We start from the raw sequence: 59,582 nt of genomic DNA on the forward strand, positions 1-59,582 counted from the left end.
TCTGAGGATGAAAGTAATGTTTTTGGGAGAGGATGGCCTCGGAAGGGCCCGGCCGGTGTTGCCCAGCCCTGTCCTGCTCCCTGTGCAGCGGTGGTGACGGTCCCTGGCAGGAACCGACCGTGTCTCGGGCTAATGAGTTGTCAGAAACCCGTCCCCGTGCCTCGCCTCCCGGGCAGGTTATTATTATGAGGGCTGTCAGTGGCGGGTGAGGATGGGGCAAGCAATCCATTTCTGCAGCCAGCGGGGAGCTGCGAATCTGTTCACAGGGGATCAGCGGGGTGCTGTGGGAACCGGCCTGCCCTGCAAGCGTCCACCAAGGGCTACCATTCAAGAGAGCACTGTGGGTTCATGGCGAGCGCGGCGAGCTCGCCTCTAATGTATGCCCTAATGAGTCAGCCGAGGGTGTTCTGCCTGCCTGAATGTCTTTAGTGTGGCAAAGCGGAGTGGACATTCCCATACAATAGTGGGCTTAAATTCAGCTTCTCACCGATGTCTAATTCATGGGCGGAACGGCTTTTGTAATACCTATAGAAGAGAAGTACAGTAGGTCATTTCTCCAACTAATTGGAGTTGACAATCCCATATCTATCCATATCTCAGAGCCATTTGCACACAGTTGGAAAGGGAGGCATTTCGTCTTCGCTCATGTGGTCAGCCACTGGGAAGGGAAAATAATGTATGTACGGGCTTCTGCTTCAGGCAGTCACAGATTGGCAACAAAAACTCATATAACCTGGCAATGGCTTTTTCACTTACTTAATGGCAGGTAGAGTAGTAAGAGCTATCTTTCTTATCTTCATTCTCCAGCTTTTAAACGATGCTTCCTTCCCCCTACCTGTGGCTCCATATCTCTGCAGGACACCCTTTTATGACCGTCGGTTGTCCCCCAGCACAGAGACTCCATCGTGCACGACTCTTCTGGGTGCCATCATAACCTCAAGGGCCAGAATAACCCAAAACACCCCTGCTCTGAAAACAGGAGTTTCACAACTTGCTGAAGGCCACTTGCTGGACTGGTAGTAGGGGTAAGATGATCCCTGACCCCAGGCCTAGAAGGATAAAGTGCATAGAAGGTGTCATGTATTTTAGTCTTTTCGAGCGTGACATGAACTTCTGCTACACTCAACACTTTATCCATTGCCTTCTTCAGATGCAGCAGTTGAATTTGAGTGTACACAGAGTGTTAATGCTTCCAATTTAATCTGGCATATAACACCTCAAGAAGAAAATTTCCCAGATTCTGTGAGGAAGCCAAACGGGTACTTTTCAGTGATGTGCCAGTTAAAATTGGATCCTCCCCTTTCTTCAGTAGACCATTTTCTCCCCAAAAGCATTAACCACAGATCTAGGTTCCATCCCCTCCTCACCTATGGCAGTGTTTGGGAAGACTTAACAGTGGTTTGAACTGACCTGGGGGATTTTAAAAATATATATGTATTTTTTTAAAATTGAATCTTCAGTTTGTCCACTTGTCATGGTAAAACCTCCAGACTTGCTCAGTGCAATCCTCAACTCTGTTAACAATATATGATAAAATCATGTGACTAAATTACTAGCTTTTTCCACTTACTAAAGGCTTATTCCACATGGGATCCAAAATGTAGAACATGGTGAAATTGCCTGGTTGGTACTTAATGCTGGGACTGAAAGAGACTGCAACACCACCTGCAACACAGGCTGGAGACAAATAAACTTTACACATCAATCCTCTTGACTTAGAGGTCATTTCATTGCTCTTGATTTGACATGGAAGTTTTGTAAGACACTATAGAGCTGGGGAGCAGAATAAAGCCATACAATATATAAAAAAAGATGAGATAAATGGACACTTTATTTTTCTAAATATGTTCATTAAGGATATTAATTTACTTACGAGGAAAGGCTTTACTATGTTTTTGCTTTCAAAAAATAATGATCTGCTGGAAGTGTGGGAAATATGTTTTAAAAAACGCAGTAAATGGAGCACACGTCAGTAAAGACAGCTCAATTTCGTTACGGTGGTGTGATCACAAAAACATTTTCTACCATGCAACTTTTAATTAGTCTCGCAAAAAATTATTCTGCTTCACTTATACAGAGTACAGTAAATGGCTACATAAATGCATAAGGAATGAAATAAATACGCTTTGTTCAAATGTGGTGACCTTTGGGAAATAAGATGATAAGAGAATGAAGTTTCTTTCTGTTTCCCCTTGTATTTATCATGTGGCAAGTCAGTGTTTCTCCATGAAATACAGTAATTATGATAAAAAATAAACCAAAGTGAACTTCTTCACTTCACACTTCAACAATCTTCCAGCCATACAGACGCATTCATGCATGTATGGCTGTCATTTCCAATCCAGACAATTTTTGATAAGCTTTAGCTGTTCTGAGGTGCTGCCAGTTTGAGTGACAACCTTGATACCTGCAACTAAATGGTTAATCTGTTCACCATTGTGAATGTAAAGAGTGCTCTCAGACACAGTGAAATCCCACATTTTTCTGATGTCTGAAATAAAATGGTTGTTAGTAAATAATACAGAGTGTATGTACATATAATGTCCAGCACATAAATACATATTAATATGCATGGCACTATCTGCACACATTCTGTGGTGTCACATATATATATATATATATATATATATACACACACATATGAGAATTAACCACACAAAATATGGAACACAAAACATATTTTAAAAAACATATAAAATAGGTTTGCTTTTGTAATAAAAAAAATTAAGTGACGCTTTTCATTACAGCAACATTTCAGATGTGCAGCTCGGGTCTCAGTCGTGTGTGCTCTATAACTGTTTGGTATAATTTAGCATCCAGTTCCCATGGAGCCCAGGAGCATTCTGCCCTTGAAAGCACAGTCATTACTTCCACCCTGCTGCTATTTAAACACACTAGAGGATGATGTGTACTTCCAAACATGAATAAGGCAAAACCAGTGAAGGCAAAGGTTATGTAGGCAAAGGGTATTCCACTTCCCTCATTTGCTAAAGACATTACAGCTCCAAACAATGTGCTGAGCTTGCACCTTTTAGTCCATTATCTGAGGTTGGAGTCAACTTGGCAACATCAAAAAAGTTGTCTTGTTCATTTATAAGCAATTATATATTCATATATTTGCTCAGCACCAGAAACAATTATATATTCATATTATATATTATCTAATATATAATATATAAGAGAAATAATATAAATTCATATTATATATAACAATAATATATTATATAATACTAATATACTATATTATATTATATTATATTATATTATATTATATTATATTATATTATATTATATTATATTATATTATATTATATTATATTATATTATATTATATATAAGATATGTATATATCTTTTTCATTTGTAAGCAATTATATATTCATATATTTGCTCAGCACCAGAAACACTGGTCTGCAGTATTTTCTATCTATACTTAGCTTACTGATGTTGACTACTCATGGAAAAAAATCCAATTTCATGCAAATTTTCAGAATAAACTCCCTGAAATCCTTATGTGGCCCATATAGAAAACATATTGTATGAATACTGTATTAGAGGACTGGGGTTTATTCACAAGTAACCTCAAAGGTACCTCACAAAACACAGGTTCTTAAGTCTGGTAAATGTTGTCCAAACACCACAAAAAAAGTAGAGCTTTATAATAAAGATCTTTGCTGACACAGCCTGTGGGAAAGGCCCTCCACAGGCCTAAATTCAGATAATTATTAAATAGTGACAAAGTATCATGGCATTCAGGTTTCCAGCCACTCTTTACCTTATGGATGGGGAAAGTGTCTGCCAGGGTCTTCCAGTGGGAGCTGGTGTGCAGATGCTGGGACAGGAGCAGTGTCACTGGGAGCTGCCACCCACTTCACTCTACTGAGAATTATCTTATCAAACACTTAAAGTCAAGTCATAGCTCCATTAAAATTCTTGGTGCCTCAACACGGCAATATTGTGAATCAAGCTTAAACAAGACTGTTCAACATTGGACTTTGTGCCTGTTTTTAAATAAATCTTTAATTGTATCATTTAATCCTCTAGATCTCCTTTTCCTGAGATAAAACATGATAAGAGCTTCTTCCTGAGCATTTAAAGTAAAACCCCACAAAACCAGAGATGAGCTGATGTGTTTTATGTCCAATGCACAGAAGTATGTAAATCCATAAAGTGTCACAGGACTGAACTAGCCCTTTCCCCCTTATAATTACGTATCTTTTACAGCCTGTCAAAACAAGTACTCACTTGCCTTATGTGAAGTGTCATAGGAAAGGAACACCAATATCAGTCCATTGCAACCCACAATTGATCAAACAACCTTAAGAATTGTTTTAAAACGGCATCATTTGTAAGAAAATGCTCAACATTGTGTAAGGCTATGCTACATTTTTGCCTCCTGTGCAGCAAAAAAAATGGGTACAAAAGTTTAATGTCAGAGCTAGTGTTTATTATACAAAATCCATATCAAATGCATCTGTTTATTAAGTGCAGTTGGCAGTGGTATTATTAAGGTTTCAATGTTTTCCATCCTAAGCTCCTCTGCTGCTTGTAACTCTGGCAGTTTTTAATTGTTTGTATAAACATTTACAGGAGGCAGATCTCTAGAAAAGCTTTCCTGGAAGCAGGAAATATCTGCTCTAAGCTGATACGTTTCAAGAAAATTTCAGAAGGTCATTTCCAAGAATGTTGCTTGGGAAAAACATAGGTTCCTTTCCCTCTATTTAAAAAAAAAAAAGTTTCTTCTGGAAAAAAAGTTTTGGAGCAAAGACGAGTGTTGCAGCAAACAGTCTTTGTTAAGGGTACACCTTTTGCTGTGCTTGTGAGCTGCAGCCATGGTCTAAGCCTTGAACCTGCCCTAATCCCCCAAATCACCCCAGCTTGCACGCAGCGGCTGGAGAGAGCCAGCTCACACACCACAACATGTCTGCTGGCAGAGAAGCAGGCTTTCTCCAATTGTTTCTATTATCCAAACTAGCTAAGTGTCTCTGTCCTGCGTTGCAGTAAACAGTGCAATCAGGGCAGATCTTCCCTTTGCTGGCCTGGTCAGCACCTGCCAGTGCCAGTGTGCTCGTCACTGCACTCCTGCTGGCCACTTCTGGGTCCTACTGCAAGAAAAAAACATTGCTTCACCACCAGGGCCTCCTCATTACCTGCAGTGCAAATTGCCACGGAGAAGACACTGCTCTGTTCATAGTATCTCTCCAGGCTCTTGGTGCAAGCAGGGAAGCCCAGGGCACATCACCTGCTGGGCAAAGAGAAGCCAGCTCTCATCCTCTGTGCACTTTGGGAAAAAAACCTAACAGTTGTATAATTGATCTCACAGGGTACTCAGCAAAACAAAAGCAGAAATGCCAAACTAAATGACAACTTGCAGCTTTACAGGAAGGAGTTGTGTCCAGGGAACACCAGCACATCAGTGGACTCCTGACTAAAAAGGAGCCAGATAGAGCTGGTCTCTGTGAGCTGTCATTGACATAATGCAGTGGAAACTTCACTGGCCAAAACTCCAACTTACTGAGCTCTTAGACAACTCTCAAAAAAGGCATTTCTGTGATTCCACACTGCACCCAGTACATACAGCTGGGCACTGCCCCAAGAAATATGAAAGTCAGGGCAGTGTAATTTGGGGAGGGTTGGCATATAACCAGTGTAAACAGCTATAGCCATGCTCTCTCTCCTGGAGTTGTAACAGATGATGTGTGCTGAACCATAGGACTTTGAGTTATGAGCATACTGCAGTCTTTTGTGCTGTCTGCCTTGGCCATTTGGTCCTAATTAACTGACCATCCCCACAGTTAATTCCTGGTGCCTACAGTCCTTCCTGTCCTGGGCAGGCTCAGCCTCTGGGGTCGCAGGGTTTGAGAAAAGCCTGTCCACCTACACAAGCTCAGACTCCTGCTTGCTTCAGACAGGCAATGAGATACTCCAGGGTTCTGGCAGCTGACCACAAACTGGCTGCATGGAAGCTTCTCCTCCACTCTGCTCCATGGGAAAGGCTGTACACACAGATTTGCCTTTACAGTGGACCCTTGGCAGTCCCTCACCCAGAGAGGCCCTAACAAAGGAACAGCAGCTCAGCAGAGAGGCAGAAGGCACTGGAAGCCACTGGTGTCAGAGGCAGGGCAGTGAGTGCTGCCTCCAAGATGAGATGTGGGCCTTGGGCTCAGGTTCAAGTCAAACATGAGTTGCAGATGTCACCTGCGGCACATTTCCAGAGCACAGGAGGCTGGGGATTTCTTCTGCCTGCAGATCCTTCCTGGAAATGAGACTCTCTGAGCTGCCTGAGGACCAGCACTGGCTTTCCTGGGAGGGGTGCAAATAACCTAGTAGACTTTGCAGAGGCTCCAACCCCAAATCACTCTTCCCTCTGGCTATCAGAAGAAGATGTATCTGGCCAAATTAATAGAACCACAGCACATTTAAGCCTCACTGTGTAATGGAAGAAGGTCCGGACATATTTGTCCCTGCAGCTGCCAGTAAACCTTGATGACTCAGGTTGGTTTCTTTGGGACCTGGGCTCCTATTTCTCTGCCTCATCTCTCCAGAATATTGCTTGGGCTCAGACAGAGTTTTCCAAGAAATTCAGGAATCCTAGATCCAGCTTCTCCTTTTAACCCAGCATCATTTATGCCTCTGACTTTCTCCTATCCAGCTAGTTTCCTTCTCTCTCTGAAGTGGTGAGGGAATCTGTACAATACCTAGTCTCTCTCGACCAGCAGGACTCTGTTGACCTACGTGCCTGTTGCCTAATAACTCCTTTCCCTCCTCCCTCCCCACACGATTTGCTGTTAAAAATGGCAGCAGATGAGGTGCTCTGTTATGGCAGAGCTTGCCACCTCACACAGAGAGCCTCCAACACCAGCCAGACTTTCTGAGCTCTGATCAGACAGATTTCTCAAAACAGAAACCCTAAACAACTTCTGTGATTTGGAGCCAGTTATTAATATCTATTAAGATGTTTGTGTGAAAGCACGGTTTCCAAACTCCTTCTGCACAATACTTGATTTCGTTCTTTATGACACACACAAGCACACCATTTTATTGTTTGTACAGATCACTTTGTTTTCCTCAGTACATAATTTCAATTCCAATTCATTAATGTCAAAGCATAAAAGAAGCAACTGCACATGAAGCAACAAAAGTTTGCTAAACCCAGAAGATAACAGCTGATAATTAAGGAAGTCCCATTATTTCTTGGCAAAGGAGACTGTGTTTTCAGAGACACATTCTTAAAGGGCCTCTCTTTAGTGTAGCTGCATAATTTGCATGAACTCTATTTGCACAGAAAAATAAAGGTTTTCAATATGGATAAAAGGAGGCTTTAATGTGCTCATAATTTCTGTACAATACCCATACCATGCCCCTTCTTGTTGGCACAGCCTGGCCTTGTGACAGGTTCACAGAAGAGCCACTCTGGCAGATCTTTGATGGTGTGGACAAAAGATCTGGGCTTTTGTTAGCACATACTTGCCCCCGACCTCCACCCTCAGTCTCATTTTATACTGATATCATTGCAGAAAAACCAGACATTGTACTGACCTGAAACTGCACACAAATCCTCTACCCAAGAAGAAACCCCTCATTTCTATCTTCCCAGGCTCACCTCTGCCTCCTGCCCTGGCAGTCATTCACAGCATGATCTCCTGCTTACTGGGCAAGTCCATCCCAAAAGACTTTTGCATTTTGTTTGTGCTTGCTCACATTACTGCTGCTGGCCACTGCCAAGCATGCAGGGCCATTGGAAAATCCCCTGGTTTTAGTGGTTCCCCTGTGTCCTTCCCTTTGGCTGTTTCCAAGTGCTGTTCAGCAAGACTGATTCTCTGTTCTGGTACAGTCTTACACCGAGATGAAAGTCTGCCAGCATGTGGAAAAAAGCATGTTGGTTGGATGAAGCTGAAACAGGCTAAGCAGTTTTGTTCCTCCTAGGACCTGGATCCTGTATATCCACCCTTGTAGCACTGCATGCCTTTGCTTTGCTTGATGAGCATCTCAGAGAGAGATTACAGCCCTCTGTTCTTCTGAAGTCTGAGTCACTACCTCCCAGCTCCCAGTCACCATCAGTAGTGAAGGTCTGTGGTGAATGGTTATGACCTCACATGGATACATGATCAAAGATTCTGTAATTAAAATGTCAATCAGCAGAGAGGAAAGGGGTTTCACTGGTAGACATCTCTAAAAAATACTGCTTGAAGCAAAACTGGTCTTCTCTGGCAAAGCCCCGTAAAGTCAGGACTATAACTCACATGAGGTACAGTCCTGCCAACAGTCCACACAATACTGCCACAGCAGTTCCCAAGTCACCAAGAGCTGACAAATGATACAGATTTCCTGCACACAGAGAAAATCTTGTGTTACTTATTGAAAAATATTTTTAGACAAGATACTCTCTACAGACTAATTGTGGGCAAGATCTAATATGATCTAGTATGATATCTAATGAAGTCTTCCATTATGCCTATTCCCGAAGGAAAAATAGATGTCCTTCATACCATTACTTGGCCTGAGTCATAGGTCCTCTTCACATTTTAACAGCATTGCTGCAACAGGAAAACTCCTCAAGGGTGCACAGAGCTTCAAAATCCTCCTGGGTGCACAAGAGTCATAACCACTGCATCCCCAAGAAGTGAGGACAGAGAGCTTGTCGGGAATCAGCCACTTAAGCCTGCTTAACCAGCCTTAGACTGAGGTATCACATCACCTAACAGTTTCAAGGACCAGACTTGGCCTGGGACTCTAGCAAAGGTGGGGAAGGAGGGTGGTATGTTTTTACCTGGGACAGGTTGTATGGTGAGGTTCTTACATGGCTTTGTCAGTTATGAACCCAACAGAAGCAGAAATTCATCTGCCACATAGCAGGGCTAATTCCATGCTGCTACACCCGATCCTTTTTGATGTAAACCTCTCCTTTGAAGGTGCTGTCTTCTGATGGAGCTTCCATTTTTTAAACTCAGCTCTGCCCACTTGCAGTTCAGGGCTGTGCTTTCATGGCTGCTTTAAGTTCTTTGACTGCAGCTGGTGCCCAAGACTTGGTGATGGCAAAGCTGCAGCTCTCACTGCTCTGGTGGACACGACTGAGTGGTATCAGAAGTAGTTTGCCTGATGTGGAATAAGAATGCAGTGGAGGAAACCCCCACTGACACTGGCATATCACTAGGAAAAGGCACGGGATGGTCACTAAATGCACAGCCTGGAAGCTGGAACATGGGGCAGCTCTGAAAGTTTCCTTAATAATGTGTTTATGGCAGGCAGAAACAGGTTATGGCAGGGAGTTCTCTGTTTCTCTCAGCAGTGTGATGGTACAGGGGCCCTCTCAGCCTGATTTTATGGCAACACAGTGCATTAGTGACATCAGTGAGCAACTGCACCTACACAGACAATGCCATCCAACCAGCCCCTCCACCAGAAATGCTGCTGCCCTTGAATGCCCAGCTGCTTGATGTGTTTCCTTAGGAACAGAGCACAGGCATTTGTGTTAAATTCCCACCCCCGAGCTGTAAGAGAAAATCCTATCTATCGACCCAGGAGCTAAGGTTTGGATTAATCTGTTACAACAACTCTTTCCTGTTCATTTCCTGTTAGCAACAGCCTAAATACCCTAAATACCCAAAGGCAGAAAAGAATGCAAATTATTACTTCCCCTGTTACATGGGAAATACGAAGAAGACAAAAGGTGAAGTTCACCCCTGTGCTGAAGATCACCATAGGAAGACTGTGTCTGAGTCAGAATGATTCAGTCAACAAGGTAAACAGCAAATTCCTCATAAGGGCAAAGAAAAACATCAGCTATTTAATTTCCTGATTATCTGACTTACTCAGTTAACTACATCAGATGTAGTCATGCATTCTGTGCTTTCTCCTTCCTACCCTACCAGCACACAAAACTGCTGCAGGCCCAGTCTCCAGCTGATGAGATTACTGACATGTGAATTCATGGACCAATTGTGAAAGTAGAAGTCAAGCACCCTCGCTCTCTGACTGAGATCCACAACCCTGAGAAATGCTTGTTTATTGTAACAGCAGGGCTGGAATATTTACTCACCTGAAGAACAGAGGGTATTAAAAGAGAAATATAAATGCTCTTATTTTTTGGTACACAAAAAGTTTTCCCAATATGAGTAGGAGATACTGTGGTCAAAATTGGTTTCATATGTAAAATTAACTAGTGTTATTTACAGATAACATACCAAACCTGTTATATTGCCATTCACAGACATACATGTTTATCCTTGTCAGAACAGTGCAAAAATTGCTCTTCCAGTATGATTTTATTCAAGACACTCTAAGGTCATTGCATTCTGCCACATTATACACAGTATCACGTGAAATCAGCTGTTCTGTCCTGCAAATGGCATGGAAAATTATATATATATATAATTTCCCATTGTGTTAATATTTTTCCTTCATAGTCTAAACAAGACTTCCTTACAAAAAAATCTTATAAGTTAGTTACTCTTTCGGCTGGCCTATAGTGAGTCCTGCTGCCAGAAAGATAATTAGCATTATTTTGCTGTTGCTTCTGTTGTCCATCCACTACACCCTAAAAGAAAACCACACTTATTTCTAATGGTCATGGGAATGTGTGCCTAGATATCTTCACAAGAAGTTCCACCTCAGCGTGAGGAAGGATTTCTTCATGTTGGAAGTGACAGAGCACTGGAACAGGCTGCCCAGGGAGGTGGTGGAGTGTCCCTCTCTGGAGACATTCCAAACCCACCCGGACACGTTCCTGTGTCACCTGCTGCAGGTGACCCTGCCTTGGCAGGAGGGTTGACTGGATGACTTTCAGAGGTGCCTTCCAACCCGAACAACTCTGTGGTTCTGTAACTGCACCTGTGATGTGTGCTGGTGAACAGGAATTACAATTCCACCTGTGTCCCTCACACCCACCCACGGTGTGCAAGGACAGTCTGGACCTGGAGAAGATGGCTTGCTGCACCAACAGCTTTCAACGGGCAGATTTGAGGAGGCAAGAATGGTTTTGCCTTCGATACCAGGGCACCGGAGTCACTTTTGGAAGCTGGAGTGCACAACCCCCGTGATCCTCTGGTACCGAAAGGTTAAGTTTCCTGAATGTGTTTTCCACATCCAGCACCCAATCCGCTGGAGATCACGGGAATGTGCTGCATGCAGGAACAGAAATACAGGTTGTGGCACGTGACGAATTCATGCATAGAGCAGTAGAAGACACTAGCGAGGATGTGACAAGCTGGTAAAGGGCACAGGCGCTGGTTCAAGGCATTTGCCTGTCAAAGGCTAGGACATGAATTAGCACTGATGTTTCACGGCTCGCTCTGCGCCCAGGGACATCTTTGCCTGGGAGTCAAGAGACACGGACAGGGAATTCGCACTTAACGTGTCCTATAAACTGTGAGATTTTCCATCCTTGCGTGTGCAACCCGAAAAGGCGCTAGCCCGCGGGCTTCTTTTCGCGGACGGACGGACAGACGGACGGACGGACGGACAGACGGACGGACGGCGCGGGGCTTTGGCCGCCCGCAGGGCTGGCCGGCAGCGCCAGGAGAGGCTGTGCCAGCCCTCCCGCCGGTGCCCCGGCCGCCGCGCTGCCCCGGCGCTGCCGCCCCGCGGGGACCGGCCCGGGCGGGGCGCGGGGCCGCGGGCGCGGGCACAGCGCGCGGGGACGCGCACCGGGCACGCGCACCGGGCACAGGCTCGCACCCGCGCACCGCCCACGGCCGCGCGACCACGGCGCGCCCCGCGGCAACAGCGATTGGTCGGGACTGGGGTGGGGGGAAACTGGCCGGCCAATGAAAGAGGCCCGCGGCAGCGGCGAGCCAATGGGCAGCCGCGCTTGAGGCTCGGCGCTCCGGGCCGGCAGCCAATGGGAGCGCGGCGCGGGTGAGAGGTCGGAGGTGGGAGAGCGGCGCCCCCGGAACGGGAAGCGGAGCGGAGCGCGGCGCCTCCCGTTGTCCCGCGGCGCGCACGAGGGGTTCCCGCGCGGGCCTGCGCTTCTCCCGCCATGGTGAGCGGCAGCCGGGAAAGCCGGGGGGCGGGAGCCGGGAAGGCCGGGAGCCGCGAGGGGCGGGAGCCGGGAGGGGCGGGAGGCGCTCCGTTACCGGCGGCGGGCCGGGCGGGGCGGAGCGGGAGGCGGGCGGCGCTGACCGTGTGCTTCCCCCGGCAGAGCCTGCCCCTCAACCCCAAGCCGTTCCTGAACGGGCTGACGGGGAAGCCGGTGATGGTGAAGCTGAAGTGGGGCATGGAGTACAAGGGCTACCTCGTCTCCGTGGACGGCTACATGAACATGCAGGTGAGCGCCGGGCCGGGCCGGGCGCTGGGGATGCATGGACAGACTGTGGCTGCCCCGGCCCTGGCCACGCCGGGGCCGGGCTGGGTTGGATGTGAGCAGCTGGTGTGGCGGGAGGGCTCTGCCCGTGACGGGGGTCGCAGTGACACGGTGGTGCCTGGGCAGGACCTTGCCCGCAGCCGAGCCTGGCTGTCCCGCTGGGCTGCGGGGTCCCGCTGGGATGCGGGGTCCCGCTGGGATGCGGGGTCCCGCTGGGATGCGGGGTCCCGCTGGGATGCGGGGTCCCGCTCGGCCTGCAGCCGAGCCCTGGGCGGGGGCACAACCCTGATGTGCTTTGCAGAGCCGCTCTTACTGCTGTCATTCAGATTTTTTTTTTTTTGTCTCATTTTCCTTTCAAGCTTGCAAACACAGAGGAGTACATAGATGGTGCGTTGTCTGGACACCTGGGTGAAGTTTTGATAAGGTAATTGGGGTATAGATTGTGGTAAATCGCCTAAAACGCTCTAAATCGCCTCACCACTTGCATTAAAGCTTATACTGATTGATGGTGTTTCTTGTCTAATTAAGATGCCAAATGTAGCTCTTACAGGAAGGCTGTTAATGTGTCCTTTGTATCAAAGTCCCTTCTGAGAGGAGGAAAGAAGAATTTCTGAGTATATTTAAAGAAGCATTTATTATCCCCTTTGTGGTGACCAAATACTTTTGTTTTTCACATTATTGTATATCTGGGTGTCCTTTGGCATTGTAAGCTAGTGCATTGCAACTGGAAACATTTTGCATGCTTGGAAGTTAAAAGTTAAATTTGACTGTAACTGTTCACCCTAAAGTAAAAAGTTTTGTACAGCACTGTCAAACAGCTATTACATTTATGAAGTTGCACAATTTAATGTACTGTGTGGAAAAGGTGTACAAGGTCAACAGCAGCATTTTGTTCTGTAGCATTTGGCTGTTGCCAGTCTACGTTCAAACAGAAAAATGTTTAAAGCATGTTTTATGTGGGGAAAATGATAATGTTTATATCTAAGGGAACTCTTGGTTCTATTTACAGGTGCAATAACGTTTTGTACATCAGAGGTGTGGAAGAAGAGGAAGAAGATGGAGAAATGAGAGAATAGGTGTTTTGTATTTCTGGAAATAAACTTTTTTTTCTTTTCTGTTTTTCATACTTTTGTAATAAGATGTTTATTTCCATTGTGTGTTAACACAAAAGGGGAAAATTAACCCTTTAAAAGATCTTTAATATTTTACTGGTGTTTGAAAAATTAATGCTGGAGGAACAGCAGGTAATTATTTCAATTTAAAGTTGTAAATATTGAAATGAAAAGTATTTAAAAATACCAGTTATCTTCCCATCTGTAATACAGAAAGACTTAGCAGCATCTATATTTTGCAGTATGTATGTCATGACTATTTAAATACATTTCATCTTTAAAATTGTTTATAAAACATTTGGAATTAGCTGGGAAGATTTCACTGCAAGTGTGGTGTGGAGATCTGTCATACCCCAGTTTCTCTCAGAAATATTTTCCTGCTTTGATTCAGGAACCTTGAAGTGTGGCTGCATGGTCATTAAGGAAGGACAAATGTGTATCAGCTTAGCAGCCAGCAGCCACACAGACAAAAGCAGCTGCAGAGATCCACAGGCTTGAGTGGCAATATTAGGGTTGAGACAAGAGACTGCAGGGTGGGAGTGTGCTTTGTGAGTCTCTGCTGGAGAATGGGAAGCCTACTGTGGTCCTCAGCAGGTTGTGAAGAGATGCTCTGTCTAAAAGCTGCACAGGTTGTGGCTGTCAGGATAGATCCTGCAGAGAAATACCTCCCTGTTTCATGTTGGAAATCATCCCTGGAGCTATCCATGTGTTCCTTTAATATTTACATATGTAAGTTTCTATAAAGAGTGAAAATCATTTTGGATGTACCTGTGCGGGTGTTCATTGCCTAAACCAGACCTTTTTTGGCAGCATGGAGGCTTCACAGCTCTGCTGAATTTCCTTGCAGTCCCATTGGGAAAGAGAAAAGAGCTATTTAAGCTAAAATCAGTACTAGCACAAGGATAAATGAGTACTTTAAAATTGGAAATGAGCCTAGGAAACCTCAGAACAGCTAGATGTGCTCTGAGTGGTGGCAGGAATGAAAGGCAAAAAGGCATCTCACCTGGTTAGTGATGCAGCACATCCTGTTAGGGACTGCATGGTGCAGAACAGTGCCCTTCCATGCTGCCACTGATAGCCACAGTGCTGTGATCAGTGTCAGGGGAGGAACAGCTGTGACTGTCACCTTGGTGTCTAGGTCAGCTCCTTGTCTGCAATGGGCTGGCACTGATCTGAAAGCTGCTCTTGCCCATGAGGGAGTGGGACTGGAGGTGAGTTTGTCTTGTATTACCTGAGCACTGTACCAGCATAGGGCTGTCACTGGCAGCTCACCAAGCTTCAGCTTTTCAGAGTGACTGGGAAGACCAAGCTTATGCTGAACCCCTTCTGTGTGCAGACATGGATGTGGCTGTTCCTCAGCTGAACAGGCGTGTCTATAGAAGGATGTGTGGAGTTGTGCTGTACAGCCAGAGTGCTTACTTCCTTTCCTGAGGGGAAAGAAAATGTTTCTACATTGCAGAGAGAGCTAGCTCCTGTAATTCATAGCACTTCCTCTGATTCCCTTCCTACAGGGTGAGAATTCGTCAATGTAGGACACCGGTGGTTGATGAAATGTTGATTTTTGTGCTAGGAAGAATCCTCACACAAGGAAAGTCCTGTAGCAGTTTAAAATGAGTAGAAACCTTTTCAAGAAAAAAAACAACAACCAAGCCAAAGCAGAAAATAAGCAAGGGAGCATGTTGTGTATAATGACCTTAATGTGGCATAGTTCCCAACTTAAAAATGGGCTGTTATTCCAGGACAGACAGCCTGTACCCATCATCAGGAAAGCAGCCACATCTGGTTTTGCTGGGGGCTGTTAGAAATGAATCAAAGTAGGCAGACACAGCTGTTGAATATCTAGATTAAACCACTATCTAGAAAAAAAGTAAAAAACCAAAACACCAAACTGGAAATCTCAGTAAGACGAATAATAGAAAAGACAAGTGGACGTACATTTTGGAAAAGCAAGAACTCAGAACTGAGAAAACAAAGATGTTTTTCTCATGTAATCTATCTCCCTCTTTTAGACAAATAAGCTGCTTTACAGCGTCTTGAGTTTTCATCCTCAACATAGGTGTGATCCTTTCACATAGCTTCGTATTCTTTTGAGATGTTGTTATATCTTTTTTTTTTTGACAGTTTAGACTTCAAACTCAGACCATTTTACTTTTGCATAGCACCAGGCATCAAAGACTTTAACTAAATAATACCTTGGTGCATAACTTGATAACTAATCTCAGTTTAATTACGCTGCAAAAATGGAGGCATGTGTTTCTCTTTGCTACTATGAAGTGTTCCATTCATTTCAGTGGAAGAACCCATGTAGATAGTCAGACAACTTAAACATGGGCTTAACTTAGATCCTTGTCCTAAATGATGGGGAGAGAATTGCAGTGCAGGTGAAGATAAGGTGATCTGAGTATATCAGAGTAATTGGAGCTGGTTCTTAGTTCATATGGAGTAAGCCCCATTAATACAGATTTTTTTCATTTGCGGAGAAAGTCCAAAAGACAAAAGAACTGGAAACATTCACTTAGGTGTATATTAAAGACAAAAAAAAACGACTTGGGATGTGTTAAATACAAGGTACATAAAGTAACTAAAAAGAAAAATTGTTTTCACATATTTAATTTGTTCCAATTGTTTATAGGATAAAAGAAATTAAAGTAGCAGGACACTCGGGAAAAGACTACACCCTGCAAACCCACTTATTTAATGCAGTGAAAAGGTGGTCAGAAAGAGCCTAGAAATAGTGAGGCATGACATACCACATGTAGTTTTGAGCTTATTTTTGTGTTTCTCATTTGGGTGTTAGGTTGTTTGCTGTTTATTTTTTACTTGGAAACTTTCCCATTTCTAGGTGTATGCAAAAAAAGAGTACACAACCTACCTGAGAAGACCCTAAATCCTTATCACTGCTAAGAGAGAAAATACTGCAAACTCCAGTTCTGTATTGTGCAGCTCACAGACTGCAAAGAAGGACAAGCTTTGGCCATAAACCCACATTTGCAAGTCACTTTCATCCAAATGATGCATTTTCTGTGTTTGATCCTGAGGGTTTACTGACCTCTGCTGCTGTTGTAAACAGGGAAATAGCAATCAGTAAATTTCACTTGTAATTAACTTGTGTTTAGGCATGTATAGCATCCCCTTTCAGGACACCTCATCATGCTATGTGTATTACTGGAAAGGTCTGGTTATTGGATGAAAAAAACTAATCTACAAATATAAGGAAAATGTAGCCAATATTTGATTTGAGACTCATCTCTAGCTTTGGGCTTTTAATTACAAGTTGTTTACAAGCACAGACATTCTAATGTAGCTCTGACAGTGTATTTGGAAATGTGTCCTGGAGGAAAAAGCATATCATATTCTCATGTAAAGCACCAGCAAGAAGAGATGAAATCCCTTAAAGCAAAAACCTGATACTCAACTTTTTTATCTCTACTTTTCCTCCAATTGAAAATGCCACATTTAAAAATTATTTTCAAAAGAACTTTCACTGGAACTTTAAGGTGGTTTAAAAGCTCTAAATTGATGAAATTTTTGCAGGGTTCCTTTTGCACCCTAGAGTCCTCTGTACATCCAGTGAATTCTGCCAACATTTTAAATAATACGGCCGAGTATTTAGAATCTGTACTGTTTTAATCAAACTCTAGAATTTCCTGAGGATGCAACCTGGAAACCATTCCTGCACTTACTTTTCTAGGCAGTATTCTTAAAAATAGATGGGGCACAGCATGTCAGAAACGTGACTGCAATGGATTGACCTTTTTTCTTACACTGATCCATTACATTCTTCACCAGAAAAGAACCAGGGCATATAGAAATACACAAGCACTTCTGTAAATTTTCTGCAAAGAGAGTTTTAGTCTTAGAATAAAACTATAGGTAGGTTGTGTACACTCCTAGCTTACAAAGCATAAAGTCTTCACTGATTCTCAGGTTTTAAATCAGGATCTGACCTTGAATCTCAGAGAAGCCTAGAGCACAAAACTGATTTTTCTTTTAAAGTGTAACAACATAGCTCACAGGTGTGTTGATCTTTCCTTTCCCCCCCCTCCACCGCAACATGCTGTGTTTCACTCCTGACACAACAGCTCTCAGCCCACCACCACTGCTTAGGCATTCCCTACAATGGGATGTCCTTCTGTGCTTGTTATGATGCTGTTGCCAGGTTTTCCTGTGATTTCTGCTTTCAAACATATATTGTGGTACTGCTGGGGAGCACCACAGTCAGCAGCAGGAGCTCCTGGGAGTGGTGAAGCACCCTCTACCAGCTCTCCTGCCAATCTTCTCTGCGTGCCTAAGTGAGAGTTCAGGAGGAAGACAAAGGTTATGTCATGGTGCAGCATTACGGCAGTGGAGAAGCATCGCAAGGTAACATCCAACTCTATTGTAGTTTTACTCACTTTTCAGGTTTGATATTAAATACAAATTACTGGCCTTTAGATGCAAATCTTGCCTCATTTGCAAACAAGACCTCACCAGAAAGGCTCATTCAAAGAGCCAACATAACCACCTGTTCCTGCTGAAAAGGAATATGTACATGCACATAGATGTCTTACAAGCATTTACAATCGATTCTCTTTCTAAAAGAAAAGGTGTCTAAAGAAGATTGCCACCCCGGGAGTAGTGTTTGAGGGACCACTTGTTTAGAAGGACACTCTATTTTCCAGGTGGGGAATACTGGAGTCCTGTAGATGCTGTGAATCTGGGAAGAAAACAAAAAAAATCCGTGTTAGGAGCAAGAATTTCCTCTCTGATTCTACCATCCTTCGTTCTGCAGGGGGCAGCAGAATCGCACGAACATTTCGTTGTTGGAATCGGATAAATTAATATCTGCCTGGATAAAGGAATGTGTGTCTGAACATCTGGCGCGGCGGGAGGTGCTGTGGTCCCTCGGGGCTGTTGCTGGGATGCGGGCAAAATGATGGATGCTGGAGAGGGGATGGACGCCGGGGAGGGGGCCCGTGGGCAAACAGACGCTCCCGAGCAAACCAGAGGCTCCTATTTTCTTGGCAAAGGGAAATCTCCAGGTGGTGCTGTGAGGACTGAGAGCTCCGGGAAGCCCCAGCTGGAAGACCCGGTGCTTGGGAGCTGGTACTGAGCCAGCGCGATGCACGGATGCTGTCCCGTTATCCAGGACCGAATCCGGCAGAGCGCCCCGCGCTCAGCGGGCTGCGGCGAAGCCCGGGCAGACCCAGCGGGCAGGGCCGGGCCGGGCCGGGCCGGGCCGGGGGGCAGGCCGGGGCGGAGGCCGCGCCGCCCCGGGGACTTTGAGCCCAGCGGGCCCGGCAGTCGGGGCCGCGGCCATGGCGGGCCGGCAGCGGCAGCGGCTGCTGCTGGAGAACGCCGAGCAGCTGGTGCTGGTCTGCGGCCGCCGAGAGCCCTTCCTGCGGCGGGACGGCGCTGCCAGCCTGGCCGTGCTGCGGGCCGCCAGCCTGGTGGTGGGGCTGTGAGTGAGGGGCCGGGGGGCGACGGGCTCGGCTTCGGCACGGCTGGGATCGGGGAACGGGTGGGAGGCATCCCCCAAGCGCAGTCCAGGCTGCCCGGTGCCATCCTCACACTCCACTGCGAGAACAGTCCCAAAGGGGCTGTGGCTTCCCGAGGTGCAGGCGATGGCAGTTGGATTTTTGTGAGGGGACGAGTGCCCTGCGGATAGATGCTGTGTGCTCGCTGATCCGCAGGAGGAAAACGGTGTTACCTAGTAGGAATTAGAGCAGAACAGTAGCAAGGTGTAATCCAGAGGGTAAGCGGTACAGCAAACAGCTTGAAACGCATGGCATTACCCCAGTGTTTGCCGTGTATCTGTAAAATGAGCGAACCACCTCCACGTGTGCATCTTCAGTGCTCCTGAAGGTCCTGCCCCTGTTGTTCCAGGAGCACTTGACTTTTAAACAGGCTCACGCGTTCTTTGTTCATTGTCTGTGTTTTGCAGGGATGGCTGTATCAAAGCTGTGGGCCAGGCAGATGTTATTCGCAATCAGTTTTCAGAAGCAACGTTTGAAAGGATAATTGACTGCTCCGGGAAGTGCGTGTTGCCAGGTAAGTGTACTTTTGTGATACAAAGGAACAGCACTGCCACCAGGTCAAGGGACGTGATCCTGGTACTCTGCTCAGCCCTGGTGAGACACATCTGGAGTGCTGTGTCCACTTCTGGGCTCCACAGTACAAGAGAGACAGTGGAGGGCTACAGAGATTATGAAGGGTTTGAAGCATCTCTCTTATGAGGAGAGACTGAGAGAGTTTAGTCTGTTCAACCTCAAGAAGAGACAACTGAAAGGGGACCTCATCAAAATCTGAAGTGGGGGACGCCCAGAGGATGTTTCCAGGCTCTTCATAGTGGTGCCAAGCATTAGGACAAGAGGCAATGGGTGGAAATGGATGCATAGGAAGTTCCACCTGAACACGAGGAAAAACTTTACTGTGCAGGTGACTGAGCCCTGGAACAAGCTGCCCAGAGAGGCTGTGGAATCTCCCTCACTGGAGATATTCAAGGGTTCTTTTGGGCTTCATGGTGGAGCTCCTTCTTGTCTTGTTTTGTCTGTAGATCTGGTCCTCTGTATCATAGATCACAACAGGAATGTAGCTGACCCACAGAGCGACTCTTCACATTCATTGCTCTTCTCCGTACTCTCTCAGCCATTCGGCCACAGAGCTCAGTCTTGTCCATCCTGCCCACAGCTGTTTGGAGGCAAAAGGGATTTAAGTCACAATTCTGCAGCTTTGTCTGATAAAAAAATCCCCAAAAGATGAGCAAGTCTATTGCGTGTTAAATTATCCAAGTGGTGTTAGTTAATTATCCATGAGCTTCAGACCTGTTTCTCTTACACTGGCCTTGCCATTCAGCAGTGTCAGTTTCAGAGCTTGTAGAAAAGTCTCCCATTGTTGTAAGTCTTGCTAGAGGAAGTCAAGTGTGCTAGGCCCAGCCTAAGCAGTTTGCCTTTTTTTTAAAGAGTACAGGCTTAAAGTCTAATGAACTCTTTCAAAGTCTGCTATTTATCCTTTCTTCCACAGTTTGAAAACTTTATCAAAATCTCAAACTCAGCAACAGATGCGTTTACCTGGAGACATTTTGCCTAAGGAATCAGAACTAAAAAAATTGAAAGAAAATTAATAGCCTCTGAAGAAAATCCTAGATATTTGGCTGGTTGGATTTTTTTTTTCTCTAACCAATAGAGAATTTTTAGGGGAGCTTCTGCTTTCTATTTAATTTGCTTGCATGTTCGTAATATTTTCTCTTACACAGTGAAGTAACTCAAGTGTACATTTACTTTGTTTTCTTTAGGCCTGGTAGATGCACATACACATCCAGTGTGGGCTGGTGATAGGGTTCATGAGTTTGCAATGAAGGTAACGGCATAAAATTACACAGATGGATTTTTCTTCCTCCTTTTTTTAAAATTTTTAATGCATAACTGTTTCTACTTCTGAGTGACTCTCATCTTTCTTTTATAGAAAAATACATAATTTCTGTCAGATTATCTACCTGAGGGAAGAGGGATGATTTCTGAATACTGATAGGCTGAGAGAGGAGTGTACCTGCATTCTTTGCAGCCACCATTGATATATTTTTGCATTAATTAAAGCGATAAGGAGTGCCACCTTCTATTACCATCTAAGTCTTGATTTTTTTCTTCCTTTTTCTTTTCCACATAAATGAATTTCGAGCTGGAGATTGGTTTTCCCCTTGGACTCGGGGGAAAGCAAATCTTCAGAGTAATTTTCTTTATGCTGCTTCTTACAACATTTCTTCACTTAAGTGGAAGGGAGAGAGAAGAAAAGGGGGAGGGAGGAAGAATTAATGGGGATTTTTTTCCTCACTCTTTGTCTCTCTCACTGCAAAGAGACCTCAAGGCACTTTCCGATATCTCTTGGATGGAGAACACACTGTTCATAGCTAATTGTATGGGGGTGGTTTTTGCTTCCTTTTCTTTAACCCAAGCTGGCAGGTGCATCCTACATGGAGATCCACCAGGCTGGGGGAGGGATCCACTTCACCGTGGAGCACACTCGGAAGGCCGCGGAGGACGAGCTGCTGGCCACGCTGCGGCAGCGCCTGGGCCGCATGCTGAGGGCAGGATCCACGCTGGTGGAGTGCAAGAGTGGCTACGGGCTCAGCCTGGAAACCGAGCTCAAAATGCTGCGGGTGATCGAGCGCGCGCGGCAATGCGCGGATATCGGCATCTCCTCCACCTACTGCGGGGCTCACGCCGTGCCCAAGTAATGGGATTGGCTTTTCTTTCTCTTCTGAGTGCTGCTGCTTTGCACTGAAAGCTGGTTTCTTCTGCCTCGCTCCTAAAATACAGCATGCTTGAAAAACAGCAGCCAATATTTATAGGAAGCTCTCCTAAATTTTAATTTGAAGGAAGGCAGGGCAGCCTTATTTAGTGACTCCTAAATGCCAGCATAGGCTTAGCTCAGATCCCCTGTCTCCAGCTGATGCTCACACTGGACATAACACAGGAAAGTCTTCTGCTTGCATCCTTCAAGCTTGGTCTGTGCCATGAGATTTTATTTTGGCCAAATAACAACAAAAAATACCATATTTAATCTTTATGTAGCTCCATAAACAAAGTTTAATTATGCTTCCATGCAATGAAGACTTGCATACATCTTGTAGCTATGAGATGAAGATTAAAGTGTTTTTAATCAATTATTCCAATGGCTCAAGTAGACATATCATAAAAATCCTTTCTCATTTCTGATGTTGATTTCACTGTGGTGGAATTAACATCTTAATGTTATCTGATTTTGGTGTATGAAGGAACTAATGAGGAGTTTTAGCTGGATATTTTGACATACTAAGTGGTAGGCTGCTGCAAGACAAGGCATGTGAGATAGAGGCAGGCTTATTATGTAGTAATATTCAAGAGGTGTTCGTTAAAAGAAAAAAAAACATATTAAAAAAACCAAAAAAACCCGCAAAACCAAAACAACCCCAACCTTTTCTAACATTCAAGGAAACATTCAAGGAATATTTTTTGCAATCTTCTGTATTTGGAGCAGGATGGTAAATTATCTTTTGTCAGTCTAACTGTGGAAAATGAATCCTGTATCCTCTTCAGTAACTGGGAGACGGTTAAGAATAAAGTAACTAAAATCAGCTGAAGGCAGCAACTACTTTCAGGAAGTTCTACTATAATTTAGAGGACTTAATGGCAAAATAAAATTGACCTTTCACCCCAAACTATATATATATATATTTCTTAGCCTTTCCTTTCTTCTTCTGCTAAAAAGCCTTGGCAGGACTCAGTCAAAATCCTGATAAATAGTCTTTCCCACCAAAATGCTTTGAGCATTTCTACCAACCAATGAAATAATTTCCAGTGTTTTTACAAACATACTAACTCTCATGTGTTAGGAAGACAGGTATGATTTCTCATTCTCTGCACACTTTTGTCCCCACTGATGCACATCAAGCTTAACAAAATGTTGTAGTAGGAAAAATACTGCATTTTAAGTAAAGAAAACAGGTAGTTTGGGATTTGAGGAAATTTCCTGAAGGAAATACTGAGTTATCTGTATTTTTCAGTTTGGGTCTTTTAAAATAATCTCTTCTCTTTTCAATCAAATGTTTGTGTCTAGACTACTTTGCTTGAATTTTATGCTACCCCTCAAACTTAGACTCTGTTTTGGGTTGTCATTTTGACCAGGAGGAAATCTGCAGTTCTTCCTTGGTCTCTCCAGTCATCATTTTGAATCAAACTCATGATTTGGGGAATATCTGATTTTTAAAAATAATTATTTTTTATTAGTAAGTGATTATTGAGCCATTTTCCACTTTATCAAGAAATTTTCAGTGTTTTCCTGAGCAGAAATCTTCTCCATTAAAACAACAGCAGTTTGTTTTGCATTTTGGGGCATTATATCCCTCAAAAAGTGAAACCATTTCTTAGTGTTTCCCTCTGTTTTGTCTTGACTCTGGCCCTAATCTTTCAGCCCAAATTCCTCCAAAGGCTGCTGAGTAGAAAGAGAAAAGGGAGAAGCCTTGGCAGGGTGAGAGGCTGAGCAACCCTGATGCCTGTTTCAGCAAGAAGGGAATGGAAGAGGGGCTCTGTTTTATAACCTTGTTTATAAATTCAGGCAGAATTTGGCTTCTTGAATTGACTCCATTGCATGGCTCCTGACTCAGCCTCGTGTGGCACTCCATAGTGCCAGTGTCTGCATGCCTTACAGTGCCTGAAATGAGCATTCAGATTCTCAGGCATTTATCTGCTGTACGTTCCTTGCCCTTACACATTAATATTGGAAAATGCCAACTCAACTGCATATTTTGGGATTATTTGCTCTTTCTAAGGCATTTAGTGATCTCTCCTGGGTTATCTTTATGTAAGAGAGGATTCATAAATGATTCTGAGTTTGGCAAATCAAACCTTGGGTAGCCTCTCTGATTAGAAACAGTTATCTGCCCATCACTCTGAATGATGTAAAAGGAGGAGAAGTGAATTAAAAATAATGACTTATACTGCATATCCCCTTTGAGCTTTGATACTTGCATAAAAATATTGTATGAATACCATTTAACATATTTAAATGCTTACTTATATATTTTAAATACTTATATTTTAGGATACAGTATGAAGAGGTCAGAATATATGAATAGGAAAGCAGAAAAATTAAAGTATCCCATATCTTTGTTAGCATCCAAGGTGCCAACCTTATTAAAAACATTTAGAAATACAATATAATATTCTATGAATGGAAAGTAACTCATGTTGGAGAATACATGAATTACAATTGGGTTTATTTTTTTGAGGGATTCGTATTTACATAATTTCCTAAGTAATTCATGTATGGCTTGAGTGTGTGCCAGACTTCGAGGATGTTACTCACAGGGCTCTGTAACATTTTCTTTTTGTTAGAGGGAAAACTGCTACTGAAGCCACAGATGACATTATCAATAACCACCTTCCTAAACTGAAAGAACTCATACTAAGTGGTGAAATACACGTTAACAATATAGATGTGTTCTGTGAGAAGGGAGTCTTTGATCTGGAGTCTACAAGGAGAATACTTCAAGCTGGAAAGGATATAGGGTTACAGATTAACTTCCATGGTGATGAACTGCATCCGATGAAGTCTGCTGAGGTACGTCCTTTCTTAACACCCATTTTTGCTCCTGTGAGAGCCCAATCTGTGAAAGAATTGCAGTTTTCAAAACTGAGGTTGTCTTTTCTAAGACTTTATGAAATAGACCATCTGATAGATGCCAGGAAGAGCAGTCCATGTGCAGCTTTGCAGGTGAGGACATGGGAGGAAGCCTTGACCTCTGGGACTAACGTGCACTGGCTAACCAAACATTGACTTTGCTTATCTTCCACATGGGATACAGACTGGGAAAGTGGATATCCATGCACCCAAGAATGACAAAAACATGGTTTCTTTGCAACTTGAAAAATATTTTTTGTGTTAAATGTCCTGTTAGAAGCAACAAGTCAAATTGCAGTGAGCACACTCGTTGGTCTCATTACTCAGATATCAGTTTATCCACACTCAGAGAGGTGGTTTAGTCATGACTAGATTCCCAAATATCTTGATAAAGAAAGTCCCTTTGACATCATATTTCACCATCATTTAAATATTGTTTCCTTCCTGTGGGGTCTGCCTAAGCTGTATATAAAAAAACCAACCAAACCAAACCAAAAACTTGGTTGATTATAAAAGCCTATTTAACTTCCCTGTTGAAGGCAGCATTCAGTTTTGTGAACTATTTTCTGATAGATCCTTTATGAGCAGGAGTTGATAATGTTTTCATCCATGGCTCTCACATAATTTTTGTGTTAGGCTGTTAAAAACGGCACTGAAGGTGTGCTTCTGCTTCATGGGTGGATAAAGTGATCAACTTTTCCTGCAGTAAATTAACAAATATTTTGTCTCTGTAGTCTGATTGTTCTTCCAAGCATTCTTTGCTATTTCTCTTCTGGAATATTTTGCATTAATAGTGAATTGCCTCTTTCAGTTGTTTAGAAACAACTTTTTAAACTGAATTAATTGAGAATAGTGAGTAATTTGCTTGAAAATTTCTTCAGCTTGGAGCTGAGCTGGGAGCCCGGGCCATCAGCCACCTGGAAGAAGTTAGTGATGAAGGTATTGTGGCAATGGCAAGAGCTAAGTGTGCTGCTGTCCTTCTGCCAACAACAGCCTACATGCTAAGGTAAGGCCACTAGATTGAAGGGAAACTTCTGTAACTGCAAATCCATGTGTGTGCTTTGAGGGGCTTTTAATCTAAAAGCATAAGTGTGTATCTGTGCCTTAAGGATCAGTCTGGGTCAGTGAAGGCAATCACACGTACTGAGAACTGAATGAGCCTCCCTCCTTGTGTCTTATTTCTGCTGGAAATCCTCAAAAATCTGTGAGAGTGCTGAGAAGTCTCACAGATTCAGAGTGGCCTTACAGCAACTGTGGCTAAAACTTCCTAGAGAGTGTATTTCTAAGTGCCCACCCTGCAAACACCTACCCAGATTAATCCAAGGGCTGAACAATTTTGAAATGGCTCTTCCAGATACTGAAGTTATTGGAAACATCTTTTGCATTATAATTGCTAAGTGAAAAGATCTCTAATGTATGCAGACTAAGCTCACAGACTCAAAAATAGGGAAGGGACTATTGTATTGCATGTGCCACTGCTTGTATTTTGGATCCTGTCTTTGCAGCTGTAAGAACTAGAAAATTAGTGTTTTTCAGAAATGAAGATTTTTATCTTGTATATTCTTAAGTGACTGAGGTCTGGATAAATACCAGAATTTCAGTGGTTTGGAGCCTGATGGTTGACACTGGCTGGTGCTAGATGCAGTTGCTGCAAAAGTGGTGTCTCACACTTCCCATTTATGTTGTCTATTGGATGATAGGTAGGAATGCAAGAGGAGAATTTGGGTTTTCATCTCCATAAGGATCAGTGTAACTGAATGCATAAATGCAGCCAAACTGAGAGATGACTTTTGCCCTTGTAAATCATTGTATGATAACTAAGCAAATTGTACTGATACATTTATTTTTCCCACTAGACTGAAGCAACCTCAAGCTAGAAAAATGTTGGAAGAAGGTGTTATAGTTGCTCTTGGCAGTGACTTTAATCCTAATGCATACTGTTTTTCAATGGTAAGATAATCCTAATACTGAAACCATAGAATTGTGACATTTCTTACTAGTACAACTTGTGTCTAGGTCTTGCACACTTCAAAGTGGTTTCAAGTGCACAAGGAGAGCTGCCTGCCCCATGCAGACAGCTGTCTGTGTTTGTGTATAATGGTAGTTTTTGCCAGAAATTCTTGAAACCAGAATGGGTTCCATCCTTCATATGCACTGAGAGGCCTATTCAAAGTGCTTTCAAAATTACTGATTTTAGAGTTCTCGTTTTGGATTTGGCAAAATTTATGTTGTACAAAACAGCTCTTTCTGTTGTGCAAGGAAAAAGGAGAGTGCTTAGGGATCTGAAGCATAAACAGCTTTGTGTTCCTGGTAACTCCCATTGTCCCCTTCCTTGCCTACTAGCCTATGGTGATGCATCTGGCCTGTGTAAACATGAAGATGTCAATGAATGAAGCACTGGCAGCTGCCACCATTAATGCAGCTTATGCTCTGGGCAAATCAGACACACATGGCTCCTTGGAGGTTGGCAAGCAGGGGGATCTTCTTGTCATAAACTCATCAAGGTTTGTTCTTCCATTGGCATTTGAAATGTGCTTTAGCCTTAGTTATCTTCACTGAATAAAGGGACACTGGTAGCATTTCAGACCCACTTTCATTTTCCTTAATTACTCCAGTGGAAAATAAAGCCTAAGACTTTTGGGGCTGTTATTACAAGTAATCCATGCCTAACATATTTATTTTGTGGAATAAATTCTCTACTGATAGACTTACTGTATTCATGCAGCAAGAGATAACATGTAGACATGGAATAGTGTTTTCCTCTTTTCAAGCAAATCTTATAAAATTGCCACATGTGCTGGGCATGTGACCTGCTCTTATGCAAGTTTAAATATTCTTAAATATCTTGTCTTTTTAGGTGGGAGCACTTGATTTACCAGTTTGGTGGACATGAATCACTGATCAACTACGTTATAGTTAAAGGAAAAGTCATCTATGAAAATGAGAAGTGTGAGACAATGGGCAGTTACTGAGAGAAGGCAGTAGTTTAGTGAGCTACTAAAATCAAATTAGCATGGGGTATTTCAAAGCAACAGACAAATCAGATTTGTATTTACTGGTAAATTGTTTGCCTGCTCACCTTATGCTTATTCAAATAAACCTTACCAAGCATTACCCATTTGGTGCATCTCCATGTCCACCGTCCTTCTCTCCAGCACAATAAAATAATTTCTAATTGTATCTATCCTAAATAAGACAGTTTCCAAATATGTTTTCCTATACAATCAATCTATAATATTATAATATTTGAAAATAACTGAAACAAACTGGCAATGAATAAACTGGGTAGTGTGATGTTAAGTAACCTGTGACAGAGGGTCAGGGGCTCAGGCATGCACATTTGAGATGGCCTTTGGCTGTGAAGGGAGAAGATCACATGCAGTGTCATACAGATGTTTCAGAAAAGACCTAATTTTGTTTATTCTAGGTTGAATCTGAAATAACATGAGATACATTTGTTTGTGGAAGTTTGAATGTGATTCTGGTAAATTAAGTATGATAACTTTTACTCAAAGCCATGTTGAAACTTTTTAGAAGTGCTCTTTCATTTATCTTTCAACTACTGCTTTCCCTCCCTGCCCCCCCCCCAGCTTGTAACATTTAGGAATGCAGTATGTAGAAAAAAAGGATGATACAACTCTGGAGAATTTAAACTTCTGCAGTATTTAAGCAGAGGGTCTAGGGTAGGAGGGTCTCTGAATACCCATGGACTAAGTCTTTTCTTCAAATTTTCAAATGGATGGTGGCTGCAGAAGCAAAAGGGATTTACTTTCTGAAGGTGAAGTCATAAAATTGCACCTGACAAGCATGAAGAACTTCACATCAAAAATAGTTATTGATATAAGCAAGTGACATAACCTGTGATACACAGCAGAGTGCTTTAGTGAACCAGACCCTTGAGGAAGGACAATGGTCTCATTCTGATTAACAGATATTTGAAAGCCATCACAAACATGTATGAGAGTTGTTATGACCTTCTGATCTCCCTGAGCCTTGAGCACATCTGTTAACACCCAAAATCTGCAAGCCATCCCCTGTAGTATCTTTCTTCATGCTTTATTTGATCCAGGCTAGCCAACTAAATCAGTTTTTAAAACAATGTAATAGCATTCCTGTCACCTGACGTGTTTTCCTGCAAGCAGATGTTTTACCAGATGTGGGTGTGGAACTTTGTTTCTATGAGGCTTGAAAGAACAGCCCAAGTATGTGATTGCACAGTCCATTCTGTCCAAGACAGCCTTCATAAATAATGTTTATAAAGGGATTTGGGAAGGCTGTCAGGGAAGGAGCACAGGCAGAGTGGTGTCTCTCAGCTCTGCACAGGCACGGTGCAAAACCTGAGTCCACTGTGCTGCAGTGTGTTCTGGGGATCCCTTAGGCAGCCAAAAGCAGGGGTGAGTGGGAAGCAGGGCCCAGAATCTCTTCTCTGAATGCCCAAGGCATTGCCTTGGACATTTGGCAACCTGCTAGGTTGCCAGCAGGCATGAGCCCTCTCCTTGGGGCACATTTAACATGGCAGGTGTCAGACACTCAAAGGCAGCCCCTTGCAGCATAGCCAACAGCCTGGGGGGGCTTTCAGCTTGTGCTGAATGCCCCTCAGGCAGATCAGTACTGCCCTGTCACCACAGCACCGTGAGGTGAAATCCATGTCCTGACTCTTCCCTTGCAAAATAAAGCCTGTGCCAGAGGTCAGTGTTGTGACACAGAGCACACTCACTCATGATGCCATCTGTGGGGACAGGGCTCCTGGCAGACAGGCAGAGACCTGGAGAGCCATGGGAGTGTGGGTCTTGGTGCTATTGCCTCAGCACTGGTTCACATGCACTAGTCCTACACCCCCTCTTCCCCCTTTTCTGGCCCCTGTGTCACCTGTCCTACTTACTTCCAAATTAAGCTTTTGCTTTACATTTTCATCATCACACACATGACAGGAAAATAGATTGCTACAACCATGTGGAGCCTCAGTTTATTGATTGCAGGTGTGAGCCCATAGCTCTTGGAAAGCTGCATTAAATGTAGTCCATCATCAGAACATAAAATATTTGTTCTGGAGCAATGATCTCCATAGCGCACTCCTATGCACACAGCTTTCCTGATTAGTGAAGCACCTGCTCTAAAAATGCTCCTGTTATACAAGAGCCTGTACCTCATATATGATCTGCAAAAGAGAGAGGAACTACATGTAAAGATAATCTTGTTTGTGGCAAAATGAAGGGGATCACAGCAGTTACCCAAAGTGGGAGAAAAAAGGTAAGAATATCAAATTTAGGCTGTTTGGTATCATTGGCACAGGTGGAGAGAAAACAAACAAAATGTTGACAAAACAAATACTGGTTTCATCAGGAGTCTGAATAATTTGTATTCAGAAGTTCATGAATTCACTGTCATGACAAAAATTGTCTTTTATACATGAGGAAAGCAGTGAGACTTTTCTTTACTATCTATTTGTGCTTCTGAGCTAGACAGTCAGGTCCTCTAGGTCGCCTGGAGAAACCACATTGAGCGTGAGTAGAACGGCCATGCTCAAGCAAGGTTCTGGAAAGGATCTGCTCTCTTCCAGAGGATCACAACTCAAAGTTCATTCTGATGCCTGTGCTCATGACTGTAATCTGCACTCATTCTCAGCGATCCCAGGGAGAAAGCTGTAGGTGAAATGGGTCTTGATTCAGGGATGTGTTCCCTCCTGTACTTTTCAATGTAAGGTTTAGCCACTTCCCACACCTGCGGAACAAGAATGTGAAACAGCAGAGTCAGAGGCAAAGAAAAGGTCAGCTAAGACATCAATGCATACTTCTAAATGAGTTCAGAAAACCCTGAAGAAAAGTTATTGGGTGGGATATGCTGTATGGGAGGAGCAGAACCAGAGAGGCAGATAGAGCAAGGTTTAGGGAAGAGCATGTGGAGGTAGTTGACAATGGGTGGGAAAGGATAAAGCTCCAATGGGACAAGGTGAAAGGATTCAAGGCAGCAATACTTTGTCTTGCCGTGTTACCAGGCTAATGCTCTGTATGCAATATTTGGGAGACAGTCACTGCCACTTGCTACAAAGCTACTTGATCATGAAGAGTATTGGGCAGCAAAACCAGCAGATAGCATGGACAAAGAAAAAGGGTTCTAGACAATCCTACACAGAAGCCAAAAGCCAGCACTCACCTTCTGCTCCACGAGCAGCCTGTGAGCTGCTTCAATGTCTGGGGCCATGAAGCGATCCTTTATCCAGGGCCTGTAATGAGACATTGGGCAAACATTAACCCCCACTGCCAGCAGCTGCTCTCCAGGCAGGCAGCCTCTGGGGAGAGTGTTTGCCTGCTCTTACCTCACCACGGAGCGCACAAGGTCGTAGACCTTCTCCAATGGGGTTGTCGTTCTCAGAGGGCGGAGGAATTCAATGCCCTGGCAGGCGGCGAGCAGCTCGATGGCCAGAACTAGGAAAGCAGAGCAGCCAAGGGGATGTTTGGCAGGTGCAGCTCAAGGCGAGGTTTCCTGTCTAAAGCTACCCCTGGCTTTTGTTCTCATACAATATGGTTCAGGCAATGTGAAAAACCAGTGGATCCAATCCACACCCCCCAGAGAGCCAGCCCAGTGGCAGGATCATTTAATGGGTGATGCTGGGAACAGTATCCAGCATTTCAGCAAGCAGATTTTGGGTGCTTTTGTTCAGACCTTTCAAGTGCACCAGGAACTCCTCGTCACCAGAGTCTTAAATGCCTAGGAATCTCTTCCAGGGTAACTTGAATACTAAAATTAATGTCCATCATAAATCACAAATCTTCTTTATCACTTTTAAAAAGTGCTAAATCTTGTTTAGAAAAGAGGAGCCTGAGCTAAAAATGAAAGTTCTCCCTCTGAAGCATGCCAGACCCCACATGGAAACACCAGGAAAATTATAGTGCTTTGGAAGGGAGTCTTCTGTCTGGAGAAGTTTGCATTATATCTGCCTACCTTACACCTGCTCATTATTGGCATTAGCCCCTTATTTTCATGATTCAAGGTCGGTCTGGAAATCAGAATTTAATTTTACCTTGTTCCACATGTTCAATAACTCTCAAAGCTTTTCTTGCAGCCCATCCTCCCATGGACACGTGATCCTCTGTAGCAGCACTGGTTGAGAGAGAATCCACAGAAGAGGGGTGGCACAAGGCTTTGTTCTCAGACACTGCAAAAACCCAGCACAATGAATGAAGGACAAAATAGGCATAAGACAGCAGAAGCAATGGACAACATGGAGATAAGAACCTGTCCACCACCTTGGGTCCAACTACTGCTCCTCTTTCGAGGATGCATCAGTGTTTTACCTGGACTGAGAAATTTGTAATAACCTTGAAAACTACCATTGCCTTTAAAACACTAACCAACAGCAGTCTTTAGATGCAAATATTAACCAAATACAGAATGAGGGCTCACTCTTCACTCCCTTATCTCCAGTTTGAGTTGCTGGGGCTCAAAGGCCTGGAGGAAACTGAAGCAGAAGAGCAGACAGCATAACTGAAACACAAGCCTGGTTCTGCCTATTGCCCTAGAGCAACTCTGTAAAGAGCATTGGCTCCCTCTGGTTTTGGTCATGAAGATCACCCCTCCCCTGCTTTCAAGAATACAGCTAGAGATCAGCATCTGGTCTGCTCATTGCAGCTGAGGCACTTTCAGAACTTCCTCTGGAAAGATGGGGGAATGCCACACAATACAAACTCTCTCCCTCCCTCACCTCACTACAAGGCTGCCCACGTCCCTGAGGGTGACACACTCCAGCTTTGAAAGCCAGCTGCAAGGTCTGGAGTAAATTCTCATGCTGCATCCAAAAGCGACAGGCAAATGGTTGCAGGAGAGGCCTTAGGCACCATTCAATGACCATTTGAGGTTGAGAACTCTCTTTAAAAGAGAAAAAATGAAGTGTGCATTCACAGCACTCTGGCTGCACTCGGCCTTTCCTTTCTGAAGCCCAGCGGGATGCTGTGTAATGCTCTCGCCAAATTAGCGGCTTCAGAAAAGCAACAGGAGCAACAGAGAGGTGGTGACACCAATTGCAAATAGGCTGGAGTGACAGTCTAGGGCCAGAGCCCAGCTGGCACATTCAGGCAGGTGATGGCAGGTCCCAGAGAGGCTGCATGTGATCACTGCAAACAGCTCGGTCTGGCAGGCACAGAGCTGCTGGAGCAGGGCCAGACAGACACATCCAGCGGTGTTGCAAAATATCTGCAATTTTTTTTCAGATTTATCTATTAACCCTGGGAGTGAAAAACATTATCTGGTACACAAACAACCCAGAAACTGGCAGAGTGATTTGAAAAATATTGGTGATTAAAAAAGAAGTTAAGAAAAATAAAAGGAACTCAAACTTCAGATAAAAATTCAGATAAAATCCTCACTTTTTTGATCAGGATGAGATTATTTTGACCCATGGACTTCTAGTGTCAGCAGATGCAGGGCTGTAATTTTCATTTCCCACAGCAGAAATCACTGTCACTCCAGATTACAGAAGTGTGCAGTGCAACCTGAAGCCATGCAACCAGCTGAAACCTGGAGCCATCCTACACTCTCCCCTGCCAAAAGATAAAGCTTCCAGCCCCTAAACCAGGGGATGAGCATTTCAGCTCCTCTTCCAGACCCAATTCCCCAACCAGCCTCTAGGGTGGTTTCCTTGAGGCTGGGTTTCTTTAGTCCACTGATTTAGTTAATTCATTTGTTTTCTCCAGAATGTTTACCTACATATTTAACCAATATCCTCTGTTCCTGTGTTTGTTTGTAAATTTTAAAATTTATATCTTCTCATAGCATGTTTATCTTTATATTGGCTCCTGCTTCCCTGAACCTATGAACTGTAGTATGCCAGCAGCCAGCAGGCTTCTTGTTGCCTTAGCCATGAGTACTAGAGGAAAAACTGAAGGGATGTTTAGTTTCAGTGTTCCTCCAATAGCCACCACTGCAAACTCGGGTCTTCTGAGGACTGTGGGGTCTGATACTGATGTGCCAAATGGAGACAGCCAGTGCTGAGGGCATCAGGCCACCTTTGAGACAAGCCTTCCCACCAAAGTCCACTCAGATTTGCATGCTCAGAGCACTGAACATGCCCAAGGGTTGGTGCAGAATAAGGAAGCCTGAACTGAAATAATTGCAGCCACACCCAATGCTCATACTTTACAAGACAGCACAGAAGACATGGAGGGGAGATGGAAAACAGGAGCCAGATACATTTGTGTCTGCTATTAGATTGCATCTGCCTTGAAAAAAATCAGTCTTTCTAGCTTGCTCTCTCTATGGAATTGCTCAAGCACTCACCCAGGGCAGCTGCTGTGCAGTGTGCAATCATGAAGCCTGAGTTCAGGCCTCCTTCAGTGACTAAAAATGCAGGCAGTTCACTGAGTGAGGGGTTGCAGAGCCTCTCAATTCTTCTTTCACTAATTGCAGCGAGTTCATGCACACCAATTGCTAAATAGTCCAGAGCCTACAAAAGAAGATCTCATTAAACCAGATGAAAAAACAAACCAGAAAAAGTTGTTTTTTTTTTTCCTTTCTTCAAATGCTGAATTACCTTTGCAGGATATTCACCATGAAAATTGCCTCCAGAAATGGTCTCTTCTCTTTCAGCAAACACCATCTTTAAGGAGAAGTTAAGGCCCACATGAGTGAAATACAGTTTATGTGAGTGATATCTGCCAGTAATCAGAATATCTTAAATGAAGGAGTTCTAGTGCCAATAGGCTTTTATTTACAAGCACATTATATTGTGTCTACACTTCCACTTTTCAAGAAATGAAGACACAATCTCAGTTCTTCAAATTTGTAGGTACAATTTTGACATGTATGTTTTTCAAATAAGCTACATAAAGAGAGGTCTTTGATCAGCTGTTCAGATCCTAGCATAGGTTTTCAGTTCCTTGATAGATTCTCTCCATGACAGTTACAATTTTGGCACTTAATTAGTCCAAATTAGAATTGGACTACTTCCAAATTGGAAGAATTGGATTAGATTCTAATTCAAGGTAAAAGGAAGTTTGGAAGATTAGAAGCAATAATGCTTATCAGCAATTGATATAATGCTATGTACATCATCATTATAGTGCTAACAGAAATGCAGCCCTGCATCACAGAGCTGACAGAAATCCTTCCATGCAGTCTAAAGGAAGAGAGATTGCTGTTGCAAACAATGGCAGTTATTGACCCAAGCCAATTATGACTTTTTTGCCTCCAGTGTGAGTAACTATACAAAAGAAAAGAATAAAAAAGGCTAAGAAGAATTTTATATAGTAATAAAGTAATTAAAAAGATACAGGGTTGTCCGTGGCACTGTTGATTTCCGTTGTTATTATGTCCTTCACAAAAGCAATTGTATCATTTACAATTCCATGGACCTACAACAAAAGACATTAGTGCCTGAGCTTATTATCTGTACTTAGTTCACCTTCAGGATGCTGACTGAGCTGCAGGGACCCTCTTCCCACTATCTCATTCAATTTTCACACATGGTCTTGGATTTGCTTTTAACATCAGCAGCATCACTGCCAATCCTAGACACTTCAAAGATGGTATTTACTATTATTATGGCAGTTTTGCCCGAATAGTAATCTGAATATGACATTCTTTACTTATTTGGGTTGTTTTACCTAAATGGAAGGTATTTATTCAGTGGCAGAAGTGTTGTAAGGGAAGAAGTAGCCTTACAAACACTCACAGAAAACAAAACCTCTTATTAATTAATTAACTTTCATTAATTCCACTGATTTAATAGCTTTGCTCCTGTTAAAATGCATAGGATTGAGCACTTCCAATATGTCTGAGATACTACATTCTGTTGGCTTCTGGAAACACCCAGTTCATGTTATTAACACCAGTGCAGAAGAAAATCCCTACAAAATCTGCAAGCATGGAAACCAGCACTTTCCCTCTGCTTCCAACCTCTGTCCTCTTCCAGATCTGGACACAGATTTGTTAGATGCTGCCTGATGTGTACACGCAAGTAATCAACAAATTGCATGTCTCCGTTAACACTACTGTGAAGTGAAGAAGATGCAAAATAAAGCCACTTCCTCTAACAGTGTCAGACAGCACATAACTGACTGTATTTCTGAGGTGGAAGTGTCACCATAATTTGTTGTTACAGAAGTATCTAAAAGTCAGACTTTACCTGAGGACAGCAGCGCATTGTGTACGCGTCCTGAACTCGGTCACAGAATCTATGGCTCTCTAGAAGACACAAGGAGGGCAAAACCCAAATATTGCTTACACAAAAGCACTGTCTCCTGTTGAAGGACCCAGCCTGTCCTGGTAACCTGAGAGGGTGAAGGTTTAGATTGTTCACCTGCTATTTCTGATGGATGATGGTCAGAATCTAGAAGGGACCTGAATCGAAAGGCCACTTCAGCCTGCCCTCGATGCGGGCGCACTGCATGGATATCTGGTAAGACAAGTCAGACTGTCAGGCTGTGCCTCTCCTGTCAGGAGCTGTTTAGCAAACAGGGAGTGCCCAGTACCCACCAGTGTCAAAGGCCCTCGTTGTACCCTTCAGGACTTCCAGTGTAAGGGCAGCGATGATGTCAGCTTGCCTTGCTATAGCTCCGGCTCTTTCCACAGCCTCACATCCCAGCGAGGTGATCATCTGTGTCCCGTTGATGAGGGCCAGACCCTTCAAAGGAAAACAGATGTTAAGCAAATTCGTTGCCAGTATTCCACACACTGTGACAATTCCCCATGTCTGTGACAATTCTCCTTCTCACATGAAGGAGTTAAAGGTCTTTGCCTAGCTTTTTGGACCATCTTGAAATCACAAAATGCACAGCTTGACTGAGCATCTGCTACATAAAGTGTAATGCTCACAACCCCATTAAGTCCCTGCAGACACCCTTGGAGCACCAGTAGTTCCAAGCAAGTAAGATACCTGCTTCAAGTCAGTCATCTGACTTCCTGTTCTGGCCAAAGGGTGGACAGGTACCTTGAAGGTGCCTCTTAGACAGCTGTGTCAGGATGGTATAAAGTGCTTTTGAAAGGGACCTGTCTGTCTCCACTGACCACAGAGCCAATCTGAACACCAAGCTTGGGTCTGACATTTCAAGTCAAGTAGGGTGACACTAGGAGTGGTGAATCCCACTCCTGACAACACTTCATCATTATCTTTCTAAAGTTTGATTTAAAATTATTATTAATTCATGTAATGCTTTTACTGTACATATAAAGCAAATAGTGATTGATTGACTATGCTCTTTTTCATCAGCTGACATCATTATACTTTATTACCTCTTTTGGTTTCAAGGTGATTGGTTTCAGTCCATGGGCTTCCAGGACCTGTGAAGTAGTTAAATGCCAAGGCAGTTAATGAAAAATACTTTTCAGTCACTAAAGTCACAAAATGAAGTCACTCAAACTTAAATGTTTCCATGAATAGAAATATTAACAAATTTCTTAAGTGATGGAAGAAAAAGAGCTTTATATCACAAACATATCACATATTTTTTTCTGCTGGGCTAAATAAAGGACTTCCAAACTAGCACCTCACTTCCTAGTGCCAATACAAGAAGGTAGCAGGAGCACTGAAGCAAGATATTTGTCACTGTCACAGCCCATCAACATCTACCATGTTCTAGATGATGGGAGAGGCTGGAAGCCCCTTGGGAAGGCAGTTCTGCCTACACCCTGCCTCATAGCATTTTGGCTTGGCATAAATTATTCCTTATTAAATTATTCCTAATCCTTTCTATAGAAAATCTCTAATGACAGGAGGAGTCCTATCCAGTTTATTCTGTACATGTCTATTCTACAGGGCAATTGTTCTTGCAGGAAATGGAGAAACACCATAACTTATTCCTCATTTAATCCTCTCACCCTGTCCAACAGAAGAGGTAATGCATCTCAGAAGTGTACAGCTATAACTTCTGGTCTTGAAGGTCCAGCACACACTGGTCTGCTTCCTCCTTACTCCTCTCCCTGTGTAGTCCTCAATCTTTCTCCAGTCTAGAGCGATGTACACCTATCAATCCATGAATGAGTCTGGTATTCAAATATTCATGGATAGGAGTTATAGGTATAGCAGAACAAACTACCATGAAAGACTATGGAGGGGCTGGACTTGGAGATATTTAACACAAGATCAATCTGCTGGTGTGTTAGTGGCAGAATAATGATGGATCAAAACGTAATTTCATTGTAACATTTCCATCTTGTGATGAAATATAAAGGCTCCTTGTAACCCTAGCTAATTTATCAAAAATGAAATATCCAAACCTGTGTATTTACTTAAAGCCACTGTAAAATCAGTAGAAATTTTACTGCAAAGATTGTGCCTCCAGTAAACCTCCAGGTATGCTCAGCATTTGAGAGGTGATGTTGGATTTTTTACAAGAGTATTGATGCTCATGGAGCTGAAGATACAGTAATAGTTCTTTCATAGTTGGTATCATATCCTCTCCATTTCTCCAGTTCATAAATGATGAACTGTGGTATCTTGTATAGCAGTACTGTGGCATGATATTTCTTTAGGGCTCAATAACATGCTGCTTATTTATGTCTGCTACAGTGACATGTGGGTCAGTTCTTGCATTCTCCATGGATCCACCTTCCTCAAATTAGAGAATAAGTAGCTAAAGGCAATCTAGTCCCAATTCAAACTGGTAGAGAAAATCCAAAGACTTGTACATATTACTAATATGAGAAAAAGCTCTCTTTCTCTCAAAACTACATGCAATTTGAAAAATGAGTCAGCAAGCTAAAATAAAATAAACTGTCAGCTGCACAAATCTTACATATTTAGCATCAGCCCAGCCACTCTTCGGGGACCACATCTTTCCCTCTCCAATTAATCCCAGAGCAAGATGAGAGAGAGGGGCCAAGTCTCCGCTGGCTCCAACTGTCCCTTTCTCTGGGATATAAGGAAGGCAGGATGCTAGAAAGAAAACAAAAATCACTCATTTTAGAGCCTTGCTTTGATAAACACCTTGGAAAACAGAGAAGCCAGCTCACAAGTGTGGCCACAGTAACCACCTACAATCATGGACAATGGCACCAACAGGACTATTCTTGTTGCAGCTCTAGTCCTGATCTCTCACAACTACCAAGCTGAAAGACCAACACCTGCATCTTGACCCATTGAGCTACACCCTTTAACAAAACAGTTAAAAGGAAAAAAAAGGGAAAGGAAGATTTTCTTTAAACATCTTTTTACCATTAAACACTTCAATAACTTGCTCGAGGGTTTCTAGGGATATTCCACTGTATCCTTTGGCTAGGACATTGATTCTTAGTGCCAACAGCATGCGAGTTCTCTCTGGGGTCAAAGGTTTCCCCACACCTGAAACAGTAGCAGAACCCTCTGGGTTACTCACCCGCTACCAACAAGGGCAGAAAAGGGAAACACTGAGCAATCTCTCATTACCTGCAGAATGTGAACGAACCAAGTTCACTTGAAGCTCCCTACAAAAAAAAAAAAAAAGAAAATATGTTAAACCTCAAAAAAAGTCTCATCAGGTTTGATTTTGCACAAAATAGAAGGAATTTCTGAAGCAGCTCTCTCATTTAACCCCAGCTACAGGGTCAAACTGCTCCCTCTTCTTCCTTTCCTGAAAAGAAAGGACGGAGAAGGCTGCACACACAACATACCTCAGATTACTGTTTGGGATGACAGTCCTGGCAAACTTTCCAAAACCCGTGGTGATTCCATAAACAACTGCAAGAAATGTACACTGCTGGTTAAGGAGGGAAGCTGATGAAGTCTTCTAAACAATTAGTAGTTAAAAGCAAAAATATTTACCCGTCTGTTCCTTTACTATCCTTTCAATCACTTCTCGAGATTTTTTGACTTTACTTTCAGCTTCAGATGTGAGCTAAAACATAAGTAATTTAAATATTAGTTTATTTGTCATTATTTAGCTGTAGAAAAATAAATATTTAATTTTTAGCTGCATTTGTTCAGAATTTTTACCTTTATCTTGTAGAGTCCTTTTCCTAAATTGACCAAGTCCTCCGTTGTTAAGCTGTTGCCATCTAAAGAAATATACTACACCAAAGAACCACCCTTTAGTTTGGGACATGGATACATACAAAATTGCTAATAATCACTATAAATAAAAAATACAGTCACAACTCAGCAATGACAGGAAGCTTCTTCATGCTTATTCATAAGACAGGAACCCGGGTAACAAAAACATAATAAGCACATTGTAGTTTAGTTTCCTAGACCCAGCCAAATCTAATAGCCCCTGCTTTTGTGAAGGCTGCACTGGCTGAACTCTCAGCATTTTCTGGTGCATAGCAGGATTTCTTACTGAGTTGTGAAATCATTGGTGATTCTTACCTGATCTGGTTCTCGGTATTTGCTGTATCTGAAAGTTTTGTAAAGGAAAAAGGGCAGACAGGAGTTCACAGGCAGTGACCACTCAGTTACTGCTGGCAATGTGTTTTAAGAATGAAGGAACTCTAAAAAATGCAGGCAATCTAGAAAATTATAAATCTGTAATTGTAAAAACTTCACAAAGCACTCAAAAAGGATACAAATGAACTCCTTCTGGCTGAGATGGTATGAAATCTGGAGACATTATATCTCCTTCTATAACTAGAAGAAATATGTAGAATAAGCACATACAGGATTAAATTGCATTATTTACATAACCTAATTTGTTATTTATTACAATTCACAGCAATAAGAATTCTAATTTCTAGTTATCAGCCCTGAAAAACTTGCATGCTTCTGGGAAAATAACACGGAACTATGTATTTATTTAAGGTATTCCAAAGGCTAAGGCAGAACAGCTTACACTATATATGACAGCAGATATGAAAGATGTACATAGAATTCTGTACCTTCTAGCTTTTAGTAGTTTTGTTCCTAAAATTAAATATTCTTAAATTATTGGGTATTTTTCCACAGAAACTGTAGACAACCTCTCAGGTGCAATTTTAGATGAATCTCGATAAAGCCACAGTTTGCTGACTCAGATGACAACACAGTCACTCTACAATGCAACACTTAAGGCTTTGCTTACCAACTTCAACAAATTCATTGTCTTCTAGAGCATCCCCCACGGTGTCATCAAGATCCAGCAAGCCAAGTCCCTTGCACCTTCGAATGTAAAACTTTACCTCCTCCACTGAGGCAAATCCCCCATTGTCAGGTTTGTTTTTCATGTACCGTCTCACAGCTTCCTTTCCCAGCCACTCGATGGTGTTTGTGGAGCTTAGGCACGGCACTGCCAGCCATTCTCCTCGGACGTGCACCGTGTACCTCGGCATGATTTCACTCCAGAAATTGTTCCTTGACCAAGAAGGGCTGCGGCGTGCAGCAGCCTCACATTTACCATGTGGTGATGGCCTGAAGAGCTGTGCCTATCTAGAACCCAGTGTTGCAATCAGGTAGAGGGGAAAACCCACCCTCAAAATCCTCACCTTTGTAAATAAACAAGATCAATGTGTTTGGCTGACTTTGTCCAATCAAACCAAACCCAGAGAACACACCCTTTTCACAGAAATGGCACCCCCCCCCATCTATTGCCACAGGAATGTTATTCCAAAGATCACATCAGGAATATAGAAATGAAAAACCAGGAGCTGGAGCTCATGTACTGGGAATAGATAAGTCAGACTAAGATGCAGTGCAACTGTTCTAAAAATGTAATGGTTTAACAAGAGTTTACAGCTATTGCCCAGCAGCAAATCACAGTAACAAAAACTGAGGGACAGGGCTGCAAGAGAAGCACCTTGGGGATATGGGTTGCTCATGGCTGCTAGGACTGCAAGAAGATTCTATTATTCTTTTACAGCTCTATCCAGAGCAGGATAAAAGCAGGTAGTAGAGGTAGCAAGCCTGTTTTAATTGGTCCCACGCTCAAGTTGAAAACTATATATTTTTATTGTAGGTAAAAAATATATTATTAATTAATTTTTACAACTTTTTTCCTTATGCTGTGGAAGATGTTACAAGAACAAGTATCAACAAATACTAGGCCACAGCTGCACACTATCAAGCCTGGTGCTGCACTGTCATGCTTCCTTTGCAGGCAGAAGATGCAAAGAAGAAAAGATACAGCGATAGCTGTTGAGATGGTGCAAAAAATGTTTAACAATAATCATGTACACACAGAATTTGAAAATACCTCTGGTTTTAAAGGCAAAAGGGTAACAACACTCACAGTCCATGCCTCCCACACTAGTGTTCCTAAACAAAGGGACTACCTAGGGTTTAATTATTTTAGGGAATATTATCTTGGGATCCATCCAGCTGAGCTACCTAGGACCATGCCAGAGAAAGCCATGCCTGACACAATTTTCTTTTTTCTGACTCTGACAGCAAGAAACCAGGATTATCTGGCAGCAGGATCTCTAACTGCCAAAGCACTGTATATGATACATGGGCTTTTACAACAAAATGCAAGTTACCCCAAAACTAGTGACATATGGCATTTATAAACAAAGGACAGTTTTCATTGCAATCTGATAACTCAAACCAGAGCCTGTTAACATCAGATATCCCCTCCTCTGACCAGAGCTCATGCTCATATACAGAGCTTGGGGAAGAAGGAGGAAGCAGGGGGATGTTTGGGGTGATGGTATTTGTCTCCCCGAGTAATCCTGCTCTCCTGGAGATACCCAAACACCTGCCTGCCCATGGGAAGCACTGAATTAATTCCTTGTTTGGCATTGCTTGTGTGTGCAGCTTTTGCTTTATCTGTTAAACTGTCTTTCTTTATCTCAACACATGAGTTTACTCACTTTTACTCTTCCAATTCTGTCCCCCATCCCATCCCATGGGGAAGAGAGTGAGTGGCTGTGTGGGGATCAGTCACTGCCTTGTTTTAAACCACAGGTTGAAAGCTTATACGGATCAAAACCCAGAAGTGCATCAGCTGACAGGCTCCCTCTCATGCTAAGTGCTAGACTCAAACCAAGCCTTTTGCCAGATTATACTGCCACTCTCCTCCCCTAAGCCAGCACTTTTTGGTTTTGTTTGTCACTGCTTGATATGGGTTATCTCTATGCCAACAGATTTAATTTATGCAAACTGTTCTTATCAAACTCGCTGCAAGACTCAGCCTAGAGATGGCAGCATTTGCCACAGCATCATCTACAGCATTGGCTGGAACTGCTGTAACAAATACAGCAAAAACAGCTCTCCCATTGTTTTTGAACTTATCTCCAGTTGTTATATGAGCATGAGGGGTAGTGCCAGAAGTAGTTAAAAAATCCAAATATTAAAAGACTCAAACTGGGTAAGGAAAGACTTGGGCTTTAGCCCCTGCTACAATAATAAGTTTTGAAAATAAATAGTGGGTTGAAAAACCATTTTAGTCTTCATTGTCCTCTTGGACTCATAATAAAATTTTTTCCCACAACCAAGTAGAGTAAATAAAACAAAACTGTTAAATCAAAATTTTTTGTACAGATCAATACACAGACAAGACAGACAAGTAGGGAATGAAAGATTTCTTTTTTATTCTTTAGGTACTTGAAATTTCAACCACTGTGCTATGGAAAAGAATGCTGTGCACAAAGAGCCATACCATCCACCAATTAATTTTCCAAGTCCTTCAATTCTATCACTGACAAATGACCACATCTCAGAACAGTTTTTGTGTATTCTAAAAATTGCTTGTAATCAAAACATTCTCTCAATTCCAGAGATATAGCAATTTTGCTGCTTTAGTTGAAAATGCAAAATAGAAAGGGTAGGAGAATGGAGTGCAAGCAACCTTGCCCCTGATGAATTACAGCTGTGCTAATTATCAAAGAGGAGGAACTGCCTTGCCTTCAATGGGACACGGCTGTGTCCAATGAGGACGGGCGTTATAAAAGAGTAGGTTAGCTGGTCAAGGAGACACAAAGGAGAGAGACAGAAAAGGAAGAGTTTTTTTGCTGGCCCTGTCGTGAGGGGCTGTTGTTGGAGCCTGCTGGAGTCAGAGTCTGGGAGTAGTTGGAGCCTGCTGGCAGTGCTATCTACTGCAACAGCACTGAACTTGATTTGGAAAATTAATTTGAAGTTACATAAGTACCAAAGCAGCAGAGCATTTTATGGTATAATCAAGCACGCATATCAACGGTTTGGGCAATCAGTCTCTTCTTTCAGCAACACAAAAATCTCAAAGAAATAAGTACATTTGTCACTGGTCCTGCTTCAAGTCTTTGCCCACAAGCATTGAGGTGACGGGGTGCATAGAGGCCCTATGCTCCAGAAACGTCTTGACAGCCAGATCGCGACTCTTGTCAAAACTGTAAAGATCCCTGTAAAAAAAGGAGTGGGGGGAGGCACCATTACAAAAATCCAGGAAAATAATACAACAGGAATTTTCCCAAGGTTTTACTTTTCCTTCAAAAGCCTTGCCTTAAGGTGCATCCTAAGCTTTTTTCTATGCAAAAACATGTCAGCAAGTGGAAATTGCCTCTGAAGATAATCTAGTTCACAGTATACAGAGAATTCTGTATTATGCCACTTCAACATGTACAAAAAATGCATTTCAAGTATTATTCATTCCATTATACTAGAAATGTCAACAGCATGAGCTCCTGCAATTTGGAGATTACTTTTACCTGAACAATGGTCGAGTAAACTTCATCCTGCCCTGATCTGTTGCCATTTTTAAAGCCAGAGGAATAGCTTCTTCCCACTTGGACCTGATACAGAGGCGCAGCCATCTGGAGGTCAAAGAAAAAAGCTGCACTTATAATTTCATTAGTGGTAGCATGGTGGTTGGTTATCTAATGATTCTGTTCCCATAAATGCTTTGAGCACTGCTGTGTCATCATGGGAATGAGATTCTAGCTCAACATCAAGTATTTAGTGTTTTACTAGCACACAACATACATCAACTTTTTTGTACAACAGGAAAGGACTGCAGCTCAGTTCCTCCAAAATGGAGGATTATTTTCTGCAGCTATGTATTTTTTATATTACAGTAGTGTCCAGTTGCATCACACAGAACTAAATTATACAGCACTTGTCTCATTTGACCAATGGATAAGACAACCAACCAACCAACCAAATGAAATGTCACCAGCTATTATTTTGATTTAAAAATAAATTGATCTTGTGAGAAGAAGTAGAAACCATACAATATGTTTAAAATACTTTGTTATCAGGTCATCAGGTTCCTTTGTTAGCATGCCAGATTAAAATAAAGAACAGTTTATCTGCTGTCCACTGAGTTCTTCTACTAGACTGTATTTGCCCAATTCATGAATAACAGGATACCACTCTAGTAAGCATGATGCCTGCACATACATTTACAAAGCCACAAGAAAAAACCCCAAACCCAAACCCTGCCCCAGTTCTGTAAAACAGGATGTCTCAGGTGAAGCAGGACAACTTGTTTTATGAAAACATTTAATATTTTAAGTGCCCATACTAGAACAAACCTGAATCTTATTTCAGAGTTGTTTATAGCATTGAAGTCATATACTTCCTGCATGCGTTGGACATGTGACAATGGAAGAGGTGCCTGAAAAAGACATTGCACAGTCAAAATAAGCCAGAGGAAGACTTCAAGCCAGACATTTCAATAATAAACAGAGTAATTCAAGATGCTTGGTACTACAAAGAAACTGAAGTCCTACCATGACAAATATTTCATTTGTTCCTTTTATCTTTTCAGTGTATGGAAAGGGGCAAGGAATAAATATTACCTAATTCCCACATTCTATACTATTGAAACATTCAAGACAAAGTATTTTTGTTCAATTTTATTTATAGCTTATTTGCTATAACATCTGATACAGACTGATTCAAACACCTCATGGTTTTGGCTTTCAATGCAAAACACTTTGTTTGTTGTTCATTAGCTGAAGAGCCAGACATAACAAGGGAGGCAAGGCTAAAGTTTTCAATTACTATGCATGCTGACAGCAAATTAATTTACCAAAACATAAAAGAAAAAGAGTAGCTTAATTTCAAAGCTCGTTAGAGCTTCTATGTCTGCTTTTGTGACCAGAATCAAGTCATCCCAGGTGTGCATTTACCTCCAGAAGCAACAGTGCCAGGAACTCAATTAACTGATGAGATGACATTTCCTTCAGGTCTGCTGAGCTGAATGAGCCCAAATCACTTTCTTTTGCCTAAAAGAGAACAGGTACTTAATTGTTTATAGGTATTTCAAAATACAATCAGGTGTAATTTTCTGTTTTGATATCCACACTTTTGAGCCATTTCACTTAAAAAAGATACTGATTTGTGTCTGTGCAATAGGGGGAAGGGAGGGACTTGAGCTGCTGTCTGATGTTTGTATACTTCACTTATTTTCTCTCCACTGATCCTTTTATCCCCACTGACTTTCTGTTAGTTAAGTGAAAAATCAAATACTTTTTTGTAAAAAGCAACAATCAGATAAAGAAAATTAAAAGACAGGATGCAAGTACAGTGAAAAGCTACAGAAGTAACAAAACGAGGGTATACTGAATTCTTTATTTGTTGTATGACTTTTATGCTTCCAACTACAAGAAAATTATGTTGCATTAATTAATATACTTTAGGTACCAGTTTTTGATGGGAAATACATACTAACTTCAGTATACCATAGAGGAACTACTGCTAATACAATATAATCAGTAATGCAGAGGTACCCTGGCATTTGTTTTTAAATCAAGCCATAATATCAGGGTTTCAAAAAGAGTATTTTCCCTTTGGTTACAGCATAGGTATAACAAGAAGTTGGCTCTGTGCCTTGTTAGAATATGGACTGCACTTCACAGACAGAAGTCACAGCTAATCCCTTGACTCTACAATGAAGGTCTAGTCTAGGAAATGCAAAATCAATCCCCAGCAGCCATACTGTGACTATAAATACACACATTCTCAACAAATGAGAGAGTTTAGAAGAGAATGGCTCACTTTGTATAACAAAATATTAGTTTTTCAAAATAGAGACATTTCAGCATTCTTTAACCACTCACTTGGATCCATCTTTGGCTCAAGGCAATGCAAGCATTTGATAGTGTCGTATCATACCTGTCAAATATTACAAACAAAGGTTCACATAATGAAATAACCACAGAATAAAAGACTGAAAACATTAACAGTGACTATTTTTATTGCTATAAACACCTACATAGTGCTAGTGCATTTCCCAATAAAACATTTATAAGACTTTCACCCTGTTTACAAACTGCTTCATGACTTTTAGGAAAATCACTTGCAATCTGGAGAAGGAAAAGATGAACTACAGAAGAGTGCAGCTTACGTAGGCTTCACTGGTGGCATTCCTGGAGCATGAAACCATGAGTTCCAGTCAACTTTGTCAAGAATATCTACCTACAAAGCAACACAAAACCTTATTAAATTTTAAATATAATTTTAGGATTATTTTGAGAAAAAGAAATCTATTTTTCAATATTTTTATTTGTTTTGATAACATTCCTCCAATTACCCCAAATAATCCTACACAGATTACTTTAAAACAAAGCATTCTCCTCTATGAAAAGAAAAAAAAAAAAAAGGCATCTTAATGCAAACCCATCTTCACAAGGTTCCAGATTACATTATATTAAGTTCTTGAAATAAAGAAAAGAAATATAAAGAACTGTCTTTAAGTAAGTTCTGACCTAAGTCAGAATTTCACATAATTCAAAGGTTCCAAGCAATCAGTTTTAAATATTACCCAACCTTATCCTTGAAGTAGGAGTACAAGAATTTCTTCCAGTCCTCCGTTACGATGCTCTTATAAGCAAAGTTCTGAACATAAGCCTTCAAGAAGCCAATGAAGACATCTAACAAAAAAGAAAATGTTTTAGTGTTTGAAATTAAAGTGGAAAACAAAAACATATAAAATCTGACTAATGCTTACCTGGTCCTCCAAGGAGCTGTTCGAGGTAAAAAAGCAAAGCAAAACCTTTCTCATATGGCACAGAGGAATAGGCAACATCAGGATCTACTTCATCCAGATTAATGACGAGGTTAGTTACAGAATTTTTATCTCCAAGAGTATTTATCTGTGTCAAAGACACAAGAACATATATCAGTCTAGGAAAACTGGCACTCCTGCAGATCTGTACTAATTATTTTTAGAAAGGTATAAACCATCCGAAACTGAGACAGCTTCATTTCAAAGCATTCTCCTTCTTTTTTCTGAAGTTCTGAATCTTCACAAAACTTAAATTACTAAAGTTTAGAATCACCCATCCTGTGCTCCAGCTGTCTCAAAGCAGTTAACTATCATGTCTGTCTAACCATGAGCACCTATTAGTCTGGCTATATTTATCCCCTTATTAACAAACTATTTGAACTACATCACTAAACCTTTGAATTTAAAACCTCTGTTGGCAGACGGAGAAGTGCCAGCAAAACTTCAGCTCTGAGTAGAGGTAGAACAGAATTCAGGCTGCTCAGGGAACTAGTAAGATATCACAGACTAGAAATCTGAAAATTAAAGTTTGATTATGCTACCAAAACACAAAACTAAACAACTCTCTTAGACAGTAAGAAATTAGTTGTTGCATGAGGCACTGGAAATTCTGATGGTCATGGCTGTGGATAATTTTGATTACCTTTCAGCTGCTTACCAGTATGCTAACAGGTAATACTGCAATTTAGTCATGCCCAGAAGAGGCTGTAATGATGTTTGTCCTTACAGAAAAGCTCAAAACAATTCAAAAAGCTTTATCTAATCTGAGTATATGAAGCTATTACCTTGGGTAGCAATCCAACACCTTGGAATCAAAGTTGTTCATCCTCTAATAAGAAAGCATTAGGAAAGCTGACAAGACAAATTTTATTTGTGGGAAACATGTATGATGACTTTAAAACTATTTACTGTATTCTGCAGCTCTCGCCAACCTCCCAGGGCCTGGAAGTGCCTGAACTGCTCCCCAAACAACCGACCGCCGATCCTGCGTTCCAGGTACACAGTGTGACCCTCATTCAGCCTGGGAAGACATTGATGAAGTCAGCACTGGGAGGATGGTAAAATGAATTTAGCTAGTCTCTTTAAAGATTAAATTTAAAATATGATTTGCATTGCACTGAACATCATACCCACCAAAAATGCTCCCATGTTTTGTTGGTTACCAAGTTTCCTGTCCAGCTATGAGAGATTTCATGCGCAATAACCTAAAACACAAAAACAGATCCACCATTTAGACTCCTCTGGAAAAAAACCATCAGATTCCAACAGAAATAATAAAATGTTAATGGGAACTCATTTTCTATGTTATGTTCATGAAGTCAGTTAGCATTCACAGTTCTGCAGACCTATCCATGTGAATTTTGAGCAGAGGACTCATGCCATTCTAGCTGACAGAAACAATTTTCAACATCCAGCCTACAAGCCATAGAGCGATTCTGATCAACAGCTTGGTGTAGGTAACTTGTTTATGAAAACACATTTCAGAATACAGAATACCAAGTGATGGACTAGTACTGCTTTCTCACCTAAGCAACTTCTGCAGTGGGAAAGCTAATGATGCATGATACATTAAAAAGTATCCTTGTCAAATATTTCAGTATTCTTTGTTTAAGACAACCTTTTTTTTTTAAAAGTTTAGCAGTACATCAGTCCAGTAAAAAGACATAGGAAATAAAATTGCATTCAGAGTATTTAACTTAGCAGAAAAAAAAGACACATAGAGGAAGAAGTTATCTCCTAATGATTTTGATGAGGCCAATTCAGTTGAAATTTTCAAACATATCTGTACACAGACGTTGTGGTTTAACAGGACAGGAAGAGTTATGGAGCAGCTAACCTCAGGCAGCCCCCTGTGTATACAGGCACCATGTTATTTCCATCTGTCGGTTATACAAAATAGATACTTTACAGAGTTTACTTAGAATTAACACTCACTTTTGTAACAGTTCTTGACTTACTGCCTTACATTTTCATTTCCCCAATGAAAAAAGACAAAGTTTTTAGGTATTTATTATAAAGGAATTCAGATACATCTTCAAGTTGTGTTCTACCTGAAGAGATGAACCTATTTTTGACTTACATTTGATAGAGATCGATCACCTGCCTAAAAAGAAAAGGGAAAGACAAGTTAGTTGTTAGGTTCAGCCTCAAAATAGATCACTTCATGCAATTTCTTGTATGTTCCCTAACTCCAAAAGAGGCAGGAACATTTACAGGTCTTTCTAGGAAGAAGACTAATCCAACTTGTGTTTTAATATTCATCACCTAATTGATATGCAAGCCCTAAGGAAAAGCTGACTTTTATCACTGCTATACTTACCAGTAGTGTTGGAGTTACAAAAGTAAGACAAGGATTCTCCATACCACCATAAGGAAAAGAAGGTGGTAAGACTAACAAATCATACTGTCCCCACACATAAGGTCCTGCCAAATCTTCTGCTGTTTTCAGCATAGCTTCAGCCTGAAAAAAGAATGCACATTAGTTTCGAAGATGATTTCTGACTACAAATACTGAACAAATAATTACCTATTGATCTCATGTTTCATTCCCTTTCACTTTGTCAAGTCCCACATGTAAAACAAGTATGGGACTGTATCAATGTGTATTTTCAGTACTAAGTTTGTACTGCAATAGAATAGTAGCATTTTGTGGGATGGGAGGTGGAGAAAGGAGAACTAAAGATGACCAAAACAGTGAACTGTAGTCTGTTCTTTTCCAATACTATGTGAAATAGTTATCTTACACCATTTTTTGTTGTTGTTAATTACTCACCTCAGAAAATTCATAGGCTGATTTATCCACTAGTTCCTTTTCAGCCCACACCAGTGTCCTTGGGCCAATCTTTCTGTTGAAAGTAAAAATAAATGCCAGTAAGACAGAAGTAATTCTATGGGAAACTAATACAGACAGCATATGTGTAACTGTGCTCTTGAGTAACCACTGTTGCAGAGGAAACTCATTAGAGAATCTTTGTCTGCTTTTCCTCTCCATTGCTGAAGCAAAGCCTTAGCAAACAAAACAAACAACACGCATGCATTATTCAGCACAAAGGAACAGGAAAACCACTTACAGATTTTTAAACACTATCAAGCCCTTATATAAAAGCATTACTGTGGCCTAGATTAACACAACCTTGTGCCAATGAGAAACGAAGCTGAAGCAATACTTTTCTGCCTTTGACAGAAAAGGCTTATCTGTTAACAGACAAGGCTTATCTGTTAACTAGGAAAGAAGATCTATTCCCTGTGCTAAATTTTAAACACTAAGGGCTTTTTCAGGTCCAAACTCTTTATGCTGTTTCTCTAATTTACAGCACAAGTAAAAAAATTATTCAAGAGCAAATCAACATACATGCAGTTTGATACAAATAAACTGGTTAACTGAATCTCTAAGACCCTTTAAATTTAGACATAAGACCAAGAAACATTTTTTTAAAAAGCTCAAACTATTTATTGTGGTTATTAATATTTATACATTGTACAGATTCACTCACCGACTTTCTAAAGCTCCAACCACTAAAGCAAACAAGTAGCAAGGTATAGGAACCTAGTGGAGAACACAGGAAAAATAAAGAAATCTTATTTGTAATGTCAGTTATCAGACTACTGACTCAGAGAAGTACAAAAGTATATAAATAAAGAAGATATCCTCCAGAGTTTCCTGCCTTAAAGGCAGGCACTGTTTTTCAAAAACATTGTTCTTTCTCCCCGAATGATAGTCCTTTATCTACAGGATGTACTTGCTTCACAGATGTTTCAGGCAAAACCCACAAAACTGTAAGTATCATCTCTGTTTGAAAAAATCTGCATACAAAAATTCCTGCTTGTTTGGTTTCTCTTCAAAAGAAAGTCAGTTCTCCATATTCATTTCAGTTCCACTAAATTTTATGGAAGGAGAAGTTGAGAGATACTGCTCAGAAAAAGGACAGTTTTATCACACAGAAGGATGCAGGAAGAGCTTTAATGAAGTAAACAAGAATATTTATGGATATAAATACATTAAAGACAAAAGATTCAGGAAAAATCAAAATGTATATATTTGATTTCCATATTTGGAATTAAAAAAACTTGGAATATTTTTTATTTCAATGAAAAAAACTCCTAACTAAAGTATTTTTAAAGAGAATTGCTTTCTTCAAGAGCTCTGGAATGAGCCATCCTTGTTAAAGTTCCATTTCATCTGAATTAAAAAAATGTAAAATAAGTAGGGCTTTAAATCATAATTAGTTGGAGACACAATTTCAGAAAATTTTATTCTACTACTATCCACAAACCATTTAAATATTGGATATTAAAATACCCATATCATCATCTGTATTTTAATTTAATTTTACTTATTAACCCACAGAACATATTATTGAAAAGAACAAATTCCCTTGACTTATGTTATAGATGAGTTAAGAAAAAACTATCAATACACCTTCATATTTTGATGTCCAATTTGCTAATTTGACTTTTGAAATTCAAATGTCAACGACTGTAAACTCGTTTTTACAGAGGTTGCTCTCCACTACCCTTCTTTCCAGCCTGGCTATGCAGGAGCACAAAAAGTAGTTTTAGGTAAGCCTCAGCACACATATATATCCAAGAGCTTGATGCATTTGCCTTTTTCATCTGAGGAAACAGACACCTCTTCTAACATATCAGTGTCATCATTGCATCAGGCAATGTGTGTGTCCTTTTTCATGTCTTTTTCATTTATGTATTTTGTGTTTAATGTGTTTTCTTTAAAGAAAAGCATGTATTTTAAAAAAAAAAATAACGTTTTTCTGTATCAGAAAGTGTAGCATCATTTCAATTACACTAAATGTTACTTCTTGTATAGGTTCATCATGCTTATCAACAGTGTATTCGTAGATAACATTCATCTCTGGATTACAGAGACAACATAGACTGAGAGTGGCAAATGTTTTGGCTCCACAGAGAGGGCAGAGCACTGTCTACTGATGAGCTCACAGATAAGGGAATTGATTTTTTCCCCTCTCTCAGGTTTCATGCAGCAGCCAAATCAAACCCAACAGCTGCTGCAGTTCAGAGTACTCTGACCCCCTCCTCTCCTCCAGTCACATCATAGCATTCCTCCTTGCAGTTATTCAGTGTCAACAGCCCAGATCTTATGTTCATTTTATCTGCTTGTTCAGCAAAATGAACTGGGCTCACTAGAAGAGGTCATAAACACCAGAACTGTAACCCAAAAAAACTGTGAGAACAAAAATTCCAGAAGAGTAAATCAGGACTGCTGCTTTATGAACAGTGGAATCATTAGACAAACTGCACCACTTACTAAAACTTCCAGAGAAAAGCAATCTTTGATTGACTGGAGATACTTTCTTTCCATACAAACGAAAGTTTTCACAGTCCAAAAAAAAATTTAAAAATTTATCGTCAGAATTTGCCTAACTTCAAGCTAAAAATTGGTTCCAATGCTGAGTTTCTCTGCTTAGATCTTGGTGAGCTTAAAATTTGCAGGGCCTCTTTTCCAAAACTTCCTTCCATATTATTTGCATCTGCACTATTTTCTAAAAATCAGTAGACAGAAAGGGTTGTGACAAAACTAGTTTTGAGTATTGAAACATTTTCAAAACTCGAATTTGGCTTTTCTAGGAATGCCGAACAAAGACCAGTAAGCACCACCAGCACCAGCACTTACTGGTTGCCTTCTCAGAGCTGGAGTTCCATAATGCCTCACATTTCTGGAGTGGCAAAGACCTAGGTGAGTCCCATGATGTACCCAAGCCGTACCTGAGGTGCTTGTGAGCTGCACAGGTCAGGAAGCAGACCCTGTGCAGCCTGTCCCAGCCCGAGCACTTACGTTCTGGCTGAAGCGGTAAACCTTGTGAGCGCTGTCCTCTGGGTCGGGCGCCTCGCCGTCGCGGTTCGCGCTCATCAGAGCCACCAGCTCCTTGGGGACAGAAATCTGAAAGGACACCCAGCCGTGAGCACTCAGCACTACACTCCCTACTACAAACAGCTGATAACAAAGAGCAGCCCGGATTTGTTCTGCTGTTAGGTCATCTCTGTCAAGTAGAACATACGGCATATGGAAAATGTTGTCATGAATTCAGGCAATATTGGATTAATCAGAGGAGTACCTCCAACAGAAGTTAAAAGGTTCACTTCCTTCAGACAACTGAATTGTAATGTCACAGTGCACATCTATCTTGCTTTTTGCTTCTTAAAACTATTTACACCAGGACTGCAAATAACCCCTAGCTATACAACAGAATATATTACTTATGGCATACATAAGAGCCTTTTCAAGTGTTTTTTACTCCACTGCACGCTTTGCTGTCTTACTGTCAGCTTTTCCTGATTTTAGAGCATCTATCTTTCTTACTACTGCATTTTTACTTCCTTTTGCAAATAGATACATAACAATGAAAAAAGAGTTGGCATATACAAAAAGGAAATGGTAAAGTTAGAGAACTGCCACAGGGAAGATCAGCTCTTTCCTCTCACATTAAGCTGAAAGTTAACATTCTGGTTTTATACTAGGCCAGATGCTAGCAGCTACCAAAAAACCCTGGCCAATATAAATTCACCCACTGCAGCAATTGTCTTCAGTTAAGACACATGATTTAGGTTCATCTACCTCTGCATAGTAGGTCAGTTTCACAGCAGGTGTGTCTTGGCATGGAAAAATGGCTCTGCAGTGGATAGCCTAGAGAGGGAGAAAGGAAAAGAAGATAAAACAAAACAAAACAAAACGTCTTTCTAATGCAGATGACTAAAAATAAATCAATTAATATACTATAGTGCAAGTCTCTACAGCTCCTCTAGAGAATCCATTATCTATAATCCAGTACTTCTATCACTTAGAGCTTACAGGCCTTTATAAAAGGAACAATACTGGGTAAGGCAGATCAACAGACACAAGTATTAGTTGAAAAGGGCCATATGCTCTTCAACAAGGATACTGAAGTGGCTAAAGCAGTTCCAGAATTACCAAACTGTAAACATATAATAAAATCTCAACGACATCCTGACATTAAGTGTTTTCATTTAGGACCTTTGACACACAGCTAGAAGTTACAGGCTACTGCTCTTCCCCTTTCTAGCCTTTCTCTCCAGTTCTTTAGAAACCAAGGGAAATTACAGTGGTATGTCAAGAAGTTTGGAAAAAATGAACTCAACCTGGCACTGGCTGAAGAGAAATGGGTGTTTCTTTCCAGAAGTTTGTTCTGGAGTAAACCACTGGAGAGCTGAAGACTGTGGAGAGCTTTCAAAAGAGATTTCAACAATTGCTTCTTGTCCCCTGTATAATAAAGAAAACAGTCAGACTGTTTTGACACAAATCCTGATCACACAGAAATTCCTCTGTAGAGATGTCTGAAAAACAGGTCTGCAGCACTGTCTCAAAAGCATTAAAAATGAGAACAAGTATCATACTAAAAGCAATAATTCAATTATGCTGTTAAAAATTGCTAGCTGATTTCATTTTTTACATCCCAATACTTTTATTATTGTTTTTACTAACCAGGACCTTTTCTCTCAAGGAGAGCACAGACCTTTTCTTTAAACTATTTGGGCCAGCTACATGTATATAGTTCTGTCACAGCTAAGTAACCTTGTACATGTAAGTGTAAAAACCCCTCTGCAATACACCAAGAAAAAAGTGCAAAACCATGCATAAGAAGACACATGACTGAATAATATAGAATATGTATTCTGTACATTAAAAAATTAGATTTTGTGTCTGATGTTAATGTTCTGTAAACATTATCCTTAAGAAGAAAAAAACACCCTGAAAATTATCAGAAATTACAGAATTAATTCCTATTAACTATAGGGGTCAACAAGAAAAAGAAATAATGTTCAGATTTTATTCAGGGTTTCAGAACTGGTGTCAAGTAAAAACTAACAATTGTGTGTAAGACAGGTATCAGTTTGCTAATGAGAGACCACACACCAACCTGACACACCTATACTCTTATTTATTAAAAACATATCTTAACCATCACTGACACCCAAAGCACATGGAAGTACTTGCTTCTGTCCTCAGAAAGCTCCAGATTATACATGCAACTCTTGGAAAAAACAATCCAGCCATAAATCAGAACAAACTTCAGCTAATCAGAGGAGTTGGACACTAGATAAGCTGACCAGCTGTACACATGTACACCTGATTTATAACCAGATTCCTGGTTTATAACTTATTCCAAAGTACATATTAGACAAGAAAAGGGAAAATAACTGCTATTACCATAAGGCACCTTGCTTTCTGAACAATCAGACTTCCAGCTGTAACTCCCACCCTTTCCTATCATTGTTTTATTGATAGTTGCATGGGGGACTATGTCTCACACTAGATTATGAATTCTTACGGTCACAACTCACACCTCCCTCTTTTTTTCTTACCAGGAAATTTAGCACTTAAAAAAAAAGGCAGCTGAAAGTCAAATAAAAGAAATGGGCCTATATTTCTGATGTGGTCTGTTTGCTCAAGTACTTAATTTGTTCCATTTCATAAGAGACCAGAAGTGTTAACTATTTTATGGCATTCCTTTCTCTTCCTCATTATTTGTGTTTCTTAACTGCACTAATTCAGTGTACAACATTAAAAAGAAAAAAAAAGCTTGGAAACCAGACTAAACTGAAAGTTTTTAGAGGTAGCAACAAGTTCTAAAAACCAAACAATAAGAAGTAAGAAGCAACTTGATATTCAAGTATATTCAAACAAGGGAACTTCCTTATACAGTCACAGCTTTCAGCTTTGGCACCATGGAGGACTGAGATACCACTGAGTTACAACATACAAAGCAAAGTGCCAAAAAACATACTGTAATTTGGCAACACCTTTTTAATCATGCACCTTAAGAGGTAGACCATGGTTAGGTCACTCTCCATCATGCTGCTGAAACTCAAGTTCCAGCTTTCAGAGACTTGGACTTAGCATAGCCAACAAAACAAAACTTTGATTATCTGAAAACATCTCCTATCTAAGCATAGTGGTAACCTGAGGTTCTACAGAAATGCAGAACCAGCCCTTGTATAAAAGAAGATCCAACAGGGGCTGGTGCTCCATGTGCTCCACACTGTAACAATTCGAAACCAGGTAGTTAAAGCAGAAACAATATTACAGATGAGAAGCACTGGAAAAATTGTGATACATTTCACATCATTTTGCTACTCAGTTTAGTTAGTATTTCGTTTGTGATACAAAGTCTGGGGACAGTGCCAAAAGTGCCAAAAGTGACACTAATCTACAAGATCATACCAAATGAATGCAATACCCTGATTCTAATTTGTAAGTCGCTTTGCAAGCTTTACTCAACAACCCTACAGCCAGACAAGCAGCTTATACAGTGCATTTTCAAAACCACCTAAAGGAGCAGGCAAAAGTGTGTACCTTCTTAGCTCATTTGGAAATGTGATTTCTAGAGGGGTCCCCTTGAAACTGTGCTTTTCTCCAAAAGCAAATTGTGCCTCCTGTCCATTTACAGTCACTTTAAATACCTGTACGTCTTTTGTATCCAGGACCTGTGATAAAGAACACATTGCATACCAGTTAAATAGTGTAAAATAATAAATGCAGCACTAAGAAATCTTAAACACAAGTCCCTCTGAAGGAAAAAGTATTTTCTAAGTAAAACCAGAAAAGCTGACTGTGTTGACTACCTGGAACCAGCATTTTAAGAGAGCAACATTGAACTGGGAAAGCTGGAGGGAAAAGAGGAAGAAAACCAACTTCTAACCATAGAAGCGAGTTTATTAAGAAAAACTATGAAGGTAACAAGTCCACAGTACTGCTAGGAAGTGAGTAGAACGGTGTAAAAGCCCTTGCTAAGGTTTCCGTCCTGGAACTGCCACTGCGAATCCAGACCTTCATGCAATGGAAGGTGAATTAAATAGTGCAGCAGTCATTTTTAGCACGAATGAGGCGTTACTCTTTATTACTATTAGGACTGGGCTTTTTACCCTAAATAAATAAGCGCCAACCACCAAAGAATTTTATGGAGTCAGCAGGAGAAAAGGCCAGAACCCCCAAACTTCGAATACAATGCGAAGTTTAGGAGGTTCACATGCCTATTTGCAGAGATAACAGAGAAAGCAGCCGGCATAACGAAACACAGAGGCGAAAAAGAGACCTAAATCCAGATTTCCAGTGATTTATTCCCATCTTTTCGGCAGCCTGCTCTTCGCCGCTTTAAAGCGATGAGCCAGTCTTGCCCTTCCCTTGCGCACCGCGCCGGCTCTGGGGGGCTAAGCGGGAACCGGGGGCTGCGGGGCGCTGTCAGGCTCCAACCGAGCAGCAGGCAGGGGCGGCGGGTCCGAGGAGGGCCAAGCGGCGGGGAAGGAAGGACGGACGGACGGGGACGACGGCGGAGGGAAGGACGGGGGCAGGGAAGGCGGCAGCGGCGCGGGCTCCGGGCTCGCCCCTCACGGCCCGCGGGGTCCCCTCGCGCCCCCCGCCCCCCCCGCGCCGTTACCAGGCAGCGCAGCGCCTCGCGCTCCGCGCGCGCCGTGAGGGCGGCCGTGCCCCGCAGCACCCGCGCGCCGAAGTCCGCGCGGCAGCGCAGGTGGAGGTGCCGCGTGAGGCAGCACGCGGGAGACGCGAACGAGCTCGGGTCCGCCATCGCTCGCGCGCCGTCCGCCCGCCCTGCCCGGCCGTGCCACCGCGGGCAGCACAGAGCCCGCCGCGGAGAGCGCAGGGGAGGCCCCTGGGAGGTGTAGTGCCGCCCTCCGCGCGGAGAGGGCGGGGAACGGCGTGAGAACTACGAAACCCGTGGTGCATTGCGAGAGAAAGAGGAGCGGGTGGAGCAAGACGCATGATTGGCCCTCAGTAGTGTGCGAATGGCCAAACAGAATGTGGGCCCTACTGAGCAACGTGTAACTGTACAGTTCCTCGTTAGTATAGTGGTAAGTATCCCCGCCTGTCACGCGGGAGACCGGGGTTCGATTCCCCGACGGGGAGGTACGAATCTTTTTTCCTACCTAGCTGGCTCTACTGCAAAGTTTTTGGGAAATCAAAGCTGTTCCCAGACAGCTGTATTAAAAGTGTTCCGACTCTGAAACAGGGAGAACAGAGGAAAACGGGTACGGGTCGGGCTGCCTACCTGCTCCAGGGCTGACATAGGAGCAGGGCTTCACAAGAACAGACACGGGAAAAGTGTTTTCATACTTTAATGGCTCAAGCAGCTGAACAAGAGGGTTAAACCTTTCAAAAACATTCACCCTTTTTCTTAAACTGAGATGGAAAAAACCTAACTCAGCCTCCTCACCTGAGTCAGAAACAATGGGAAGGAGGACGGGTCAAACAGGCACAGAAAGGGGAAGGTGGAAGGCCAGAGGCCATGTCCTGGCTTGCAGTAACACAGCCTGGCATTTTTGTCCTCAAAGTGAGAACTTCAGCGATTGGAAAGCCCTGATGCTCCACTGGATCCTGCCCGGAGCACACTTAGCTATGTGCACTAGCTAAGAGTAGTTTGCAGAACAGCTGTGAGGCTCCAGCATCCCTGCTTACCTTTACTTAGTATCACTGAAAATGCTTTGTTAGGCACCCCGTCTTTTTTAATCCTTTTGCCAGAAATTTATTTTTCTATCTATTTATTACAATTCAGCACGAAGGTACTAGGAGAGATCTCCTATCTGTGGGAGGTCAGCAGATGCTGAGCAGTAAATATGATCGCCCAAATTTCTCTTTTTCCAAGACAGGAAATAGCTCCATGGCCAATTGCACATAAAAGGAGTAAGGAATTAGGACCCAAGGCAAAAGGCCAAGGCAGCCAGCTGTGAGGATGCCTGTGTCTGGTGTTCAGAGCAGGAGGCTGGCAGCCCTGCTCTGGCCCTGGCTTTGTGCACTCTGACAGTTCCACTAAAACTAATTTGATGCCCTGAACTGCACACTGAAAGCAGATAGTTCTGTACCATGAGCAACCTTGCACCAGCCACCCAACCAGCAGCAAGCACTCAAGTGACAATATGTGTAATAAGAGCTAAGGGGCAACTTGACAGAAAAGTTTGGCAACAAAGGGCAATTGCTGTTAACACAGCATTGCTGGAAACCATGGGCATGTAATGTCAGATGCAGAATCTAGCCCCTGTCAACCTCAGAGATTGGTTTCCACACCTTCAGCCCGAGTGTGGACAGCCATGGGAGCAGCACACCAAGAGCTGTGGGGAGCTGAGGGCACAGGAGGAGCACTAGGCTTGATGTGCAAGACCAAGAGATGGTTTCTGTGCTCACCAGCTGATGGCAAAGCCCATGGACCTCTCAAGAGCATCCCACCACCCC

The 59,582-nt window shown here is 42.1% G+C and overlaps 4 protein-coding genes, 2 long non-coding RNA genes and 1 other non-coding gene across 9 annotated transcripts; 5 read left to right on the forward strand and 2 right to left on the reverse strand.

Moving 5' to 3' along the window:
• Positions 1 to 9,361: 9,361 nt before the first annotated feature.
• On the forward strand, positions 9,362 to 10,081 carry LOC135300386 (uncharacterized). Its single transcript, XR_010362275.1, has 3 exons — positions 9,362 to 9,492; positions 9,579 to 9,741; positions 9,872 to 10,081. It is a non-coding gene; the product is annotated as an uncharacterized LOC135300386 (long non-coding RNA).
• A 1,745-nt stretch (positions 10,082 to 11,826) lies between these two features.
• On the forward strand, positions 11,827 to 13,426 carry SNRPF (small nuclear ribonucleoprotein polypeptide F). The gene is made up of 4 exons (XM_064419775.1): positions 11,827 to 11,979; positions 12,139 to 12,264; positions 12,660 to 12,724; positions 13,310 to 13,426. The coding sequence occupies exons 1-4, from the start codon at positions 11,977 to 11,979 to the stop codon at positions 13,374 to 13,376; spliced, it is 261 nt and encodes an 86-aa protein (XP_064275845.1). The 5' UTR covers positions 11,827 to 11,976; the 3' UTR covers positions 13,377 to 13,426.
• Positions 13,427 to 18,588: 5,162 nt separating this feature from the next.
• Positions 18,589 to 38,966, forward strand: AMDHD1 (amidohydrolase domain containing 1). 3 transcript variants are annotated; one of them, XM_064419771.1, is made up of 9 exons: positions 18,589 to 18,852; positions 19,336 to 19,442; positions 20,686 to 20,750; positions 21,343 to 21,620; positions 24,263 to 24,488; positions 25,430 to 25,554; positions 26,405 to 26,498; positions 26,892 to 27,052; positions 31,612 to 38,966. In XM_064419771.1, exons 1-9 carry the CDS (start codon positions 18,710 to 18,712, stop codon positions 31,655 to 31,657), a joined length of 1,245 nt encoding a protein of 414 aa, XP_064275841.1. In that variant the 5' UTR covers positions 18,589 to 18,709; the 3' UTR covers positions 31,658 to 38,966. The 3 variants fall into 3 exon arrangements, with proteins under 3 accessions (XP_064275841.1, XP_064275840.1, XP_064275842.1); XM_064419770.1 differs by lacking the exon at positions 31,612 to 38,966 and adding an exon at positions 27,406 to 27,662; XM_064419772.1 differs by lacking the exon at positions 26,892 to 27,052.
• HAL (histidine ammonia-lyase) lies at positions 29,997 to 42,800 on the reverse strand. The gene is made up of 20 exons (XM_064419776.1): positions 40,511 to 42,800; positions 40,020 to 40,080; positions 39,823 to 39,850; positions 39,451 to 39,525; positions 39,280 to 39,352; positions 39,129 to 39,195; positions 38,905 to 38,942; positions 38,695 to 38,820; positions 38,276 to 38,415; positions 36,774 to 36,821; positions 36,018 to 36,165; positions 35,842 to 35,937; positions 35,668 to 35,726; positions 34,814 to 34,894; positions 34,075 to 34,140; positions 33,822 to 33,987; positions 31,570 to 31,704; positions 30,865 to 30,973; positions 30,702 to 30,771; positions 29,997 to 30,269 (listed from the first exon to the last, which is right to left on the reverse strand). The coding sequence occupies exons 1-20, from the start codon at positions 40,755 to 40,757 to the stop codon at positions 30,120 to 30,122; spliced, it is 1,983 nt and encodes a 660-aa protein (XP_064275846.1). The 5' UTR covers positions 40,758 to 42,800; the 3' UTR covers positions 29,997 to 30,119.
• A 129-nt stretch (positions 42,801 to 42,929) lies between these two features.
• LTA4H (leukotriene A4 hydrolase) lies at positions 42,930 to 57,980 on the reverse strand. The gene is made up of 19 exons (XM_064419774.1): positions 57,778 to 57,980; positions 56,697 to 56,827; positions 54,482 to 54,602; positions 53,940 to 54,008; positions 53,160 to 53,264; positions 50,842 to 50,894; positions 50,121 to 50,193; positions 49,668 to 49,808; positions 49,428 to 49,451; positions 48,482 to 48,552; positions 48,257 to 48,368; positions 47,291 to 47,435; positions 47,110 to 47,213; positions 46,688 to 46,758; positions 46,401 to 46,455; positions 45,471 to 45,566; positions 44,871 to 44,953; positions 44,046 to 44,150; positions 42,930 to 43,739 (listed from the first exon to the last, which is right to left on the reverse strand). The coding sequence occupies exons 1-19, from the start codon at positions 57,922 to 57,924 to the stop codon at positions 43,619 to 43,621; spliced, it is 1,827 nt and encodes a 608-aa protein (XP_064275844.1). The 5' UTR covers positions 57,925 to 57,980; the 3' UTR covers positions 42,930 to 43,618.
• Positions 48,273 to 54,487, forward strand: LOC135300391 (uncharacterized). The gene is made up of 3 exons (XR_010362276.1): positions 48,273 to 48,405; positions 51,845 to 51,907; positions 52,952 to 54,487. It is a non-coding gene; the product is annotated as an uncharacterized LOC135300391 (long non-coding RNA).
• A 210-nt stretch (positions 57,981 to 58,190) lies between the features above and the next one.
• TRNAD-GUC (transfer RNA aspartic acid (anticodon GUC)) lies at positions 58,191 to 58,262 on the forward strand. The gene has a single exon. It is a non-coding gene; the product is annotated as a tRNA-Asp (tRNA).
• The last annotated feature ends 1,320 nt before the right edge of the window (positions 58,263 to 59,582 follow it).

Source organism: Passer domesticus, chromosome 5, assembly GCF_036417665.1.
Source record: "Passer domesticus isolate bPasDom1 chromosome 5, bPasDom1.hap1, whole genome shotgun sequence".
Taxonomy (NCBI): Eukaryota; Metazoa; Chordata; class Aves; order Passeriformes; family Passeridae; genus Passer; species Passer domesticus.

Bases quoted from the DNA above. Each gene is read 5' to 3' on its own strand.
- LTA4H (XM_064419774.1), bottom strand. From the start codon at position 57,924: ATGGCGGACCCGAGCTCGTTCGCGTCTCCCGCGTGCTGCCTCACGCGG. The intron at 46,759-47,109 runs GTTGGGTAATAT...GTTGCTTTGTAG, and splicing joins ACTCCTACTTCAAGGATAAG to GTAGATATTCTTGACAAAGT. The intron at 46,456-46,687 runs GTAAGCTGCACT...AATATTTGACAG, and splicing joins ATGCCACCAGTGAAGCCTAC to GTATGATACGACACTATCAA.
- HAL (XM_064419776.1), bottom strand. From the start codon at position 40,757: ATGCCGAGGTACACGGTGCACGTCCGAGGAGAATGGCTGGCAGTGCCG. The intron at 38,416-38,694 runs GTAAAAAGATGT...TTTTCTTTCTAG, and splicing joins AGTTATTGAAGTGTTTAATG to CATCCTGCCTTCCTTATATC. The intron at 33,988-34,074 runs GTAATTCAGCAT...CTTCTTTTGTAG, and splicing joins ATGGTGAATATCCTGCAAAG to GCTCTGGACTATTTAGCAAT.
- SNRPF (XM_064419775.1), top strand. The intron at 12,265-12,659 runs GTGAGCGCCGGG...TTTCCTTTCAAG, and splicing joins ACGGCTACATGAACATGCAG to CTTGCAAACACAGAGGAGTA. The intron at 12,725-13,309 runs GTAATTGGGGTA...TTCTATTTACAG, and splicing joins CTGGGTGAAGTTTTGATAAG to GTGCAATAACGTTTTGTACA.
- AMDHD1 (XM_064419770.1), top strand. From the start codon at position 18,710: ATGGCGGGCCGGCAGCGGCAGCGGCTGCTGCTGGAGAACGCCGAGCAG. The intron at 19,443-20,685 runs GTAAGTGTACTT...TGTTTTCTTTAG, and splicing joins CGGGAAGTGCGTGTTGCCAG to GCCTGGTAGATGCACATACA. The intron at 24,489-25,429 runs GTACGTCCTTTC...AAATTTCTTCAG, and splicing joins ATCCGATGAAGTCTGCTGAG to CTTGGAGCTGAGCTGGGAGC.